Consider the following 72,089-nt stretch of genomic DNA (forward strand, 5'->3'; position numbering starts at 1 on the left):
ATAATCCAGCTGACCTCCTTTCCAGAAGTTTGAATACCCCGGTCTTGGTCAAGAATAAACTGTGGTGGAAAGACCCCGATCCTTCAAAGCTTGTACATGCTGAACATTCTCAGAACTGCACTGATGACATTAAGAAGGAATTTAAAACTTCTGTAACTAAAACTCTGCTGCTCTCAGCTGAAATTGATTTATTTCATAAGATTGTTTCTGCAACTAATAACTTTTGTAAATTAATTCCAATTTTTAGTTATATTTTCAGATTCATCAAAAATACCAAGTCACCAAGTGACAGACGCGTCGCTGGGCCTTTTACTCACAAGGAGCTTATTGTAGTAGAGATATGGTATGAATGGTTATTAAATATTATTCAAAAAATAGAATTTCCTAGTGAATTTAAGAATTTAATTATAGGTGAACCTGTACCTTGTGATAGCAAACCTGCTTCTTTAAATTGTTTTATTGATAAAAATAATATTATCCGTGTAGGATGTAGATTACAAAACTCCTCTATCTTTCAAGGAAAAATGTCCGATAGTGTTACCGAGTAAGAATGCTATAACTTTAATGATTATAAGATATCATAAGAAATACTTTCATGTTGATGCTAACAATTTTCTATACTATGTTCGTCGTAAATATTGGCCACTTAATGGTAGAAATCTAACACGCCAAATTGTTCAAAATTGTATAATTTGTTTTAAAAATAAACCTGTGATGTCAAATCAATTAATGGGTAATTTACTCAAAGAAAGGGTAACTCCCACTTTTCCTTTTAACAACTGTGGAGTAGAGTTCTATAGTCCATTCTTGTTAAGATACTAAAACCAGCGTAAAGGAGTACTGAATAAAATTAGAGTTCTGAATATTAAACTTCCTGATAGAAAAATAATTCAATGAATTATCAGAAATTTTTGTATTTTGTCTACTGTATAAAAAATGTATTCATTATTAATTATCATTCTTGTATTAGATGTATATTAGTGTATTTGCATTTACTTGTTAATTTTTTTTTTGCTTATATTTCATTTGATTTAACAAATATTAAATTTTTGTTCTCAAATTTGTACTCATTTATCTGTAGAAATTAGTATTTCGAACGGGGGCCGGGATGTTCGTACCACCTGCTACTTCCTGTTTCGTGTATAGTGTCACCCCCTATGTCCTGCTAATAAATACGACACTTAACCAGTCCTACTCATACAGAGTAGTCATGCTTTTGCTTTCATTGTAATTGTTGATCCTTTATTATGAGTGTTAATAGTAACAAATTTATTTTTTTATAATTAATATGGATTAAGTCCATTGTTCACTATCGACGAATTTATTACTTGCTGACATACCGCCAGAATTAGGCCTACCGCCACCATAACACGCTGGATAATCCAACAACCCGTTTCATATTCCCAGACAATTGTTCGGCTGGACTGAAGTTAGGCCTAAAATTTTCGTAGCTCTGCGTAACGTTGGAATAACTCTGAAAATTTGTATTGCAATTTTGAGGTAATTGTTGCATTAAATTTATCCAATATTCCTACAATTTGATTCCCAGCTAACTCTCATCTAGAAAGTTCAATTAATATGGAGCGAGATTATTCAATGTCCCACTGAAAAATTATTTTTAATATTTGAACCTCTATAAACGGTTGCATAATGCTATAGGTTTGATTCATTTATATTTCATTCTTAAAAATTTACTCTTACAAAACGGAAATAGTGTACGCTCAAAAATTGTGCAATATCTTTCCAACCTGTGAATATATAAATACAGTAATTAACAATAAAAACATCGTTGAAAAGATGGTTTGCATGACAACAAATATATTTAACCTTTTATGCTCCTTTGCTATCCAACGATTAATTAGATGCTTGTAATGCTTTGCTGATTGTATTTGCCGGTTAAATTCCTTTAAAAAAACGCGATTAATTTGATTTATAATCAAAATTAGTGCTTGCAATCTCAATAAAGATATTTCGATATTATTTTAATAAAAAAAAAGTATTATACGTGCTTTAAGCTTAAAGCATGCGAGCAATCCAATCTCCAGGAAGTGCTAAAAGTATATTACTTTGTTTAAACCTGTGTGCCTTTATCACTTTTTTATATTAAAAAATGGCTTTTTAAGATGTGGCTATCGTACAGTACAGCATAAAAGCAAAGCAGTAGTGCATCGCATCGCTTCGCAATCCTCTTCCCCAAACGCAACGTTTATCGAGATGTCAAGAAGTATTCAAGAATTGAATCTCAACAGAGATGCATTTCATGTATATATTGCCTCAGAATAATATAGTGTCCCAATATTAAATCAAGATTTGAATTTGCCACCATTCGTGCAGTAAAGTGTTGGTAACCCTATTAAAAAAGCATTTGACAGTTGATAGTTTAGGGTTAGTAAAAATGGTGCATTGCACGATAGAGCAACTTGTTAACGCAAGATTTGAATTAAATAAAAATTAAAGTTATGTATGAAATAACACACAGGGCAAATGGGCTCCAGGACTTTGCTGGCACAAACGCATTTTTTTGTTGAAATTTTCCATGGCCATTTTGCATAAATGTGGCTGAATTTCGTTGATGAAACGGTGAATTTTCTCCTCCAATGCGTGCGTGCTTGTTGGCATAGACTTTTGGTCTTTTTATTGGTCTTCAATAACTCGTGCATGAGGGCTTGTTAGCATAGACCTTTGACTTCAAATAACCCCATAAAAAGAAATCCAATGGTGTTAAAGCACTCGATCTTGGGGGTCAATTTTCAAGTTTTCGAATTGTGGCCGCCAGACTTTCATTACTTTTGAAATATTAGAAAAATGTATTTTCATTGTTGATTGCCAATTTCTAAGATTTTTTTTCTAAGACTGCATGAATGGTGGAAAATTCAAATATTGTATTAATTTTCGGACACCCTTTATATGTCATTTCTTTTTCTACATCAGTGAAACAAAGGCACCGTTTTCATGCCAAAAAGAAAAGAAGAGTATTAATTCATTTAAATCACAATTTCCTTCAAACTCGTGATATTTTTCATTCGGAATTCAGCCAAGAGGTAATGGCCTCACACTTTCACTAAAGATTAGGTTTCCTCTAAGAAATTACAAATTTCGCTGTTTTTGGCTTAAGCAGAATCAGAAAAATCAAGATTGTAAATAAAATTAAAAAAAGGTAAAATCAAATCTTATCTAAAGTAAAATCGAGATTATGAGCAACAACTCAAAATGGAAGTGACAATTTCTCTAAATTTCTTAATAATTTAGAAAATAACTTAAATTTAGAAAATGCAACTATTTCTGATAATTTAGCTCATCCGCAGTTTGCAAACCGAGATAAAATAGACATCCTAAATAGTTGGCAATCATTTTTAACATCATTGAAAACGATCGATTCGGCGATTCAATGGAATTTTAGTTTTTCGAAACACAGTTTTCGAGTACCTTGCTACTAGAGCAATCAACAGAAGCATTACGGAACAAAACTGCGACTTCAGATCTCAAGTTCAAAATATCGACTACAGTTTGAAAAAGTTCTGGCAAATAGAGAACATCAATGAACTTGAGAAAATGCTAAATGAGGAAAGGTTTAGAGAACATCATTACAATACATCGAATAAACGTAATGAAACCGGCAGATACATTGTCCAAATGCCAATGAAAGATATTGAAATATTAGATTTTAATAACACTGCAATAAGAAAACTAGATATATTATAGAAAAGGCTTTCAAGGAATAAATTTATTGTGTTTTTTTTTATAACTTTGTTTCGAAATATTAAAATTTATGAATCAAGATTTTTGGGGGGAGTACTTAAATCTTGGTCACATAGAGAATAGCTTATTTTAATTTTGAAAAAATCGGCTTCACATCTTTACTACTACTTTTCTCACCTCAGTGTTTTCCAATCTGGAAAAACAACATGTGGCATTTAATGTATCTTCTATAACATTTGGTTGTTGACTCAATGATAACTTTTTAAAAAATAAAAGGGACATTACAGAAATAATGTTAAGATCTTGGAAGCATAAATTTGTTTTTATAGCCGAACATTAAAACAAAATTAACTTTCAGTTATTAGTTTAATTTAGATATATTAACGTCCTGTTTTATAAATCAACACTAGGGTTATTTTGGAACGGATTACGCCATTCTGAACAGCAGTCAGATGACGAAGACGACACCTGGGCTGGTTTCGAATCATATTTCGGAAAGGGGGGATTAAAATCAGGTAAAAGACGCAAATATTTTCAATGGAAAAACGGAATAAAGCTGTGGATTAAAAGACAATTCTTCTGCTTGTTTTTTAAATCGGTTTTCTATATATTTTATAGTACGATGCTAATTTGATAGAACAATATCAATAAACAGTAACAACTCTGGATTTCTAATACTGTTTGTATGGTATTTTTCTCTTCAGATAAACACAGTGATTAAAAATGTATTGTACAAATAAGAATTGTTTTTGAAAATATCTGCAACCTTCCTACACACTAAAATTCATAGGTTCTTAGTTTAATTCCTATTTTCACGAAAAGTAAAAGATTTTTTATAACAACTTTCTTTCAAATAATGCAATCATGCGGCAAAATAATAATAAATTCGCTTACCATTATTCCAAAGATCACTTAAAGCTTGAACATCAAAATATTATTTAGCCTAAATGAATCCAATTTCAGTGATTCTTTTTCTTCATTCTTTTATTGTACACTGTTAACTAGATTAGAGAACAATTAAAATAAACTATTCCTAAAAAAGATATTCACAGTAATTCCGATTTCATAACATTCAGTGTCATTCGTTTTTAAAATATGTGCAGCAAAGCAAGATGGGAAATCCACTGACGTCACAGCTACAGTCACGTGGAAAAAAGTTATATCAAACAGCCAGTATTCCGTGTAACCGTAAATACTTTGCAAATTCTCAGTTTACTGAGGCTGAAAATTCAACAGCTGTTGTAATTTTTAATGAATCGTAATAAGATGTTAATGAACTAAAGATGTTTAATAATTCGTTTGCAACTCAATTCGAATTCGAAATCATTGTTTATGTAGTGCAAATTAAGATAAACGTAGAAAAATAACATTTAGCATTCCATTTCTTAGTTGTAAATTGAATTTCTATATCAGAATAAACATAATCCTTATAGTCTATTCCATTATAATAAAATAAAAAAAATTCTAACATGGAAAAAATTGTTTAGAAATTACAAAAATTTATTCAAAATTTTTATCACATTTTTTGATTCATTGTTAACAGTTTTTAACCTAACACTAACTGATTACCAAACAATATGATAAAAAAAAGTAAAAAAAAAAAAAAAAAAACACTTTTTTTTGTGTGTGTGTGTGTGTGTGTGTGTGTGCGTAGGACGTAACAAAGAGCAAGTATTGTAATCGTCAAAATAATTCGAGTTCGAGATTTTGACGAATCTCCACATTTCAGATCTCTTTCGGTTCGAAAACAAATTTTTTGCCTGTCTGTAAACAAGATGACTTAAAAGTGCTTTGACCTAAATAGAAGAAATTTGGTATACGGTAATGCAATTTTGGAAGTACGTTTGTGTGGAATCAGGGTTGTGCCATTGTGTCGATCTGTGAGCACTATAACTTAAAAACGCTTTTAACTACAGGAATGAAATTTGGTATGTGCACTTAAATCTAAATTTCAGTTTTTTTAACACCTAAATTTGTTTATAATTTTGAACGAAATCCATTCAGAGATAGTTTGTCTATCCGATTGTCTGAATAAAAGTGAGCCACAACAACTAACAAACTAAATAAAATTTGGTATATAATTTAATATCTAAGGATCAATATACTAAATTGATCCGCAGATCCAATCAAATTTTGAATCCGTGAGGAGTTTGAACATCTATTGGTCTGTGCTTTCATACGCATACAAACGTCATTATTCAAAAACATTACAACTTGGATAAAGAAATTTAGTTAACACTTTTAGCATCTAAAAGGCAAAATGTTTTCAATTTTTGAACCACATCTGTCCAAGGGTTGACCGACTGTCGATATGCACCTCCCCGTGCACGTAAACGCAGCAGTTCCAAAATGCAATGACTTAAATAAATGAAATTTGGAATGCTATTTTGAAATTGCGATTGTAGTTTTATGTCATATTTTAATTTCAATCGGCTAGGGGGAAAAAAGAAAAAAGACTTTAAAACATATATTTGATTTGTATATTAACTGCATACCAGTGACTAATCGCCAAGGAATGAGCAATAGATTTACGTCAAAGATCGAACTATCATTCGGCAATGCCATGTAATTAATACACAAATACATGTTTTCTTTGTTATATTAAGAAGCACGAAGCTCTCATGTGTTGGAATCTGAAAATAAAAATTTGAGCACTCGTAGCATTCATAGCTTTGCCTAAGGTCCACAATTTTATGCGGGGAAAAGGGAATAACACTTGTATTAGAAAATATCCAAGAAAATTTTGAGGGAATCATTTCCATTCGTTTAAAAAGTTTTCCCTTAATTTTGTTCATAACTAATTTAATTTCATTGAAATGCAAATCAATTAAAATCAAAAGTTTTATCACGTTTTAAGATCTTTTTGTATTGTTACATGGTTTGTAAAATGGTGACGAATTTAAACTGAACATTCCCTTAAAAGAATGCAGAAATAGGATCCTAGGCTTGTAGAGTATTTACCTCCGAAAGCTAAATAACACATTCACTAATCTAAAATTGCAACTTAGTTATACTAACGTCCCGTTTTAAAGCAACACCAGGGCTATTTTGCAACGTGCCTCGTAATTTTGAACCGCAGTCAGATGACGAGGGCGACGCTTGAGCTGGCACCCCCCTCTCCACACCACGTTTAACGTACACCAGACCCGCTTACACGATGGTCCTTCGGTGGAATCGGGCCTCGAACCTGAAATCCTCCAATTCTGAAGCTGTGACCTTATCACCAAGCCACCGCGGTCCTCTCTAAAATTGCAACATAATGAAAAAATGAGCTGATCTTACTTAAACTCTGTGATTTACTAATTGAAGGCTTCAATTATCTTTTAATGAACTTGCAGGTATGCTCTCATATGCTTTCAGCACACTTTTGTATAAGAATTTCATATACAACTTGTGAATATGAATACTGTCACAACGTATTATTCAGACATAGGTTTCTAACAGATATCAGAAAAAAATATTCTTAAAGAATCGAAACTATTCTAAGTAATCCGTTCTAAAAGTTATCTATTATGAAATTAGAGATTGAATTCTATACACACACAACACACATACAAAAAAAGTAGATCAAACTCAAACAAGGAATCTCTTCATCTGGTGACCAATTTGGCGGAGTTTTTATTCGCTAGCTTTTAAAATTGAATCAGATACAACAGCAAAATAATCAAAGATATATAGAACCGTTCCTCCCCTGGAATTGGATTCGTAATACGCAGCCCAAATCAAAGACGTGACATCAACATGATTTTGAAATATATGATACAATGTGAGAGAAAAGGGCATAACAGTACTCTAAAATGCCCCTCGCATAAGCAACTAATAGAAGAGATCCCTGTCAGTTTCAAATCAACTTCAATGTAAAAATATCTGATCAACAATTTGGCTTCGAGGGCTCTTTTTTTAAGGTTCCGAGATTCTCTTAATCTTAAACGCTTGTATTGCTATTTTAAAGAGTATTATTATTTATTAACCATACTTGCACCGTTGAACATGAAATTATTCTTCGAGAATTAATTCTCATTTGGCTCCTTGCCAAACTACGACCGGTAAGACATGTAGTAACATGATAAGATAATACATGTCAATCGTAGAATAATAATTATCCCCGTTTTCTACCACAAATTTGCAATGAAAAATTCTGAATTCATCCGGTAAACAATAATTAAAAATAAATAACAAAGGTATTTTAACAGTTCCTGTTTTAAATTAGGGGAAATCTGTAAGTTATTATCTTTAAGAAAATTTGGAGAAAAAACAAAATTTAAATATTAGATGCCAAAATTTGAATTTGAATTCTTAAAATTTTTTTCAGAACTGATTATATTTTTTTTAAAAATTTCTCAAAATTCAGAAAATTACGTTAGATTTTCGAAACAGATTTTATTAGAGTGATATTTGTTTGTTCTTTTTGATGATCATTTATCAATTTTTCTCCCTATCATCATAAAACCATAAACTATTATAACAGCCTGTTCATCACAAAATATTAAATAAACAATTTTCTGCATTGAATTTCGAACATTCGACGTGCATTGATTTCCTATTATAACTATCTGAGAGTAATATTTCACAACTGAAAATATGATAAACTCGTCTGAACTTCACCCAAGTACATTAAAAAAAGTCCTTTTCTTTTTATAAAGAATAAAATATTTAGCGCTCTGTTAAGTTCGAAATTCTTACACTGTCACGGACTTTGACTCCACTTCAAAATAAATGATTATTATTCGTTTTTGTGATTCCTAACAATTCTTCAACAAAGCTTGCAAACCAGAAAGGAGAACGCATCCATTTGTATGAGAGTTATAAATCTTATCCAAGCATGTAACAGTCTGAAAGGATTTTGTTCAAATCTGTTTTCATGTTTCTAGCAACTAATTTTATTCAGTTTCTATATCTGAAAACGTTTGCATACGATTATTTTCTTAAAAGTATTTGAAAGAATGCTTCTCGGAAAACAACCGCATTCACTTCCTTTGTTTTGAATTCCTATCGCACTTTCATAAAAGCGATTACTTCGATTAATGTAAAGTTCTTTCAAGGATTTCTTTAGACTTGGTTCCAAAATAACCGCTGCAGTGATCAAATATATTTTGCTCATATCTATAGTAGTTTAATGTGTATATAATTAACTGATATTCTAAAAGTGAAATAACATTTTAATTTTTATAATTTTTTCAATAAAGATTCTAAACTATGAATCCAATTAAGAAATATTTTTTGATATTAAAATTAAAATCTCTTTCTTTTTCTATAAAAAAAAATTAACGGTATCTTCATATACATGGATAAAGAAATAAATGTTTAAAAATACCAAACGATTTCTGTGGCAATTTTGGAAAAGATAAATGTAAAAAAAAGAATTATTTTTATATCAAATAGAATATTCTTCCTTTATTAAAAATATTTTTAATAAATTATTAGTTACTAGCTGTACCCGCATAGCGTTGCCAAATAAGAAAACTTAAAATAAAGCTTTCTGCTAAAGGAAAATATATATATATATATTTGTTGTTTAGTGAAACCTGGGACAGAGTTCCCAATTATAATCACTGGACCGATTTCAGAAATTTTAATTTCATATGAAAACTAATGACCTCTGGATGAATAATTAGCGATAACCTGCCACTCATCACGCTTGCTTTTTCAGGGAAATCGAAAAAGCTCTACTTAATTTTACATTTTCATGAAAAATCATCCAGGTCTGAATTCCCATAACCATTTTATAGATTCAGAAATTCAATGTTTCATATCAATGCTTATGACCCTTAAATCCGTTATTAATGTGCTATTGCCTTTCGCATGAGAGATATGCATTGTACAAAATATGTCTCACCATTTGCAGAATTAATGTTTCTTGACACTAAAATGTTAAGTTGTAATTTGGTTACAAAGGAAGTTCATTTGAACAGATCTTTTATTAGAGCTAAATTTCACAAATAACATATTGATGCTTCCTAATTTGAACTCATTTTATAATTGAAACTGCACTAATTCACTTCATTTTCTCAAACTATCTAACTGAAAACAAAAACAAAGAAATCGTTGTTCCAGACTTCGCGTATACATTTCTTATTTTGTAAATAGAAGCGTGAGACATAGCACAAACATATATGGATGTAAGATAAATGCTTTATTAACCGACCCTTTTACACTATGGGAACTATATAAAAAAATTATTTTTCTTTTAATAATCCTTTATATATTCAAAGTACATTCATACAATTACCTACAATAAAATAGTAACAATATAAATTGCTACAATATGAAAGATTTTTGTTTAAGTAATACCAGATTAATTTTTTCTTTTATTGCATTATTATTATTGTTGTAAATGTAACTTTCAGCACACATTAATTTAAATAAAACAATTGTATATGTTGAAATTTAGTTTTTAAAACATTTTAGTTGTGTATATAGTTTAGATGTAAAATGAAGAATTTGTGTTTAAATATTAATCAATATTTTCAATTTCTTTTTTTCTATATAATTATAGATGACATCATTAAAACAGCAGAAGTAGTAGTTTATGGTAATAGACATTAAGTGATAATAATCATAGAATGTTTTAATGGTCAGTTTTAAAATTAATGTTCGAGATACAATCTATATTTTTCCAGATCTTTTAGTTGGAAGAGTTACTATACTTTCTACAACAATTTCCACAGAATGACTTTTACTACACGACTATATTATCAAATGTCTTCCATGGAAACTGTATAAGCTCGCCTTAACCACTTAACTGCTGAAGACATTTGTATACATACATTATGGAGACAAGATATATGTATATATGCTTAAACTGCCATGAGCATGTATATTTATATGTTCAACCAAATATCTTCATTTAAAATTTGTTGTTAATTGTATAATCAAACCCATTGCTTCAGAATGTAAAAAAGTGGGACATACCATTGTCATAGAAAATAAGAATATTACTGTAAAAATGATAATATAGGTAGATCATATAAGATCAGTAGCAGTGGGGAACTAATTGCTTAAGATTTTGTCAGCAGCTATGGGAAGAATATATATATAAAAAAAAAAAAAAAAAAAAAAGAATATTAAATTAAGGTTGAGGATGCGTAAAAATACAACTTTATATATTTTTATAAAATGAGTATTAAATTGCCATTAAGCATATTTGTAACACTATTTCAAAAATAAGAGTGAGTTAAGTGAAAATTCTGTGAACTAAAAATTTGCAATTCAGGCAAATTCAATTGCATTAATGTAACTGTAATTTAACTGTGTTTTAAACTATATCAGCATTTTCATTTACAAAAGTTACATTTCACTTCTTTGGTTAAGTTGATTACATCCCATTATTACCTTTTTGTTTTGTTTTAACAAGCTAAAAAGTATTTCAAAAATCCTAAATAGATTCCAACTGGTCCATTACCAAATAGCAATGTCTGATAGAGTTGATTCTTTATATAATCATTGTACTCTTTAATATAGAAAAGTTAAAAAAAAAAAAAAAAAAAAAAAAAAAAAAAAAAAACAGAAGTAATATAAAGATTTTCTCAAATGGAAAATATTAACTTTATCTGCTAATATATTCAATACTATTTATTTTAATCTTTACACATACATTTTCTTAACTTATTGCATCTAATATTTTTTTTTTTTTAAAGAAAGATAAAATTAAGACATCTCTTCAGTAGTCCATATTAGATACAAAACAATGATAAAAGGATTTAATTTCAAAATTTTCTAAATAGATCTGTGGGCCTAAAGCTCAAAATAATTTCAAATGATATCCTAAATTTTTAAAAATATTTTAATCCTACTAATATAAAAGTTTCATGTAATTTATATAAAAAAAAAGAAATTAAAACTAATGTTGATTAGAACAACTAAAATAAATAAAGATAAATAACAAGTAAATTATTTCAAAAAGATTGAATTCATAAGCATAAAATTTAAAGTTAATGTTTTTAGAATTGAAAACTCAAGTTGGCAGTGCATATAAGGCTATGAACTACTAAGTAATTGAATAGAACAATAGAAAGTTCTCCAAGAAATAAACTAATTTTATTCTAGTTATACAGTTTTTATATCGCACTCTATCAAATTTAAAATTTAATTCATTTGAAATATATAATTTTTTAATATATCAGAATTCCTTAATTGGGTATTGCAAATTATGAGACAAAATGCAAAAAATATTTGAACTCTGAAGTCACATCTACCACCAATAAAACAAGGATTAGAGTCATGACTTAAAATGGATTGCCCAAAAATTAAGTAAGCATAGAGAATATCACCCACATCGCTGTCAACTTATTATTTATAAACGGATAACCTTCAATTCTCATTTCACCAATTTAGCAAAATACAACATATTTGATCATTATAATCTAATGCAGGAATTACCAAACTTTTAAGATTCTACACCACATGAATAAAAATCATAAATATGTGTACTATTAAAAATTAATATATGCCAAATACAGAGATAATTAAAGAATAAAATATGTCAAATGTATATTATTCAATTATATTCATGACCGAAAATTTTATATTAAAATAAAATATAAGCATATTAAATATTGTAGTAAATAGTAGGTAATAATACATAACAGTAGATATTAATAAGATGTGCAAGCCTACTTCATTGAATTATTTTCAATATGCCGGGGTTAACTTCACTAACTCAACATTGCAGCTTAAAGCTTACCTCTCAAGTAAGCTTTACGCTGCAACCGAGTACCTTTTTATCTTTGATTAATAATATGAAAGAAAATCCAGTTTCATAGTGATATATGAAATTGGATTTTGAAAAATTATTAGAAATAAAGATAAAAATGGATCTAAAATTAATGTTATAGTTATTAAATAGATGTCAATTTAAGATGGATGTCAAAAGAGAAGAAAAAATATCTGCATGAATCTGAATAATAAAGAGTAAAATAAAATGCTGAGATGGGTATTCTTTTACACTTATTAAATCAGTATCACCAAAAATAATATGACGTTAAATAAGAGATACATGTACCATAAAAAAAGAATCCATAATCTAATATATTTGGTCAACTTAAATTGAAACTGTATATATTAAAAGCTAAAAACTTATTAATTCTAATTATTTATTTGAAAAAGGAGTTCAGATTTTTTTCCCCTAAGTAAATTCTAAATTCAACAATCTTATAATTATTTCAATGAAAAAATATTACAAAAATTAATACTATAATGTTGGAGAGGTTAAAATAATCAATGAATAAGTTATTGTTATGCAAAAATGAAAAGTAAAAATCAAAAGATGGAGAAAAATTAATAGGAAATTTAAAAAAGGAAATGAGTAATTAATTATAAAAAAAATTAACTTAAAACAAATCAAAGCTTTACATAAAAATAATACTGACTGAAACATATAATATCTAATCAAATGGAATGTTATCTATAAAAATTTTATCTATATCAGAAATCTTTTGTATGAAATATTCATCAATCAGAACCACTGAAAATGATTAAACTGCTGCGAGAAAGCTTTTAAGTATATTTTAAATTGTATAAAATATTTCATTTTTTTTTAAACTAAGAACAGTTCTATTTCACTTTTAAAAAATTTATTAATACAAAAAAAATCAAAAAGTCCAATATAATTAAAAATAGTTTTAAAAAAATACATTACATGGATCTCAATGAAATTCATTACTTATAAAACTACGTAAAAGAAAAAATAAAATTTAGCTATCCTTAAAATAAAAGAAAATAATTTCAATTTATATATAACTAAATTATTTTTTTTAACATGAATAAACTTAGTTCATTAAATTTGTGAATAAATGCGAATGAATTGCGATATAATACAAATCTTTCATAATTGTCCAAAATCAAACTTTTAGCTCACAATGTTCAGTAAAAGTGATAATTTAAATTTATAGAAGTAAATATTTCCATAGAACTTGATGTCAAATATTTCAATATTAGAAGCATATTCTGGTAAACTTTTTTTCAGAAGCATTTAGAATATAAAAAGTTTTTTTTCAAATTAAACATCTGTTTTTACACAACACAACAAAGAGTTTAAAATTATTAACTCAAACCTACAGAACACAACCCAAGCAATTCATATGAAATTATATAACAGTAACCCCAAATGAATCAAAATTAATCAAATTGAGTTAATTTTTCTTTAGTAAAGATAAATTGATTTCATTGCAAATACATTCATACTCTGATGTGCAGCAGAAATATCAAGAAAATTGGTATTAAAAAATTAAGATTGAAGATTTAATTGTAACAACTTTGTATGCAACAAAAAGTCTATAAAATTAACAAATTTAGTTAATTTTTATACAATACTACATGAAAATAAGTGAAAAATAAGTCAAAGAAAGCTTGATCTAAATTAACATGAAACTGGTAAAATATAAATCATTCAGTCTACATTAGCCTTATGAATGAACATAAAAAAATCATTTAAGATTCAGCTGTTAATAACTAATAGGGCACTATGGAATGAAATCAAATGCAAATTCTTTGTCCTTGCAGTCAATGTAATTAAATACTGTTGTAGAAACTGAAAAGTAGCCATTTATAGAAATGTATAAAGCAATAAAATTAGATATCTTATTTTATAATTTACCTAATTCTGTAACCATTTTCTAACATCTATCATTTAAATTCATTTTGTAACATTATCTATTTGAAGTCCTTAAAGCTGATAGAAATTATATCTCGTTGCATAAACCATTTTAGTTGGATATTCACATAATTATGATTTCCAAATTTTCAAGCTAATTCAACTCTATTTTCGGATTTATTTAGCAATTCACAAATCATATTTTAATGTTAAATTTAAGTCAAACAAAAGTTTAAAAATCATTTCAATTAAAATTATACTTATTATTCATTAAAGCATGTCTTTTTTATAACAGGTAGAAATAAGCAGATTCTCTCACAAATACAGGATAATGAGATAGAAATGCCGTTACGCATAAATACAATACAATAAAAGCGATAATTCTGAAATATAATTCAATAATTCTTACCGCAATTTCTTCAATAACTTCCATCCTTCTCTATAATTTTCAACTTTTAACATGCTAGAAACCTGTTTTTCTCATAGAATACTGAATATTTAACATGAGGAAGTCGATAATATTCAATACTTTGATGTTGCTGCCAGAAAGAAAAAGTTAAATTTTCTTACAGTCATAAAATTTAAATTCGCTTAAATTTGAATTAAGTCTGTTGTAATATAACTGGAGTATGTAAAAAAATATGAAGCAAAAACTCTAAAAATCTATTGGGTATAAGATATATGCTAATTAATATTCTTAATTTTTACATTAGATGAAGAATTATAATAAGTGTTTTGTAATTCAGAGATTGTTAAAATTAATAATCATGTCCACAAGTAAAAAAGTTATAAATTCTTTTATAAGAATATTTCTACTCCACCCAGAAATTACAAGAAAAATGAGAAAACATGCTTAAAATAAAATATTTTTAAATTTTAAGTCGGATTTCTCTTTAGTTATTAATTATCCTACATTTGGTAACATTTATTCCAACTTTGTTGGAACTAAAATATATTTGACAGTAACAGCTTATGTACTTAAAAAGTTCTTTTCTTTCTAAAGAAACGTGAATCACAAGCAAATATATATATTATATATATATAAAAGGTGCTCTGACATTGTTAAATTTGAAGCAGCTAAGAATTCGAAGGTATAATAACAAAGAATGAATGACAAATTATATGTATTTCAGAACTCTTTAATCATGCTTGATAAATAAATTAAGCACATTGCCTATTTTATAACATGTTAAAAGAAACCACACAAAATATATACAGAGTTAACAGAACAAATTGGAATGACATTACAAGGATACAAATTAATGCACGAAATAAAACACTTAACTACAGGAAAGATAACTAATTTTTTTTTCCTCCAACTGATATAGTAAGCATTTGCAGTTTATACAAAGATGAAATATCATTTATAAGATTTACTTAAAAGGTATCATGTCATTTCTTTCACTGTGTAAGTTCTAAATAGAATTTTAAAGTTTTCAGATTTAGCTTTCACAATTAGAAAAGATTTCATTAAATGTTCAGTTTCACATTAAGAAAAACATTATACTCTAAAAATTATGTAATATAAAGACTTGATAGATATAATAATGGAGCAATTAAAATCAAATTACTGAGCAAATAAAATATTATATTGACTAGTATATAAAATGTCACTTAATAAACAAAAAATGAAAAAATATTTAGTATTTTTACGAAATGTAACAACAGCAAAAAATATTATAAATGCTTGTTACAAGTTCAACTGTTACAATAATAAAAATGACATTTCCATTTAAATATAACGATGACAATTGATCAAGATAAATCATTCACTATTTAAACACATAAACACAGACTTACAAACAGCAAGATTTCAACTCAGCATAGCATAACTTCCACAGATATCACAAATGGATATAAAGCATGATGAACAAGTTGTTATTACATGATTTAACACTTTTATAGTTCTTAAAAAACAGCATAAGTAATTTCTTGGCAATTAAACTATAAAATTCTTCACTATCACTTTCTGAATATTATTTTTAAAGTTTTTAGGTATTAAAATTGAAATTCAGAAATTTTACAAAACTACAAACGGAAAAAAAAAAAAAAATGGTAGATATTTCTTTGCTACAGAATAATAGTAATAACATTAAACTTTTTAGGATGAATAGTAAACTGAACTAAAATACTTGTCTTTATACAAAGTTCATTTTATCTGCTTCCCTCTGTCGTATATTATTTTTATAAAATAAAAAAAGAAATGTTCTTTTAATACAAAAAGTTAGTGGCTGCTGGACTTGGAATGCGAAATAAGCCACTGCAATGTTATATCGATATTGTCTTTCTCTTTGCAAGATATTGAGTAACAACATATTTCTCTGTCCTGAATGGCCGACAGATTCATCTGCTCAATTAATTCTTTTTCATCCAAAGCATTCGGTAAATCACGCTTATTTCCAAGAACAAGCACGGGAATACCAACCAGCTGGGGTTTATCTAATAAACTGTGCAATTCATTTCGAGAAGCTTCAATTTTATCGTGATCAGCGGCATCCACCATGTAGACAATGGCATTCACACCACGGCAGTAACGCTCCCACATGCTTCTAAACCTAGGTTGACCACCAAGATCCCAAACTTTAATAGTAACATTCCCTCTTGTCACTTTTTTTAGGTTGAAACCAACAGTTGGAATCATATCTTCACAAAACTGGCCAGACGATATCACATTGAGGAAAGTTGTCTTACCAGAATATTGAAGACCAACTAAAGTCAATTCCATTTCTTCTTTCCAGAATAAGCTTTTGATCCAGTCCAAAAATCTATTAATTAAAGCCAACATTTTCGCTACTAATGCCTAGCTATAAGGCACGATAAACAGACCACAAAGTTAAAAATATGTCTTAAAATTTCAATGACAATGACGCTTCCAATTCACACAGCTTACTCAGCGCAGCAAGCATTTGCTAAACAAATAGCAACAAGTAAATGACGGATTCTGTGCGCAGTATCGATATGACGATAAGGAAGTGGGAGTTCGAAAAGAAAAATGGCAACGCTGAATTTATCACTTGGTTGCTATTTTTGGCTTCAAATCTGAAGACGTGGCGGTTTTTTTTTATGATTAAAATAATCTTCCCAGAAATTATTACTGCTTTATATTTTATTTATTTGGAGACAAAAAGAAATGTACAAATAATCACTATCAATGATGGTTCAAATATCAAACTGTTTGATTCATTTAAAGAGTTTTATTTAATGTCATACTATAGCATTTTTCTTTCGCTAAACATCTTCTAAATTTAAATGATTTCGTAATTAAAATGGTTTCATCATCATCGATACATTTTTAAGAATCATTCAAAGGGGAAGATTCGATTCTCATAATGTTTGCTTCAAGATATAATTCAACAATTGTTGTGAATGCGGAACACATACTATCGAGACCAATGAACTGGATTCCATAAAAAGAACCAGAGACAGAACGTGTGATCTTCCAAAACTTTCCTTGTGCTCCCTATTAAAGATGATATTCTCTTACCTTAGTATAAAAATTATGGATCTTGAATAAGATTGTGAGCATCATGAGCCCTCCTACATATGAATGTATTTTATATTATAGAAAAGAAATACGGATATGTATTTTGAATGGCCTTTTGTCGATCTATGAAAATCCACATTTTACCTAGAATTATAATTTTAGGAACAGGATCACAAATGAAATTTAATTTATCCAAGTCGTTACATTTCTGAATTATTCAATTTATATACATTTGAATATACAAACTAACTTACAAAGCATAGACAAGTCAATACTTTGTAAGTTTTAGTTCAAAATTTAATATAGACTTACATTTTAGATAATAAATCTTTGTATGAAATGGAACCCTTTCTAACCCTTTATATTTTGTAATAGTTATAAGATTCATTTGTATTCGAACAATCAGAATTCTTGTGAAAGGATTTCTTCCAAAATTTGATAGAAATTTATTAATTTTCTGTAAAGGCCACCTAAAGTATTTCATCCACCTACTTTTAAGCATTTTGAAATATCGTGAACACAGACAAACGTAATTCTTCTCAGATTTTCGAGTCATTATATGTATAATATGCGTTCCTTTGAATAAATATTCAGCATCCTTGTCAGAGAACATAATTGCGATAATGCACGGGAAAAAGATAAGACCAAGCGAAAATCTGTAATAACTTTAAAACTCCATGTTCCAAATTTATGCGAATTTAAACACAGAACAAGAAAAAACAATTTTATCTATATCAAAAAAAAAGTGGTACTATAATTAACCCTTTCACTACTGGGGGACTGAACAGGCCTGGTGAGTCAATTTCTGTTTCAATCGACTGGTGTAAAATGTAAAGCGTGGAAGTCCTTGGTGATACTTCGTTTTACATCATACACATTTAGTTTTAACCAAAGATCGGCCTACCAAGATGGAATTTGAACTCCTGGTTGTGCTGGGTTAGTAGTGAAAGAGTTAAAATTATTTTTATATGAATTTTTTTTCTTTTATACATGTAAAAAGGATGGGAAAATTTTCAGATCATACGATATTTTATTTAGAAAATTGCTAATAAACAAAAAGTACCCCTTCTTATCAATCACTTTAATCCTTTTTCAGATGATAGAGTTGGAAAGTTTTTCAAAGTGTTTTTTGAGTTATTTTTCCATTTATTTTCAATGGCCACTTTAAAATAATCTTTGTTAGAGTATGATTAATTGTAATTTAAGCGTCAAAGTGTCTCATAAATTTTCAGTTATATTTAAGTTAGGACTTCTTGATAGCCACTCAAGAAATCGGACATTATTAGTTTGAAACCAAGAATACCATTATTATTTGTAGAACTTGAATTATGTATGGATGCATTATTACACTAGAATATGCACTCTCTAGATGTTACCAGGGGTGCCACCGATCATAAATTTTATCCAAAATATCTTAGTAGTCTTCTGAATTAATTTTTGCATTCAAATAAACAATTAGTTTCCTCCCATTAGCAGCAAAACCACCCAAATCACAGATCTCTCATTGTACTGTTGTTCAACACACTAGATGGTTTTCAAAGCATGTCATGTCAATAATATCTTAAACCGTCTGGTCCATTAAGATTAAATTCCTTATCATTAGAAAAATCAACTCTGTGCCACTTATACCCAAATCATGTTTCTTTGTGAACTTCAGACATTTTAGCTACAGGTGGTTGGCGTTTAATTTTATTTGATAGAGAACTGCGCACAGTTTGGTTAGTGCATGAAAGATTGTCAAAATTTTTAAAGATAGATTGTTGGACTCGACTAACAATGGCTATCACTTGAAAAGGAATAAACGCAGATGGACACTTTTTCTATACTTTTCGATTTTATATCGCTACCAAACGATTTTTTAAAAACTTATTCACTACAAATTTGCTTAAAACTTTCACCACAGATCTTCTTAATTTTCTAGCTATTTTCCGAGAAAAAACCCATATTCTTTAAAATTAAAGGTCTTATCTTTTTCCATCAATATTAATTGTTTGCAAATGATTTGTTAATGCAAGCTATTTGATTATTACTGTTTGAAGATTAAAATACATAGAAAAGATATAAAACAATAAGCGCTTTAAATTTGAAGTTGGACTTAAAACTGTTTAGCTGTAATTATTTTGATAGGATAATTAAAAATGCACTTTCCTGTATCGTGTTGTGTACAACTCAGAACCGTAGCTGTGGAAACAATCAAGATTTTTCGCTTGACCATGTCATTTTTTCCAGTATGTATAGCGCATTTAGCATTTTGATGCAAAAGCCTCCTTTGGTGACCAGTTAATTCATCGGTTAATTTCAATTGAATCTTTTTATGCATTTGATGTTCATTTTTCCCTTAATAAATGATTTTTTATCATCGAATTGTGGCAAACATTAAAACCGTATTATTTTAATTGCTTTACAGCTGTTTTGTTTATTATGCAGATGAATCTTCTTAACGAATCGAATACGTGACATTATAGGGCCATTATAAGCGTAAATATCCAGACAGAAATCAATTTAAAATTGTTCGTTGTCTTTTTCATTAACGTAATTTCATCTTTTGATTTTTTCATGAAAACACCGCAATCTTATCAGTAATGAAAGAAAATTAAAATATTAGATGAAGCGATCAAAACTGTTTGAATTTCATAGCTACAAAAAAAAATGTGTTGTTGAAGATTGTGATTTTTTTATTAAATTGTCGAGGGGAAAAAAAAAAGAAAAGAAAATTCAGAAAAAAATCCAATCAACAATTTAATTGTATTATAACAATTAAATTACATTATTAAAATGATAAATTTTTATAAAATTTTAAAATAGTATGAAATTAATTTATGTGATAATATTTCGGGGTGTTATCGAAAGTAATAGCAAAACTTTGTTAATTTCTTTTTAATTTATGAAAATGTTTTAAACTTTCGAGATGTACATTTTTACCTTCCCATTTGTATCGTCGCCTAATGAGCTAGCTCTAGATGAAATGGCATACCCAGAACATGCACATTCCTTTTAACTATTAGTACAGATGGCCATCATGAGAATATCATTATTTATTTGTTAATATTTAACACTTTGTATTTTCGGTCTATACAAACAATTTGAATTTTCAATACTTCTTTAAGAGGAAAAATATGATAAGCTTACTTTTTTTTTCTCCAAAAAACCGTTTTTTGTAATCTTTTTGCACAAACAAAATTATGAACTTTGATTTAATATTGCTGCATCACTTTGAAACATAATATTACCTTGTATATTAAAGGTTTATGGCATTGCTTCACTTTTTATTTTCTCATATACAAAGTATAAATTAAATAGTGTAATTGACAAAAAAAAAAAAAAAAAAAAGTTAGTTGTGTAATTTTTTTTGTGCATGCAGGATCTTACTAGTTTGACAATATTGGCTTAATGTAAACACCGTTTTACAGAAGTGAAGAAGGTTTGGTGAAGTCGTCAGTGTCCAATGGCTTAAAAAAATGGAATCGTTATGAATGTCAAGTTTTGAAATACCTTAAAGGATAGACTAGTTGGTATAGAAATTCTTGGATAGTTGAGTATTTTCTATTATTATGTCTTAAAAATCGATGAACGATGAGGTTTTTTGTTGTTGTTGTGTAATAAAATCTTCCATAATCAAGATTTTAAGATCTTTATTGATAGTTTCATTTTTAATATATCAAAAAATATTCTTATGAATGTTGAAAGAAGATGCTCACAATAATGTTTCTGAAAAAAATATGTTTTGATTAAACACATACTCTGAATAGAAATATCAAAATATTATTTTAACATTTTTAAAGTATTCATTTAATTTTGAATTTGGCTGTTTGAAAAATAATATACAGTCGACTCTCGAATGCATTCCACCTAAAAAATAAAATATTCGAAATAAAATGAAAACAAATTTGCTTCACAAAGGCTCCCTCCCCTCACCAGAAATTAGAAAATGGCATTTTTGATTCTTTCATCTAAGGCATACCTTTCCATTTCTATGTGCTCACTTAACAACAAACAATTATATAAGTTTAAATCACTTTTGAAAGAACTAATAATACGTTTTATGTTAACATTTTAATTAAAAATGTATGTATTCATACTATACATTGTTTCTTACAAAAGGTTACTTAAGAATTTTCTCGAAAATATCATGGGTGCCGATCGAACCTCCCTACTCCATATTTAACAAGCAGTTATTTCCCCACGAATCGATTCCGGGTGTATAGTTCAGACAGCTCATCTGTTTTGTGGCGGACTGGATACCATCCACCACCGTGCTCTGAAAATCTGCTCAAGAACTATTCGTACTGCTCAAGAACAAACGTACATAGCTTATACGTTTTCTGTCATCAACTCCCATCTTTGTTTAAGGCATCAGAAATTATCTACGTTATATTATTTCCGTACTAGACTCTATGCCAAAACACCATATATGCCAAACGACCTTGCTGCTTAGTCTTCGCAGACTGTATGATACCCGTCACTCTCACATCCTTCCTTTCAGTGCGAGGGTCAAAATGTATCTTCACGATACGGATCTTGAAAATATTACAATTAAATCTACCGACTCTCCCTTTCCACCCTGCGATATACCCCAATGTACTTTTTTTAATCCCTTTTCAGGACCCGAAAAATCTTCATCTTCTCTTTATGTTACCGCTTCGTTGGCGCTTTTTGTTAAAGAATGTTGCAACCATGTGCTGACTTGGGTTCAGCGATAAAATTTATTGTAACCCTGTTGACATGGGATCAGCTTTCAAAACAGTTTGTACTGAATCGTTGCTTGGTCGGTGAACCTCGATGAAATAAAAAGTTGGCTTTCGAATAGTCGTTTGATTTTAAATAAGATTACAGTCCACTTATTAAAAAATTTAAATGAACCAGCTTAAACTTATGGTGAATTCGTATCACGTTATGTTTTCTAACAGCTTTTTCTCTACCATAGCTATCTGTATACTTCTTTTGTTTTAATTTTCAAGAATAAATATAATGCTACCAAATTCTTTCGAAATCAGAGGGTCATGTTGCTTATGGTATTGTTTTACCATCCGGTACATGGAGCTATATCTGACGTCGCAGTTATTGCTAGACATAGGTCTAAGCGACCAGTTGTAAACTTTAGCTGATCAAGTGATGGTCGTCAATTAACATTTTCCACACTTTAAAACCTTTGTTATAGTCTTAAAATCATACATTAAGGCAAATTCAAAATTTGGGACACTTCGTTTCTGGTCGTGCGGTTTCGAGTATTCCAACGATTCTGCCTTCTGCAAAGATGTCCAGTTTTGTCTTTGTAGCATCATTCGCTTCATTTAACCGTTAAGAATGTTCCTTCACACATAATTTATACGAAATGAATCTGAACTGCTTATGCCAAGTAAACAGGTTTACATGCATTTCAATGTGTGCAGGTGTTTTGTACATGAAAACATCGATTGAAATGTTTTGCATGAACACTAATCTTCAGCTTCAACAAATGACTCTCTACAAGTTATTTCGAACAAATTCTACTCATATTTAAAAAAATATATTTCACTTTTGGACGTCAGTATAAATTAAGATTTATTTTAATCATTAATTATATTTTGTAAAAGTTAATTATTTACATCTATTTGTGATTATAATTTTCCAAACTTTTCAATTTACTTTTATTAAACAAAAAAAAAAGTTGCATTAAAATTATTTTTTAAATATCAGTTTAGCTCAATTAAATTATTTTTCTCTAGGAACTATTAGATCTAACTCTAAATATTGCCAGTATGAAATGTACAATATTAACTGCATGCAAATGATTATTATAATCATGGTATTTATATAGAAGATGAATTTATAATAGCGGACTGAGCTGTATTTTCAGGAGATCCTTACTGAACTGAATAATTATATAATTTGTTCAAATTGTAACATTTAAAGAAAAGACATTTGAATCACAAATTATTCTTAGTGGAAGACATCAAATCATTCCACAGAAAGCCAGGAGCTAGTGGATAAGGAAACTGTAAGGGAAATGAAGGCAGAAAATAAGAATTTAAACCCAAGTTTTAGTTTTGAACGGCTAGTGGAATAGGGGTATTTCTAAGACACAGGTTAAATTATGTGTTATTGCATGTTATAAATGAAAATTGATAACAAACTATTGCTTTAGATATTGATTTTATTACTTAATATATTACATACAGTTATATATAGCTATTTGAAGTTCAATTTGTAAAGGTGCTCCAAAAAACAAAATTCTTGCATTATCATGTCCTGTCGAGCTCAATGCATCTTTTGTACTAGACATTTGAGTCAAATTTGATTCATTGTTACCCATTTGCATTGGTCCAGTAACTATAATATTAACATATGTTAATATATTGCAATGAATATTTTCCCCTGTTTCCCATCTTCCGACTATTTCCTTGCAATTCTGACAAGATTAATTTCATGCAGTACCGGTTAGTGAGAACACAGCTCCAAGGACTCTCCACAATTACTTTTAGCGTGTCTGAAGCTATGGAATTTGTAACATCATATCAGTTCCGAACTTGTAAGGCACAAAATCCGCAACTGACATACTTCTTATCTTTAGTCTACTGATAAATTCCCGGATTTATGAAAACAATCTAATGTTGGAGGTCTCTACAACTTCTTTTCCTGCATAGACCCCTCATTTCCCCTTCGGGAAGGACATTACTTCTTTTTTCATTCATAAAAGTCTGAAACTTTGCACCACATCTTTTGTTTCTCCTTGAATTAGGATTCCCTCAACAGCAAATTTACAACATGCTAATACTTTTACACCTAAAGTTTTTGGACAGATGAATTCTTTAAGATGTTTGCTCATTATCATTTATTAGTCAATGCCAGGTATTGCGGAGTGAAAGATCAGAGCCAGTATTTGACTACAAGATTTGAGGAAGTCCAAAGTCTGACCTGAATAGTTAATTGATGCTGCCAACAGTTAGTGTCCAATATTGTCCCCTATTGCTGAAAGATCAGCAAAAGAAGTTACAGACTTACCTGCATTGCTAGCATCTGCTTTTTCAAGTCTACTAGAAGATTCAATATTTGTCTATTGTGGCCTGCCCCAGTAGATGATTGCTAATTAAAATAATTTTCAATTTCGATGAAGCATAAAAGTCTTCTCCACATCTAAGCTCCGTTAGTCAATAATTGCTGCTCGTACTGATTGTACTAGATACTCGCAAGAGAATCTGGGATTTTTGTTACAGAGGATGTAATGACGAATCCTTTAAACGGCATATCATTGCATTCCGTAAGAGGGCTATTATAGAGAGAGAGGCTTTATATTCGCCATGGTTGGGCAAATAAATCTTGACAAAAAGAAATTCAAAATTTGATTATTTCATTGAAATTATGAAAAAAAAAATCATTTAAGAATATCTTCAACCCTTTTTCAAATTATATATATAATGAATCCCAATCTAATTTCAATCTTAATTAATTTCTAATTTTTATTTTAATTTAGCCCATATTAATTTAACTTCATTAAATTTCATTCCAACAACATATTTTTGAAAGTTTATATCATTACAATCTTGATTATCTTAAAAAGTTCCATAAAATGTAAAAATCAAATTAAAACAAATTTAACTTCTTATATTTAAAGATATTAGTAAAACTATACAGAAGTTAAAAGCATATAACAGTAGTTGAAATTACGTAACAGCACAAGTCTTAACAAACATAACTGAAATTTCTGGATCATTTTATTAACTGAATATTCAGTACAAAGATATATGATATCATTGCTAATTGATAAATCTGAAAATTATGGAAAAAAAAAGAAAGAAAGAATTAAATTGTAATTGATATATAGTATATCAATTTGAATAATTACCCAATCCTAGTTTTTAAACAATTAGAAATAGGCATATGGTTCCATTAGGAAAATTCCTCAAAAGGATGCAAAAAATTGCATTTTAGGTTGGTTGAGGTAAATATATTCCTGGGGAAAAAAATGTGAAGCCTGCATGTTTATACACATCATCTCCAGTCTTATTAATCATAGTAAAGTATTCTCAACTCATTATCATTTTGAACAAAAAAGAAAAAAAAAATCTACACATCTGTAACCAAAACTGACTGAATAATGAACTTCAATATTATAAACAAATCATAATTGTCAAGAAGAGCAGCCTAGCAGTTGTTGATTACTCTTCTTCTAATCAGAAATTGAAATGAACCAAAATGGCTCCAGAACACATTGATGTTTTGTCTTTAGAAGAAATATATTTTAAATTCATTATATAATACATTAGAATACAATTGTAACCAAAAGCAGAAGGCCCAGGAAAATTCTGAATTTGTTTAAATTTCTGGCTACAATATTTTATATTAGTGAATCAAAATTTCAAATGTCCTAAAAAATAAAATGCATTATTAGTACTTGAACATTTAATATTATCCAGCAACTGAATTACATAAGACATAAAAAAAAAAGCACACTATGGCTGGTAATTTAAAATAACCTGTGATTTTGCGAAAAAAAAAAAAAAAAAAAAAAAAAAAAGATTTATATAAAGAATTTTGGTAACTTAATAATTTAGCTACACAGAATTTAACATTTAATTATTTTTGTTTTCATAGAAAAAGCAAATATCATTTCAATAGCAATAAACTACAAAATTAAAGAATTTTACTTTCACACTATAAGACGTAAATTCAAACTAGTTTATGTCTTATAGTATTTAAATTAAAGATTTTATCATTTTATTAAAGATTATCATTTTAAATGAAAAAAAAATTTTTTTAGTAATAAATTTTTAAAAGAAAAAAGAAATTAATTATCTGCATTAAAATTATTTTGGTTATTAATATTCTGTAAACTGCATTTAATTACTAAATTTGATGTTCCATTCATAAGTCATGCAGTCTTTCTGAAGATATATCATAATTTTAATTATAAAAAACACAATTTAATTAATTTATAATAAATATGAATAGATATCAATAAAATGTAATATCTTATTTAGTATACATTCTTAATTAATTACTTAATTCCATTTTTTTTTAAATTCTAAACCTATTTGCTGTTTTTGCAAATGCATATTTAAAACACTTCTAATATCATCACAATGTTATTTATCCATCAAAGCAAAAGGATATTTATCTGCTATTTTTAAATGGTTACAAATCTGAGATATATTAGACAAAATAGATCAACACCACATCAAAGTAGTCATTTTTTAAAACATTTCATTATGTTTCCTCCACTGCATTTTCAAAAAAATTTTCCTAGTTAAGATCTTCCAAAAAACTGAACATATTTTTTCTATTCACTATAAGAATAAGTAATTTTTCATTTAAAATTAGAACTCTACATTGATTCTGGTCAGAGCTTTCTGGTAAATAATAATCATAAAGAGCACTTGAAATAAAGTCCGTAAAATATTCTAAAATTGGAACTAAATTATAGAAGTGGGAAATAAGAACTAAGTACAAAGACTGACAATAACAATTAAATATTTAACATTCAACAGTTCAATGTACTTTCAATTTTAACTATAAATTTGAACTTACTAGATAAAATAAAATGCATTTTCATTCAAGTACATAAAACTGAAATCTTCAAAATATATGTTAACAGTTAATAATAAATAAACAAAAGTAATTTTCATTTTCATTCAAAATTCTATGTACTTCTAAATTTTGTTTGTTATTGCTATAAAATGCAATAAATAATAATCAGAATTTAGATTAAAATGAATTCTTTTAATAATTTACTTAACTATCACTTTAAAAAAAAATGCAATAAAAAATTTGAGCAAAAGAACTTCCAAAACACTTGAATACCATTTAAGTGACTACTATACAGATAAATGGAGAGATAAAAATGGAGTAAACCTTCACAAAACAGCTATCCACTTCCAATGGTCACTTAACACAGACATAATGCTAAAATAGCTTTAAAAAATAATCAGTTTCATTTTTTTCATCTCTCTCTCAATTTATGGATCTTTGATTATTAGACAAAGTGCTACATAACACAGACATAATGCTAAAACAGCTTCAAAAAACAAACAGTCCCATTTTTTTCATCTGTCTCAATTTATGGATCTTTGATTATTAGAAAGGAAATGAGAAACCTAATGTATATAATTCAAGACAGAACAGCTGATAATGAATAGAATTTAATCACTTTTCACCAAAATGTAGAGGTTAAAAAAAAAACTTTATCTTCGAATTTAATACCAAATTAAAGCAGTCCTAATTACTAAACACAGATTTCTGATTTGGCAGCAAAACTTTCAACTGAATCTAGAGCAGGGCATAGAAGTTTTTGTGTCGATATAATAACATGAGATCCACAAGAGAATAAGTTGAATTTTTCAGTTGTAAAAAAAAAGGTGCATTAAAAAAAATCATACATCAAAAACATACATTTTAAAAATGCACAAGAACTGAATTTTTGCAGTATAAAACTAATACTTCAAAAAACATATGCTAACAAGAAAATAAAATCTTTTATAAATAATTAGAAACCCCGTTAATGGGCTTATAAATAAGGAGTAATAAAGTACAGGAAACTGCCAAAGGCCTACCTGCATGTGATCGAGTCCAGCAGAAATACCAAAGCAGCGTCCTCTTTAAAAAATCCTACTCTGAAACATTAATTACAACAAACAATAAGAAATTAAATGAGTAAATACCAAAATATGATTTACTGATTGAATATATATATATATAACTGAATGAATATATAAAACATGATTTACTAATTGAATTAAATTTTTATGCATAAACAAAATGAAAATGACTTGCACATTTTGCTTTTAGTTAAGTTAATAATCTAAATCTAACTCATCATTTAGCTGTTAAAAAATTAAGCAGAATGAATGCCAAAAAAAAAAAATATGAAACATTAAAATTATTTATCATTTGGATCAACATGAAATTAATTTAAGTCAGAATAATTTCATATTGCGTAGCTAATTATAAAATGCATATTTTAGTTACATAAGAACTGAATAACAAATTAAGCATCATAACTGCTTTCATCTTGAAACTAAGCAAAATTACTATTTTATGAAATGCCCAAATATACGTTTTTAGAAAACGAAAATAATAATAAAAAAATATTTAGTTACCATCTAAAACATTCATTTACATATAAAAAAAATATCATATGCCAAATATAACTCAGAAATAAAAAAGATCACACACCCTTAATGATAAACACAGGAGAAAAGAACATATTTATATGCAGAAAAATATGTAAAAAATATAAAAGTTGATAAAAAAATATTTGATTTATATAAACATTTTCAGTCATCAAATGATTATTACAATAATTATACTTCTTTGTTGATTGAAACTTGCATATTTAATCTGTTTATATCATATTTGTGAATAACAAATTTATAGATACAGGTAATTTAAAAAAAAGAAAAATTAGTAGTTCTTAGGAAAAACATAGTTAAAATTATATACTATTTTAAAAGTTATAAAAATCCTCTAAATACTTCTTGTACATTTAATAAGAATCAATGAAAAACCTAGCCCTAAAATAAAATTACTTGATACTAACCTAAAGAACTACTTAACTTATTACTTGAAAATCTAATATTGGTAAATTATCATTTTCAAAGCTTAAAGAGAAAATAAAATCCTTGATTAAAAAATTTTTCTGATAAACAATAATTTTTATCAACAGAAAAAGAAAACTTGATAAAATAACTTGATAAATTACAAAGTTGATAAAATAAAGAAATTTGAATTATATTTCAAAAATGAAAATCCTTATTGCAAATCATATTTAAAAAATTTATTAACATTACAGAAAAACCAAACATTAAATTTCTATCAATAAAAAAGTAATTTTTATAATTTTAAGATGGAATAAAAATTATTTTTGTCTATTAATATTTTCAGAAGTTATCAATAAAAAGCTTTGTAATTTTGTTAACTTTTTAATTGAAAAAAATTATTTACAAGGTTCAAAAAAGTTTAAGGTACAATCCAAATCTCCAATACATATTTGTACAAAATTCCATAATCTACAGATAAACAGTCTAAACTGTAATATATCAATAGGCAAATAGACAATAGATATAATACTCTCTTTTAATATTAGAAACTACAATTGCATAATATTAAATATGATCTAAAAGGCAGACATTATAAGGTCATATCACAAAATGATTTAAAGAAAACAAATTTTATAATACTGTTTTTTTAATGAAATTTTATGAAACTTGCTGAGAAAATTTGATACATTATAACTTAAAACATTTTAAAAGAATTTAAATAAAACATTTGAACAATTGTTTGTATAAAAGTTTTATACATCAGTAAAATGTAAAAAAAAATATGCATTTCATCGATTCTGTACTAAAAAGATAAAATGCACACAATACATTTAAAAGTAAAAAAAAAAAAAGTCACATTTAAGATAATAATGAAAAGAAAAAATTCATATATATATTATTTCCTTTATCCACAGAAATTTTGTATATTGATTACTTGGGACTGATTTTCTTTACACTCTATTAAATAAGTAAAAAACTATTGTTTCATAAATAAGCATTAAGTATTAAATAAGTTTTAAAAATTGTAAATAAGTATTAAACAAGTATAAGGTTTTTTGCATATATTTTAAAAACAGAAAATTACTTTATCTTAATATGTCATGAATTTATTCTGTAAGTATGAATATGCAAACTATAACAGTTTATCACCATATATAACATAGGAAACCCTGTGAAATATCATCAAGTATCATGTTTTTCTTTCTAAAAAGATCTTATGATGGTTCAAGCATGCACCCCCAGCCCCCTCCACTTAGACCCAAATCTTTGAAAAGTACCGTAACTTTTCAAAGATGGAGTTTTGGATCTTTGTTTGTTAACCTCTTTAGAGATGCTTAGTTTGAGTTCATTCTCAGATTGTAAAAAGGGATTAATCTTAATTTTCTCCCTTACTTAATTAGAATCACTAATTATTAAGACCCTAAGAACAAGAGTCAAAGAAAAAAGACTCCTCCATACAACAAACCAGTTCCTCAATTTTGCTCCTTCTGGTATTGGTGCCTAAATCAAGGTCACACAACAGGCTTGCCTCACCCCAGTTACATCATTATAAAATGCAAATGCTTTGAGCACAATTTTTTTTTTTTTTTTTTTCTTCTTCTGCCAGCTATGTAAGTTTACGTTTTATTTTAATTTGGTTTAGCTAAGTTTTATTAGTATCATGTTTTGGATGAGCACAAGGGCTGCATTTACATGAACCTGATCTTTTTGAACTGCAGGCATATGAAGAGGATGACATTTGAACCAGCATTCAGATTCAGTATCAGATTCATGGTGAACCAGACTCTCACATTCAGGTAGAATATAACTTTGAACTTGGAATACTCCAGTCCTAAAACTCACATTGCTTTGAGATCACAATGATCCTGACTTAGAAATAATATAAACAATATCTCACATCAAAAGTTGTTGACTGAATATTATACTATATTACTAATATTTATACTAAATATGTAGCATTCAATATGGTAAATTAAATGTTGTTAATTATTAGAATATTTTATACTATTATACACAAACTACTCTATATACTGACTGTTACTATAGTACGGAATTTGAAACAATATCAAATTTCAACCACAGTATATTATAGTAGATAGATATTATTGGCCTCTCTTCAACAACTATTAAAAAAATTAACTAAGAATTTACTTTTCTAATGAAGAATCAAAATGAAAAATAAATTAATTTCTGAAAAAATGGAAAGATCCAGCAAACACAAATTGTATCATTTAAAAGTAATATAGAAATCTTTGAATAATAAACATCAAACTAAAAAAAATCCCAAAATTGTGTCAGAAGCAATGAATTAGGGTTTATTGTAATATAATTTTTAAAAATTGAAGAGCAAAAATTTTGCATGGAATGGAAGGCAGCTACTTTAGAGGTACATAACACAATAAAAAAAGAAATTATTGAAGAAGAAAATTAATTTAGCATGTCATCTAGCTATAGATTACAATTGTGAATATATAATTTTTTTTAATAAATTATTTGCGCGGATAAAATTCATAACATGGTTATTAAAATATAACATCAATATTAAAAAGGGCAACCTAAATAAAATGGAAATAATTTTTTACAAAGCTTCTTTAAGAAATATCTAGCTTTTCTCATACTTATACAATATTTCAATGTATTTTCAAAGAAATAAAATAAAGAGAATTATCACACTTCAGAATTATTTCTTACCCAAAATTAATAATCATATTTCTTAAAGCAAAAGAAGAAATTACAAATAATCTGAAAGAGATCATATTTATTTATTTATTTTATAATCATTTTAGACGTAAACTTCGATATTTCAAGTTAATGAAAATGAAAATGTGTTTTTGCAACTCACAGAAATAAAATTATATTACAACTAATAATGTGAAAATGAAGATTTATAATTTGTATTTATTTTCCAGTGCTCCATAGAAAAATTATACTAATAAAAAATTTCAGAATAAACTCAGAATTAAACACAAAGGAAAGAAAAAAAGCCCAAATTAAAAATGAAAAAAAAAAAAAAAAAAAAAAAACATTATTCCAAATATTTAAAAACTATTTATAATCTGATTATTTTGTTAAATTTTTAATAATGACTGCAGAAAAATACTCATCTTTTTTTAAAAAGCATCATTATAACCCAGAAATTTTTTTCCATAAATCATTGAAAATTTGATTCAAGGACATTATCAACATTCCAATATGAAAAAACTTTGCTTTCATGTAAGACACATCTGATATTATCACATTCAGTGGAAAATTTTCAACCACAGCTGCCTATGGGTGCTGGATTGAGAAAAGTTGCAAGAAGGTAAATTTAAAAAAAATTAAGACTATTTTTATAATTGCCAAATAAAGAGGTTTGTAAAACATACAAATTTTATGGATGATTAAATGTTACAATACAATTATTTTATCAAATATAATTGATAAGGTTCTTATCTATTTCATTACATTTTCTTAGTTATTAATTCATATATATATATATAACCAAACATTTGCTTTAATAATATTGTAGATTATATAGTTATATATCGAACAGTCAGGATAGATAAATAAGATAACTGATAAATAAAAAATACTAACCTAAAAAAAATATGATAGAAATGTGAAACTAAATGGACCATCTTGTTTAAAGAGAGGCTTCATAATTACTACTGTCTAGAGCTGCAAAGTATCTGAATCTATCATTGATCAGAGTAATTGGCTTCAAATAATTTACCTAAAATAAATTTCAAAATATGAATTTTAAAAGGTAATATGTATGAATTAAGTAATAAAGAATGGTAACACTGTTTCAAAATTATTCAACATTCATTATAATATTATAAAATTTTCAAAAATAAATATAAAAAAATATAATAATTTTCAAATAGGAATATAAAAATATAAATTTTTAAAATATAAATCCAGGACAGAATTGAGCTTTTTAAGAGCACTTGGAAAATGGAAGTCTCAAAATCTCCTTTCCCATTCCTCAACCCTCAAAATCAGATATAATTTAACTGATTTTTATTTAATCTTTTTATAAGCAGTTTTAAGTAACAAATGTTGACAAATTGTGATATTTAAACATTAAATTGTGGATCACATTCAAGACATTTGGTTTCAGTATATCACGTACAAAGAAAGCAAAATTAAAATTTTAAAGTAATTTATAAAAAATAACAACTTTTTAACATAATCTAAGTACTATTTAGTTATAGCATTGGATATTTTTTACTTTATAAAACAATAAATATATACACGTAAACATAATTTTGCAGATGAGCGGCAAAAAAAGAAAAAAACTTTTGGAATTAACTTCAATTTATTTCTCTACAAGAGTCATAATGTATACAAGGGAAAGAAGATCAATAATAAAGATAAACATCCACCCTCTTTGCAATATAAAAGCTTTCCCATCAGTAATTTTACTATGAGATTCTGAAAGTGATTTCATTGACATATGAAAACTTAGGAAAGGGAATCTAGGGTATCTCTGAAAGAAATGCATAGATGTTAGTGATTTTTATCCCTTCACTCAGAGTGTGAGAAATTGCAATTGTCATTGATTTTTCAAAAACAAGTGTTAGTAATTATTATATAAAAAGTAGTATTCAGATCAGGAAATAAGAGAACATTTTAGAATAAAGTAATATAAAGTTTAAAAAATTAGGAAATTTGTTATTGTTTCTAATGGCACTTGTCATAGACAAGTCCACTGACTTTACAAGTCAGTGATTTTAAGTCAAGGGTGTGTCTCTTGTTTTTCAGAAGCGCCATCTAGGGCCAAGAGTACGACTTAGTTACAAACATGTCACAACCCTTTTTATGGGGCGAACTTCATTCATACATTTCATTCATTCATCCACAGATTGTAATTTAGACCAGAATCAGAGAAAGATCACCCCTGTTCCAGTACCCCCAGTGGTATTACTCTCAATATGGAGGACTTTGTGACCATGACAGATTTATACGTGCGCAAGCCACTACTACACACAGAGAATCTACGGCCGGCGAGATTTGAACGCGCAACCCAAGGGACACAAATCCAGCACCCTACCAACCAGGCTATCCTTTGTTTGGTCTACTTGTTTAGATTTAAATTAGATTAAAAATATCATTATATATATTATATGAAGAATTACAAAGCAATGTAATATAAAATTTACAAAGAAAATTGATTTAAAATGTTGTTAGATTAATTTTCTAAGCTTAAATCATATTTGATTTTAATTTTCAAGCCTGAGTGTAGGCCCATTATAAATTCAATAAAGGTACAAAATTAAACTACTTAGTAAATACTGAAAAGTCTCGAAGCTTCAGGAGCTCTATTGTAGGGACCCTAGGCAATCTCAAAAGGTAAGATATACTTTCACTTATGCATAAAATACTGAGGGTTTATTAAAACATCATTTATTGTAATAGTCAAGCAATAATAGAATTTTAAGTCTCATTTTTAATAAATATGTAGACAATTATTACAAAATATAAGTAAAGTCTACACTAGACAATAACTTATTTTATAACTTTTCTTTTACTAGAAAAAGTTTAATAATAATAAAAAAGATTACTCAAAACTTTTAACATGATTCAGGTTACAGCAACTTTTTTAAATAACATCTATGTTAAGAAACTGATAAAAGTGGAAAACTAAGAGAGCATGATTCAAGATATAGATCACAAATGTATTCTTTTCTTACATTGCAAAGATAGACAAAATTCATAAAACAGCAGGTAATTAAAGGATAATATTAATATATAAAAACTTATAACTTATTTAATAAGAAATAATAGTATTAAAATAAATTACCTACAAACATAAATATCAAGAATGAAAAATATATAGCATTCTCAATAAGTTTCAGAGTTATAACGATTCAGAATTTCTTCTTACCCAAAATTTCAGTAGCTAGTTCTAACTGGTTTAAAATCTTTTTCATAACTCTGGAAAAAATAAAAAAAAAGACTATAAAAATTTTGCTGATTTATTTTTCCATTATGTATCAATATTAATTTTAGAATCAAACATTTTTTTTATAACTGATGCTAAGAAAATTATTAAACTACTACTAATGGTTATGAAAAATGAAAACCAAAATTTATATAATATTATTTAATATTTTGGGAAACACAAGGTATTATTTTGTTATTTTCCAGCATATATCAAAAAATTATACATTCAAAGAATTTCAGCAAAAAATTATTTCAGATAAAGAATTTCAGCACCATCTTGGAAAAGAAAAAAACAAGTATAACCTTTTAAAAATTAAATGCGATAATTCCACAATTATTATTATCGTTTTAATTACAGTAAAATTTATAATTAAAATATAAATTTTTCAATTAAAAAATAGAATAATAAATATTTTTCAGATGTATTAAATTGAGAAATGCTAAGTAAACAGTGGTGTAAGTGCGACATGTGCCCTGGGTGGAGTTGTCAGGGGATGAAAAATTAAAGAACCCTAAAGAAGAATTTGTAGTATTTAAAAGAAAGGAAATTAAGTTTCTAATAAGCTCCAATTCCCAAAATTTATAAAAATTAAAATAGTTTCATCAAAATGAGAGAAAATAAAAATCTTTCAAAGGCAATAGGCTTTCCTAATTGGAATAGGAATTAAATGAAAATTTATTGTTATTAGCTTTGACTTAGAGTTTATGATTATTCCAAGTGTTCAAAAAAAAAAAAATTACATCAAAACTCAAATGAATGTTATTTGATAAAAAAGGAGTACCTATATTTTTTTTATAAATCTTTCGTATTTATATGAAAACATTTAATTTATTTTTTTATTCTTGTGAAAGCAATCAACACTCAAAAACAGCATTAATAAAAATTGCATGAATTTCAAAATTTTTCAATATGAGTATTGGGTGTTTCAGAATAATCATTTTTCCAATATCTGGAAAGTAGAACAGATAATCGGAAAGTATGTTCACAAAAATCATATTATGAATATTAGAAAGCATATTTATAATTGATATAACCCAAACATATATCTCAAAATAAAATAATAGATGGAAAGTACTCATAATAAAAATAAATTTCCTGGTTTTTGTCATTTGGGGTGTCAATAGAAGATGGGGAAAAACTGTGGCACAAAATTAGATGAAAATAAATTCGAGAGATGACATTTGTTTTCATGAGTTGAAACCTCTATTAAACAGCAAAAGAAAGGTCAACAGTATTCTAAATGATTGAGCGTTTGGAATTTGGATTAATACTTTTGAAAAAAAAAAAAAAAAAACATAAATAATTTTCAAATAAAATAAAAGGGCCTATCATGAAATTTATAAGTAAAAAAACTATATTATGAATTAAGATAGTGTAGATATAATAAGGAAAAATCAATCAGCTATTTTCATCCTACTTATATTCATAAATTTATTATAATTTTTTTATTTTTTTTTAACTTTTAAATTATATGAGGTATTTCCCTGATATTTTTGATGAAAGCAATATTAACAGCAAGCAGTGAAAATACTTTTAGCTAATGAAAGTTTATATTATCATATGACAGAATTTCAACACAACAAAATAAAAAGACGGCAAATGAATTCTTTTGAATATAAACTGATTTCAATGAAATGAAATATATGTGTGTGCATCAATAAAACCAAGAAATGTGAATTTATAATGATTCTAACACCTAAAAGTTTTCAAAATTTTTAGATGTAATATATACGCTTTCATAAGTATGTAAAAAAGATTGTTAATAAAATTATAATTAAGTGTAATTTTACATGTCATAGACAAATTGATGTGTTAATTTTAATTCAGATCAGCAATTGCATTCCTTTTCATTTCATGCAATATGTTTTAATATTTTTGCAGTTTGTTAGATATATTATTAATTGTAAATAAATAGATAGATTTAATGATAAATGTGAAATAATTCTGCATATTATTGTAGATATTAAACTAATTACCAAAACTTTTGAATAATTATATATGTGTTAACAAATGTTTTACTTCAATATTTCGAATTTCCATATAATGCCTAAAGACAAAAGTACGATACATAACTTTTTCATTAATTTTCATATACATATTCCTTTTCAATAGATCAGAAAATTTGTATACCTTTAATATTTTTTTTTTTCAAATATGATATGAATAGAAATTATTTTTGATTTCAATTTTTCTTATGTATTAAAAGCTCCATGTTAACAATTATTTGTTTTTATTTAGACCTCATTTTAATTATTAAAATTAAAGTGGAGAAAATTATTAAGGTTAAGTTTTAAATTATCTGTGTAAGTAAGCTAAACCTTCGAACTAATTTCATTAAATTTGTATTTCAAGAATTTTTTTTGATACATTTTATATTAAAAGGCTCTCTATATATGATAATCATTGCAAAGTTATTTGCAATGTCTAGATCAGATAAATTCCAAAATATTATATATTTTTATTTAGGTTTAGTTGCACTTTTAGTCTTTATACTGCTCAATATCAAGAGATAGAAGAAAATAATAGTCATGTTTCCAATAAATAATTAAAAATAGAAGGAAATATGCAGTTTTGGTATTTGCCCTAGATTCTATTTTACCTAAGTTTGCCACAATAAGTGAAGAATGTAAATTGATTCACACAGATTGAATTAACACTGCAAATTGATAAATAAATCTATTTTATAAGATCTAAATATAAAATTCATTTTTTATATTTAAGTAAGAAAAATACCTCTAACTCATAATGAATGGAATACATAAAGGAAACATCCAAGACATTGAAACTAATCTTCAGAAAATTTCTTGCCTTCTTAGTTGAATTTATGTTTTTTTAATTTTTCATGTTGCACCTGTTGAAAATAAAACACATACAAATATCACTGGGATATGCAACAATAAGAGAAAAAAAATTACCATGATAGAGAAAGATAAAAAAAATTTAATAAAAAATGGACTTTAAAATTATAATTTTATAACATTATCCTTTACATAAAAAAGAAAAATTCACAAATACTATAAAACAATTTGTGAAATTAACAACTAAAACACTCAAGATGAATTGTGTTTATAGTTTTTACATTATGTATGAAAACGCTAATTATAGATATACTGATATTTAAAACTGAATTTTTTTTCTTTCTCTCTCTCACTCTTTTTTAAATAAATTTATAGAAAATTTTATAAATTGATTTAGAACAAGTACTTTCATTTGTTTTTAAAATGCTATATATTATCCGCTACCTTTCATCATTTTTCAATAAGTTAATAAGAATAAAGCTTGTTTTTAATGATAAATAAAAAAAAATATATGTATTCCATTAAACTTGTTCCAATAAACATATCCAAATTAAAATTGGAATTCATGGGGCCCTCTAATTTGGGAATCACTTCATAAATTCTGTATTTTAGATAGTATATGAATGAATTTTAAATTAATGTACAACTCGAAAAATTATTTAAATACTTTTTGAAAAATTGACCAGAAGACTAATTGAAATGAACATGCACAAATGCATTCTGAATTTAGTCTTGAGTTCAGTGAGTACATCTGTTTGGCGTTCTCATGTTGAAAATACATAGCAACCCTAAACAAATAAGCACAATGACATCATCAAAGATTTGAAGCAAATCCGTTGCCATTCTCTTGATATGTCTTCATATCCTGTTTAGCAAAATAAATTTTCTCATGAGCTGTGCGATATATAACGATTCGTTTCAATGCTAAATTTCCTTTCAATGGAATGTGGGCGTATGACTGTAACCATAAGATTTCGTGTCCCGAATGTCATGAAAAAGAATCACGTGAAAACAAGACTTGTTTATTTGATAGATCATGTGAGATCATTCTCAGCATTACTGAATGGAGTCCAATTTTTCTATTTATTCGTTTAAATAATGGTCTTATCTATATTATTAAGCAGAATCTTGAATTGATATTTTATAAACGATCAAAAGGAATTCACGTGAGCAAAGATTGTAAAGATCACGAAATTTTTGTAGTTAGCAAAATGAGTTGCAAGGGAAGATGTACTAGTGCAAATAATTTTCATTAAAAATTAACTAATTCTTTATTGTGGGTTCTTTTATTAACATTTTTTAAATAATGACACTGAATCTGCTTACAATTCAACTTTTCATGTTTTGTCAGTTAGTTCATAAAATCTCCCATGCAAATTCAATAACTCTTTTCTTTTCTGCTGCTTTCTCTAGGAGAAGTGTTTTAATTCAGGCACAATGGCTAATAATCAAAGTATTCTACTGCGTAGACCTGACTTTATCTGTCCGATTTTCAAGAAGAGGAAACCATTAAACTTAGGAGACTTCCCTTTCAACACTTGCCGATTTATTTTCCAAGAAAATGATACTTCCCAAGCAGTCTCAATAATTATAAGAACTTTCCTGAAGCAATAAAGAGATAACAGGCTCTCTTCTGCTTACAACAATTAAAGACGGAACGATTGCTTCAAGGCAATATCCGTTGACTGCGAGAGGAACGTAAAGATGCCTAACATGTCCGAAAGGAATAAGCATTCACAAAAGGAATTCTTTGAGTAAGGTGAAAAGGGGCGATGGGAGTTATTATACATTTATCTTTTTGAATTACAGATTCGCTGTAACCATTCGATCCACTTATCAGTTAGTACTCGCAGGAAAACATCGAAATTCAGATTTAATATCTGTTTTCAATTTCTATCTTTATGGTTTCTGATATTGCAACTAGAATAGATTTTATTACTAGTGCTATCTAATTACAACTATAGAATCAAAAATATATTTTTTGTAAAAAGTATGTTTAAAAAAAATGACAAATTTGAATTTTTTTTCAAAGGATTTAAGAAAACATAAGACTTAAAGAATTAAATTAACAATTCTTTGAAAACATTAAAATAAATAAATATAGCAAACATTTTTTTAATGAAAATCTTATATCCATAGTACCGATGCAATATACTTCTTTTTGTTTTGTTCTTAAAAAATAAACAAATTCTCGCTTTAACTTGCCGCATTACCAAATGCGCTAATTTTTCTCTACACTGATAAAAATTGTTACACTATTTTTGTACATTAATGCACACTCGTGCATTTGTAATACCATTAAATTTAACATTTCTGTCGCACTGGAAATAATTTACATTATGTAGTAAATTTATATCCCATCTTTAAGTAAAATTTAAAAAAAAAATGTTCTTCCTTTTATACTTTTGAAAAAGACTGGATTCCTTAAAAATAAAAAATAATAATCTCATGACATTATATCTGTGATAAAAGTTTTTTTTTTCTTCTTCTTCTCTACAGATTTTAAGACAGGGGAAGATGTGTAAAATATATTGAATTTAGAGAAATGACGTTGGAGGCAGAACGCAGTATGTTTTTCAAAACTGATATATATAGCTGCTTTTCAATTATTGGATAGCATGAGTCGCAGGATCATATTTTAACAAATCTGCCAAATAACTTGGTATTTTTTCATACATGGTATAACAGCTTAAAATTTGAGCACAATTCCATGGAGCAACAGTGCAAAAAAGAAAAGGAAGCAGCCGTTCTGCAAGAACAGAGAACAAAAGGGAGAGGAGGGGGGTGGGCGAAATGCAGCGATGAAAAATATTTTGATTCTATAATAGTATGTTAGGAAATTGGATACAGCATGGATAGTTTTTTTTTTCTCTTTCTTCCTTTTGCAAATAATTATATGATCCAAGATTCAAAATTACAAGGTCTATCTAAAATTAGGCCAATTTTGCTTCAAAACGTGATGTGTGTATAAACTGCGAACTGGAAGTAATGATAATCCTTGATTGGCATGAAAACGATCAGTTTATCCGTTTCGTGTTTATATATGCATTTTTTTTTTTTTTTGCATTATTTCTTTTCCGATTTTTATATACACAAGGAAACAATTCTAACTCCATAGGAATTATTCATTTATCGTCTGTTTATATAAAGATAAATCCTTAACCTTAACAAAAAAATATTTCTTAGACCATATCTGTTAATTAAACGACAGAAGTAACAGTGAAGAAAATTGTTTGCAATCGTCAGAAAGTAATTTTCTATTTAACAGTTGGAACAAAAATCCAATACTTAGTTAATTTGTTAAATTAATAAAGTTCAAAATCTGGTTTAGAATGTAAAAATTTAAGTTTAATAAAAGATGAAATTGCTCTTCAGGTAAAAGGTTTTTGGACTGTTTAGCATTGCTTGTTTTTGATCAAAGCTTGCACCGAATTTGTCTCCAAATTTCATTTCATATAAACAATAAACTCAAATGCAAGATTGATATGATTTCATAACTTAATGCTCAAGTTACTTTAATATAAAGTGTCATTAATAAGTTTTTAAAATTCATAAAGATTACAAAACAGAGGAAATGAAAATATGTACATTTCATTCACCTATCAAGCAGTTATAAAACCAGACTTCGTATACTTTTTTAGGCCATGTTACATATTTAGAAATGACCATTTCTTTTTGCATTATTTCTTTTAAAGATAGTATTCAATTAAATTTTTGAGCAGCATCAGAATGTTTTTCACGTTCTATGGAGGGGGGAAAAAAATCGATTTTATATATTCAAAATTATTAAAATTTACCAAAATGAAGGAATAATTTAAATTTTCTACATTTAAATCGTTTCTTTTAAAATAGCTGAAAAATTTGTTTACTCTAATATTGAAGATGAAGTTTACAGACAAATAGTTTTCTATCCAATTTCTAAAAACAAAACAAAGATAGTGTCATAAAACGGTGCTGAGATAAGGGGTCTTTTTAAGATGGGGGGGGGGAGAGGGAGTCTCAGCTTCGAGGAGCAATGGTAGATCCTAAAATGTGCAAAGGTGCCTTTTGGTATGTTAAATTTTTTCCCAATTAATTTTGAATAGTTATTTATCAATAAAATATCTACATCGATTCGGAAATACTAACAAAGTAAATGTAACTATGAAATCATTTTAATGCCATAGAGGGGTATGATTTTATCTAACAAAATTTCTTAAGTTTTATGCAACATGCACCTTTCAAAACAAATCATATAGAAGAGTAACATATCTCAATTCAACCATTTCGATTTTTTTTTTATTTGTACTTGTCATTTTTTTTTGTATTAAAAAGGTTTTAAATAAGCTTGAAACAATGTCTTAAATCCCTTAACCCTAAATAAAAAGTGTACAGAGATTAAATTTCACTTCAATTATCTTAATCTGAGTAAAACTTCAGTGTTTGACAAAATTTATTAAAAATTTTATTGAAATCACTAAGTTTAACTAAGAGGTAGAAGTTGTTAAGACATGTTTTAAATAAAGATAGATATTAAATGGTAAATGAATTGGCAATTATCAGTTATGCATAATGATAATTTATTAAAATCTAAGAGTATTAAAAAGTGGAAATTTAAAGTGTGTATGCAAAATTAATGCTACATCCAAGAAGAAACCAAACAATCAAACATTAAACTTTTTATTCACAATGACTTTACCACTTATAAGTACACTGAAAGAGAATCCATTATGTACAAAGCATGAGAGCAGGTATAAGTAATGTTTACAATGCACCTAAAGTTCCTTTAAAATATCCCAACTAAGAACAATCTATATTCAAAAATACTGATACTCTGATTAAAGTGGAATGTAAGTCTTGCACAGCATCACTATGGAAATGCCACTGCTTTCAAAAACAAAAATTTTCTTCACATCTTTGCAGCAAAAAAAGTTAAGAGGATTGCAAAATGTTACACCAGAACTACTTCAGCGTATCTTCATTGGAATCGGATAAAGCTTCTTTCAGATTGTGTAACAAGAAAAATATTTAAAATTCAATTAAATATACATATAAAAAAATAAGCATAATTTCTGCAACAGAGCAGATGTCCAATAAGTAAAGATATTTAAAATTCACCTAGGTATCTACTATATATATATTGGCACAATTTTTAGTTTAAATCAAATATTTATATAAAAAATTCTAACTAAGAAGTATAGGTTGTTTGGCGAATATACAAGCAAAACGGCCGAAAATCATACCAAGTATCAATGTAAAAATTAGCAGAGGTTTACTTTTCAAAACAAGTATTCAAATAATTTAAAGAGTTATTATACTAAATAACTTTTCAGTCTTGAAAGTGAGCCAATTCCCATGCATTGGGTTCATTTAATTTTAAAAAATTAAAACAGATGAACATCGAATATTACATTTAATATAATATAGATGTCTAAGGCACATTTTTCTCAATGTTATTTGTGAGGAACGAAGTATATCAATTTCTCTAAAATGCAAGGGAATATAGCTTATATAAAATTTTACTGTATTAAATTTTTAAACATCAAGTACAGAGATCAAAGTCTAAAATATTTCACAATACAGAACGCTATTTCAAAAGAATGAAAAGTTTTTAAGCCAATTTACACAATACCTTTAGAGAATTTAAAAAAAAAAATATGTTGAAAATAAGGCTTTGCTCAGAGCAAAATTATAACTTCAATCTTTCTTAAATTTATAAAAATATTACACCGGATGAATGAATTAAAAAATGATTGCAAAATGAAAAATTTAATTCAAAATAACACATAATAAACATCGGACGAATTTAAGAACACTGTTGCGCTTAATAGAACCAGAAGCGAACATGTTCTTTAAACACCTTCATATTCCTTTTTGATGGCTGATGATAAGCACCAAGCAAACATGACACCAATCAACTGAAAAATAAAACAGGGATTGTAAGTTTTTTTGAAAAGTTCAAAGATAAAGAAAAGTTTATCAAAATAGTGAAAAGAATTTTATTTTAATTTAAAATAATTAACTACTTTTGATGACTAGCTATGAACCTATATATTAATTTGGCATGATTAAATCAACTTTGCCAAACTAGACTCGACCAAAACAAATATTATAATTGCCCAACATAATTATGCTTTATTATTCAGGTTCAGTGGCAAAATTAATTCAGTTGTCAAAGAGTAAGTGAGTGGGGAAGGAGAAACTCATTAAATTTTGAGATATCTTTCAAAAATAGGATGTTAAATGAATACAGGCAACCCTAATGACATTTACAGGCTATGAGCTTTTATACAAAATAAAAATTGCTGAATTGGTATAAGTTGGTTAGAAGACTGTATGCGTTCATTTTTAAGTTTTAGAAATAATTTTAAAACTATAGAAAATAGCAGTTTAATAATAATAAACCTAACCAGATTATGGTCATTAAATTTTATGTTTAAAACTTGTATTATGTGGATAAAAATACTGTACCCAACAGATTTTTAATTTTTTTTTTTTTAATAAAAGACCAAAGCCTTGTTTATTAATTCACTAATATTTTCTTAAATCAGATGACATCCCACTTAAGAATATTTCATAATATTATTTAAAACAAAGTGTTTAAACAAATTGCTACTTTCACCAACAGATTTAAATATATAAAGAAAATTTAATGCAGGAGTTAAAATAACCAATTTAGTCTACTTATCCGAAATTACTACAAGATGTAAGCAAAAGGCATTATCTTGTGTCTGCTGACATTAACTCGAACATTTAAAACAAAGGGGAGAAAAAACACTAAAATCTAATCTCAAGCTTATTAATAGTTTATTTTTACGCTTATTAATAGTAAAAAAACTAGAATACATAGAAAAATTTTTTAATGAGAGCATCTTTATAATAATATGCCAAATTCTTACTAGTAAATCCAACTAAGAGATGCCTTATTTTTTTTATAATTTGCTTTACGTCACTTACCTCTACAACACCAATTCCAATGGCAACACCTCCAACAATACCAATCTTGCTCTTAATTTTTTCCAACAACTCCTTGTAGCAACCCTATGTATAAAGTTTAAATTAAATTATCAAGGTGGCACAAAATTGCATGAATGCAAATTTAAATACAATCCATTGGTGCCAAAGTTAAATCCATAATAAGCAAATATTAACTAGCATCAATGATAATGTCTATTGCATGGAAAATGTATGGCTTTAAATATTATTAAAATAAAAATAAGATAGTAAAAAGATTTGGCTCATCTAATAATTACATTTCAAGGCGAAATTAATTATTCAAAAGGACACAACTTAAGGTAAATATATTCCACACAGATCGATAAATAAGTTCAGAAATGAATACAGAAATATAATAGCATTTTAAATTACAGTAGTAACTTATAAAGTAAATGAATTTAATTTTAAAATGTGCCCAATTCAAAAAAAAACTTATAAAACATTAATCTATTCGACATTCTCTGTGAAACAAGAATGCAGGAAAAAAATCCAATAGAAAAATAAGACAATTTTTAAATAAATTTCAATACCTTTAATTTTTTGTATTAAAATGAAAACCAAGCATTAAAGTAAATGTATAATTTTACTTTTTATACCCCACCAGATAGGCAAGAGAAACTTTAATCTAATATTTTCATTAAGAAAAAAAATTATGGTAGAAAGCGACATAATTTGTTACGTTAAAGCAAATGTTCACATAATACTAATATTCACTATGCAAACCTTTCAGGTATAAAAGAATTTTTCTTCTATTGTAGATGTTTTCATATTACAAGCACGTAATTATTACTTAAAAAATAAAATAAGTAAAACACTATGCTCAATATATCAAAGAAATTCTTACATACAAAAAAAACTTAAATTCTGGTTTATATATATATATATATATAATAAGAAAATTTTTAAAATACACAAGCAATAGATAAAATTGCATTTTAAACATAAAACAATACTTACATTTGGATGTGCTTTATCTTCCGGACATTCTGTGGCAGATTTTCCACAGCAGCTGAGAGGAATTTGCATATTGTTATTGATGTAATCTTTAGGGCCATCAACTCCACAGCAATTCAACTATAAAAGCAAAAATAATTTAGTTTATTTCATTTGAATTATGGTCAGAAATATACTCGGAATTTACAATAACATTTTAGCATGTTTCAATCAGTCATTTTATTATGATGGCACAAAGTTTTGAAGGAATAGATGAAACTAACTTGTAAACAATGAGAAGGATAAGCATGAAATTTTGGCAAGTGGGACAAAGGACAATAGAAATATTTACAAGGATTACTTAAATAATATTGGAGTTTCTGGAAAACCTAACTTTGCTTTTCCCTCCTTTCTTTTTGCAAAATAGTTTTTTTTTTTTTTTTTTGAGAAAATATTTAGATACAAATCACATACCGATTACATATGAATATATGAACTGGTCATTTAAATAAAAAAAATCTTAGATGCACAGTTTAAGATGTTATTCAAAACATTCTATATACAGATTAATGATAAACAATGATCTATATTACAGTATTTTACAGTTTAACATCTCTTATATTTTTGAACTTGCACTCAGTTCTATGGTGAAAATGAGACTGAAATGATACTATGACACTGTCAGCACGAGAATGAGATAGAGGAAGGCTCTAATTGTTATAAAAAACGAGTTTCGTGATGAGCATTCTAAATTCTCTTTTCCAAGAAAGACATCTATATAAACAAACTGAAAATGCAAAATCTTATTTAAATTGTTAGAGCCATTTCCGAGATACACAAAGAATTTCTCGTTTAAAGCTATAAGACGAAGCACAAAATATAGTGAATAGCAAATTTCTAATATAATTATATTTTTACAAGATGATGCAATATTTAAGAAACATACATTTAATCTCGAGTCTTCTTTTTGTCAGAGCAATCTTTAAGATAGCGAACAACAATATTAATACTTGATTTTCATAATTGAATATTATAAAATTTATGGTTTTCAACCCATCTCTTTTTTTTCCTAAGCTATATCGATTGGCATTCTATCACTGGCTAATGAGTAGAGCTATAGCCATATATTTACGAGCTGTATTTATACAATGCAACAAGAAATAAGAGAACTACAAATACTTGTTTAGAAACAGACTGTAGTAAAAATTTGCATTCTCATACTTTTATACAAATTTTTAAAAATTAATTAATTTGTGCAAAATATTCAAGATTTTACATCAACATCAATAAAATAATGAATAAAATGAAATAATAATTTATAATTTTAAAAAATGGAATTCTCAAAATATATCCAGCAATTTTTAGTAAAATATATCCAGCAATAGAATAGTCCAACTAAGTACTTTAAGATATATTTCAAATAAACACTAACTCAGTATTTTAAAAACAAACAAAAAAAATGAAATCTATGATCGCAAATTTCAAGTTATCATGCAAGAACATTATTATTTTTTAAAATCATTGTCTTAATTTAAGTCATTAACCAGTTTAAACTGGTTTACAAGAGCTCCAAAACTTCTTTTGCAGCCAAGAAAAAAAAATTGAAAATGAAAATTGCTATTTATGCTTTATTGCTTCAAAAGCCTCTACCAAAACAACATGTTCTCATAAAAAGGAATGCCACGTTTTGAATAATAAGCGTTTCCATTGTAATGCAATTTCTAAATGATAAATTATTTACCAATAAATTTTTTTAACAGATTAATTTATATAGAATTTTTATGAAAAACAATATTTTTGTATACACAAACAGCTATTTTCTAATTTCTGAGATCAGAAAGCAGTTTCATAATGGATTAATCTTAGAACAGGTGTCAAATCCTTCAATGAATGAATGAAGTGATATTTCTCCCCATTAGGGGGGGGGGGGGGGAGAGAAAATATTTTTATCAAAACTGTTAATAAACACGAGTGAAGTTTTTTTAAACATAAAAATTAAATTAATTTCCTTCGAAAAAAATTGCATTCCATGAAAATAAAAGCTATGATGTCAGTTATGCGTCAACCTTTTAAAAATACATTTCTTGTCAAAGCAGCATACAAAATAAAGCCATACTGGTAAAAGCAGGCAAAAAATACGAGCGGTTAAAAGATGAAAATTGCCATTTATGCTTTATTGCCTACGCGATTTTGAGCTCCAAAACATAATTCTCACATGATAACAAGGTCCATATATTTAGACATAAAATATCTTACGTCAATCTGCATTTCATTCCAAACAGTAGTGGCATCAGATTTGTTCTGGGCAATGGTTTTGTTCATGTTGTCCTTCAGAATAGTTTGGAACTGAAAAATAAAGAATAAAAATTTTTTTTTAAAAAATCAATATTAATTTTTAAATCCCACATTTAAATAAAATAATTTCACAAAGAATTATTCTCTTCAGTATATATAAATTACATTCAAAAACAGAAAATGAACAATGATTTTTTTAAAAAATATTTTTATATTGTAGATATAGTTGAATCAACTGACTTAACTTCAAAATGCAAATTATTTCACTTCCTATATTTCCTTTAAAAATAATTTTATCTAGGTGATATGCTACCTATTTAAATTAATAACTACAAATAATTACACAACTATTCAGAGAAATATTACATGATTACAAAAAATTAGATTCAATGATTTTAAAAAGGAACATAACAATATTTTGATCCAAACATATTCTAAATTCAATAACACATTTCTAAGAAGTATACCTACATATTGCCAAGTAAAATTGTCACATTCAAGTCCATTCAACTTTTACCTCGGCAGATATCTGAAAAGTTGTCTACTGTGATCCTATAAAATCTGATCTTAATATTACATGGTATGGAAGCCTTAATATTACACAACTATTCAACGTAGATACGATGCTTTAATAAACATTTAAAAACATAACAGCACAAAGCCAGATGATAATGGGCAATAGCCCTAATATTTTACATATTTTCTCTACTTGGATAAATTACAAGATTTGCTTGATTTGCTAACAAGCAACATTGCTTTTATCTGATACTTTTTTTTTATGCATGTGAAATGTAAAGAAAAACATTTAATATCTGGTAATAGTTAGGACTTAATTCATCTTAACAGGCAATACCTTCAATGCTTTTCACTTACAATCAGATGATGCTGTATTAACTGGATATTAGGTACCAATCAATACAAAGTCTAACCAAAATTACATTTAGTTAACAGTACCGAAATAGACCAGATTAAAAAGATTTTTCAAAAATAAGTGCATTTTACTTAAAGCCTTTTTTCTTTGATTCACAGTAATTTATATAACTTATTGAAACATAATAAAATAAACTGATTAAATAAGTATTAAACCCTTGTTATCAATCTTCAGTTATACAAAAGTTTATAAACATTATTAAACAGTACAGAACTAAAATTAACCATTAAAAATTCTGATAGTAAACAATTTGAGTACAAATAGATATTTACTTTAAAAACTATTAAGCAATAATATTTATATTATATGACAGCAAAAGGATTGGTCATTGGTTTCGTCAGATACAAACGAATATCAACCCGAACCAAATAAAGCAAACTCACCTAGTAATCCAATCATTATAAAAATATAGTTTATTATATATTCTAAATAAAGATATATTCCTTCTACCAATTGTTTTGGAAACAACAATGCTCCAACTTGCTGACAAGTAGTTTTTACTATAACTTTCTAGGCAACTCATAATAAATCTAATAATTCAAAGAGAATTTTAAAAAATAAGTAAAATTAATACTATAATAAATCTGTCACATAATCAAAACTTACTTGTCCTCTGTACATGTAAGCAGTGGCAGCACCAGCGATTTCAACAACAAAGATGACGAACAGAAGAATGCCAAACTATAAATAAATAAATTTATAATTACTAAAATTTATAACTTCCTTTTTAAGCAAAAACATGCATAGAAAGATTGTTTTCAAATTATTTAAGATATATAATATATGTATATTAACTTTCAAAAGGAATACCCTCAAAAAGACCTTTTAACTTCACTTTCATTAGTCGCATGCTTTGTGACTAATTATTGCCAACATTTTTTTATTTAATACAAGGTTTTAGAATAGAGAATATTAAAAGCAGTGTTTTTGAAAATCAGATATTAAAATATATTATCTCAAATTATACTTCTCTAATTTTTCTAGTGCAACATTTAAATAATTATATTCTTTATGTCTTAGAATGTTTTTTTTAATTACTCCCCTTTCTATTACAGATTGTCATAATTATTATAAATAATCCATCTATGTCTTAATTAGGTCAATAAGAATAAGAAGAACAAATGGAAAGATTTTCTACACTTTGCAGATCCTTTTAAATATTACATTTTGAAAACATACAAAAAAAATTGTTCTTTTACAGAAATGGTTCAAAGTTTTTAAAATTTGTAGAAGTTAATACAATAATTCTTTATTATTTTTTTCTTTCTTATATGAAAAAAAAAAAAAAAAAAAATTAAAACTTAAACATTAATTATTCCCAAAACATTGTTTTTGTGTAACTGAAAACTGCAATATATATAATTTATAAGTTGCTATAAAAATTCCTAACATAAGCAATAAGGAAACAAACCCCAAACTTTTCAGAAAGTTAGCTTCAAATTTTAGACTTAATGCACACAATAGATTAACAACTGCTATATTTCATGTGGGATTTTATACGATAAAATTACAACAAAATGTTGTACCAATATAAATAAAATTTTTAAGGCTCTTCTAATGATAACTTGCCATAAAACAATTCATAGTGATTAATTGCTTAAAATTAAGATTTAACTATAAGTTATATGGTTAAAATTATATAAGCTGAATTTTTTTTTTTTTTAATTAGCTGGCTATTGTGCTTTCATATCAGTGCAATAATAATAGCAATGCAAATTAAGTTCTCTAAAGAAAAATTAATTTGTTTTATGTTTATGACTTATTCTTTTCTTCAGAGAAGGTAAGACCTTGTAACTATTATTTGGATAAGAAATACACAAGTACTTCATTTTTTTTTTATTGCTTTCTATTTTTTTCCTACCTAAATTTAAGAAAATAAACACTGAATTTAAATACTAAATTTAATAAATACCTTTTAAAATCTTATTTTAACTTCAGGAGTACATTAATGTTAGATAACTAATCACTTGAAAATTGTAATTCTCCAAGTCGAGTCTCTTATAGAAAAAATTGCTTCCTGTATATAAAAAGTTCAAAACAAATTTCCATCATCTTCCTACTTTAAACTTTCATTACTGAAGTTGGTATGTTGTATTTTCTTTTAAATGATAATGATTTGGATATACTTAATTACATGAAGAAATTGAGCTATCCTTTATTTAAAAAAATTAATTTAAAAAATACAACACTAAAACTTATTTCTTCAATAATCAATAGCTGCATTCCCTTCAAGATACCTTTACATTTCTAGCACTGTACCTTTTTGTCACATGCATAGTTTTTTTAAAAATAATTTTACCTTAAAATTATTTCTAGGGATAGAACTTTAGTCATTTTCCAAAAAGATAAAATAAATTGCTTCAAAACATGTTGAAATATTTACAGATCTGTCCTTCTCCTTATAAACTAAAGTAGACAAGTATTTTTTTTTATTTGTTTAAATAACGATTAGAAATACTGCTTATTACTTTTTAAATGAATTAAGCATAGTCTCCCCTCACACTTAATTTGATTAAGAATATTATTACAATGTTAGTATGCATGATTATACAAAAATGTTCCAGATTAGATATTTTTAAAATTCAGGGTTACAAAACAGTTCATAAGTTAAAAAATATTCCTATGAAAAAAAAAGATTATACTTCTAACCCAATAAAATCCTTATTTTTACTTTATTTGAATGTTGAAGCAAACTTTTCTTAAATACTTTGACAAACAGGGTTTTAAATTATTTCAAATAAATTAGTTGATATTTTTTCAATAGCAGAATATTTTAAAATATTAAGTCCTCTTTAAGGTACTGTAGCTGAATAACATTAAAAATTTTAATACAATTATCAGGTATTCTTTTCGAAGAAAGGAGTTAAATCTTAATATTAAAATCTACTTACTGTTGTAACCATACAAGAGTTCTCTCGTACAGCACCACAACATCCCAAGAATGCAAGTACAAAAATGATACATCCAATAGTAATGAGAATTGTTGGCGCCGTAAAAAATTTCGTATCTAGGAATTCTGTCACATCCTTTGTTTGTACAATAGCTCCAATAACTATCAAAATGATGCCACATACCTATAAAAATATTTAAAGAAAAATATAGCATTTGAAAATATAATTTCATTAGAAAATATAAAATTATTGAAAATATGGTACTTGTATTAACTGCAAGTAATTAATGATCTTTTAGCTTAATAGCACATTATTGGCAGACATAGCAAGATTAGCACAACATCTTTGATGATTCCTTTTAGCAATTAATGGCCAATATGAAGTTAATATATAAACAATGAAATTTTTTAAAGCAATATTGAAAATTTAATAGATTTTAAAACTGACATAGTCTAGGTAATTTAAGATTTAAATTCCATGAAAAAAAGAAATTCTAACTGCTAATATATTTTACTAAATAGATCAAATGACAAAATGAGGAAAATTTAAAATATACAAATTGCAGGTATTTAATTAAGATTACACAAACCCAAAAGAATAAATGTAACTTTGTTTCTGTTCAATTTCATTTCAGTTCTTTATATATCACATTAAAAACCCATTAAACTTTACACTGCTAATTATAAAAAAAATTGAGTTTTATTCTAAACTAACAATTTAACTACAGTGGTACCACTTCCATCATCCAATATCTTGAAAAATCTGAACCTTGTCTTAATTTTATCAGATATGAATTTTTATATATTTTAGTCACATATTTTAATTAAATCAACATAGTGTATGCAATAACATGGTCAACTTTTTTTTTTTTAATTATTTTTGCATTTTTATTGGTTTTGATAAAATTATATACTTCTCTTTTAATATCTTTTCAAAAATAAAATTTTAAACTTTCAAAGACTTAAGTATAATGGCAATGAAATTATTCAAGATCCATTCTTCTAATAATTTTTTTCTCTTTCTTTTATTGTTTACAGTGAAAATTAATCATTGTTTACTTCTGGTTTTAACAACTTCACTCGTTTTATGTTTCCGATTACAAATAACCAATAAATGATAAGTAGTTGAAATGTCAAAATTTTATTTCCTTCTAACGAAACATTTGAATTTCTTTTTAAAATATATGAAGGTGTTTACAATTCCTGTTTTTATAATAAAATAACTTTGGTTAAAATAGAAAAAATAAAAAACATATTCTAGCCCAACTAGCAAGTAAAAGCAGCTTCACTAAAAGTAAAGATAACATTACACTTAATATAAAACTCAATACTTTGGAAAAGAATTTGCTCTCAAATAGAACAAAATCTTAACCAAATATTACTAGATGAAGATGTAAAATACCTAATGAAAATTAATTTTAGGTAATAAACAAGCAAATTACAGTTATACATAAATTTCTCACAGGGTTTTACAAGACAATTTCAGATGCATAACAGATAAGATGACTATTTTTAAAATATATTATTTTTAAGTTGATAATGTTTCGTTAGTGATGCAAAAAATATAAACAGATATCTACTGAAGACATATTTAAAAAGCAGTATAAACCTATTTATAGCCACTTTTATATTTTTATATGAATACAATGCACTTTTATAATACAGCTGTAGATCGGATATATTTAAATTGTATTCTACGAGAGAACTAGCCATCAGCAAATATTAATGATTTATAGTTCACTCGCATAAAAGATATAATCGATTTTTATACAAATGAAATTTATTCCCAAAAAATTGGCTATTCATATGCTGATACTTAAATATATCATAATGAATTATTACCTAGCATAAATGACAAACACCTATTAACTGGTTAAGTGATTCTGAGTAAGTTAAATAATATCAATCGATAGTTTAATAGATGCAATGCTACATTTTTATCAAAAATCTTCATTCAAAAAAACCGATACAGATCCGAATTACTTTTCCTACTATATTTCAAGCTATACTTAGAAGGCTTAATAAAGTTGAGGGATTGGTTTTACAATGCTCTAAAAACAAACTTATAATTATTTCAGCCACACTATGAAACTTAAAATGTCACATGTCAGTTATAATATTCATATACATGCAAATTTATTTTAAACAATTTTAAAGTTTAACAATGAATAGGCTGCATCAATTTTTCAACTTGCTCATATGCATAGCATACAAAGTATTGCAATTATTAAAAAATGCGATCAATATTTTGTTGAATCTTCATATTCGAGATCTTGCAGTCAAAAAGACATTTTTAAAATTAAGTCTGACACCAAATATAACTTCAATGCTTAATGAGCCAATATTAGACAATTGGCCCTATCAAATTTCTAGTAAATTTTAGATGAAATCCAAAAAAAATTATGTCTGCATATTGATGAATATGCAAATGCCTTAGAAATGCAAGGAATTGATTGAAACCTGGTACTAAAAAAATGTTTTTAAAAAAAATCCATAAATGAAGTGACAATCAATTCACAATTGCCTATGCATGAACACAGTAACATAAAATAGAAGGACTTGGAAAAATTAAATTTCATGTGCAGTTCTTGTCCATTTAATCTTATCACCTAAATTAGAGATCTGCATTAAAATTTAATCTTAATTATTGAAAGATAGAAATAAATTCGTAAGTGATTTTTCTTATACTAAAATATACAATATAGTATGCTTCTACATATGAAAATAAGAGGAACACTATTGCTTACTGATTCATGGTTAACAAGATCTTGAAAATCAAGGCAATATTTTCACAAGAAAGTCAAGGACAGGACATTCATACTAACTTTATAATTAGAAATAATTTCCTTAATAGAATGCCAAATAAAGTTTTTATACATCTTAGTACCCATAAAAAAAGAAAATGTTTTGTATGTTACAGAGATGACAAACTAAGTTGAAAGGACAAAGATAGTAGTCCCAAGATTCAGTTAATTCTTGAATGCGAAAAATTAACTGAAGATCTTATGGCCATAATCTTTATAGAAAAAGATTTTACGAATTTTCAAACAATTGAATTATCAATAAGGAGCCCACCTAAAAATGAAAGTATTAAAAATTTAGATTAAAGAGTAAATTTATTTAAATGCTAAATTTTAATATTTCAATAAAATTTAATCAGTTTCAAAGCTCTGCAGAATAAAACAACAGAATTAATACCAGGAAAAGCCTTGATTTAATAAAATGTATCTCATCATTTTTTAAATAGGTCCCCTGTTATAATTATAAACATCGTTTAAAACATCACAAGTAAGATGTTAAAAAATTAGTTGGCATTTCTTATATCTGTCATTTGAAATATATTAGGAATTAATAAAACTATCAGAAGTACAAGAAAATACATTTTGATTCCTTACAGATTTAATTTCTCTAATAATTTGTATAATCGAGCAGTATGTTAAGACAATAATCAATGAAAGTAATTTCTAAATAAAAAAATTTAAATCATTAAGCAATATATGTGTAATAAATTTTAATAGATAACATTCAAAATCTGTTTCATGATTAACAAAAAAAGAATTCATTCTTTTAGTGATGTTCATATTTGAGTACAGATCAATGCAAGATGGCGAATTCTATGATTTTTATCACTCAAGAAATGAAGATAAGAAAACCGAAGTGGGTTAGTTTCTAAATTAGTAAATGGAACAAGGGTAACCATAAAAAATAAAGTGAAATCGTGTGTAACAACATTTCTGTCATTTAGCTATTCTATTTGAAAAGTTATGCAATTTAAAATCTTTCATTAGAAACAATTCATTATTTAAGAATTTTTACTTTATAAATAAAGCTTTGTCAATAAGGAAAACGACGCGGCAAATCCTAAAATAGATTTCAGTGTAAAAAAGAAGACATAAGAACAGCCTAACTCATGCATAACACAACAACATGAGGGGAAAAAAATTGCGCTTTGGCAATTTCAAAACAAACTAGATGTTTCTAAAGTAGGCGGCGCTCTAGATGGGTCGCCATTTTTTCAACTTGAGAGCGAAAACAAACATTGCATTTTGACAATGCCCATCTTTTAAGGTAAAAATTATTCGCAAGAATATGACAACCAATTTAAATCAAATATTTCCCAATAACAATTTACCAAACAGAAAATTAAAACCCGAAATTAGGACAACGGAAATTTCCCCGTTATAGTCAAGATTAAATTTGTATGAAGTTTCCCAATATAAATTGCGACAAAAATTTTATACGCAATTCACTATAATGAAAAGCAGCCATTCGCTTTAACGAAATAGTTTTCACTTTTATTTTATAAGAAAAAGCAAATGGTAGGACAGAAAAACATACTTACCACGAACACGAAGTTCATGATAAACATCAAATATTTAATACAACTCATGCTTCCCGACACCATCTTGACTTCTTTGGTAATTACAGAAAATCACAAATCGAATCACTAATACAATATCGGAACTAATCCACGGGAACGAACTTGCTGCTTATATGGAATCAGCAACAGAAAGAATTCTACTCTGAATGCAATGGCTAATGTCGACTACGCTACCAACTTGCTGGTCATGTGACTTAAAACGTCACGATCCTCGTGATTTCTTTCTTATGATTACGTGCATTATTTCTATTTTTTTACTTCTTATTGCTTTTGAAAGAAGCAATATGACAGGCAGTCATCACGAAAAAATCAGAAGTGATCTAATTCTTGAGATAGTAAGCTATTAACTATTTTCGTGGATTATGGCATTTTTTAATTAATCAGAATTTTCAATTCTGAAAAAAAGAAAAAAATGACGTTCTTTGCGGAAAGATAGCATTTACGGAAATAGCGATACAATTTTACTTTCCTATTAATGATCTTTTAATTATTTAGAATTTCTTTTATTATTACAAGATAACAGCAAATTGTTTTAAATTCAACATTTATTTATGAAAACAAATATTTTTCAATGCTATTTCTAAATGGAGTTACTTTGTTTCGCGCGCTTTTGCATATGAGATATTTGTTTTATGCTATAAATTATAATCAAACATTAATAAATTTTAAATGTTAAATGCAATTAAAAAAAGTATATGTATGGATTTTCGACTTTCATTTATTTCAAAAGATCAACTTAAATTTTTAAAGAATATATTGCTGTTTCGTAACTTTATTTTTTGAAATCACCTGTAAAATTTTGAATCACATTCTTTAAAAGGAACAAATTTCTATCTACGGATAAATGTAAATAATAATAATAATATTTCTGTATGTGCTGTTAAACTGTAAAATATTTTTTGAATAAATCAATTGTTCGTGAAAAAAAAAAATTTAGTCTACGATTTGAAAAGTATGAGATTGTCATCATCTTTTATCATGAAATTGTAATTAAATGAAATTTTTATAGTAGATATAAATCAAAATTAAGTTTAATAAAATTACATTTGCAATACTTTATTAATATTTATTGAACTGACTAAATCAAATAATTTAATTGAAATATTCAAGAAGTCAAATAAATTAATCAGGCATTTAAGCAAAATTAGATAGCTTATTATTTTTAGATAATAAAACAAGAAACAAACGATAATTTTAGGTTCTCATCGGTTTTTTAATAATCAAAATCCTGTAGAAATAAAATTTATTTTTCAATAATCTATTCTTTTTCTCAATTTACAATAATTCAATTTCGTCACAATCAAATAAGTTTGTAAAAATAAAATTTTCGTCACATACTGATGTAATTATTAAATTACAGTTCAGCATTCAGCATATGATTATTGTTCGGATATGGTTACAATTAAAAATACTTCCTGCATTAAGTTAAAGACTGTAATAATCCTAAACTGTTTTGTTTTATGCCCTATCTAATTAGATGACACATGTCATTTCAGAAATGCGCTGTTTTAATGATTCAACTCAGAATTCATAGAATACTTCAGTAATTTTAATTCTTTTATCGACTTAATAGCATTTACTTACAAGTTTGGAAATATAGTGCCCTTATAAAATTGGAAAGCGAAAGTTCAATGCACAAATGACACACATGCACAAAGGTTAATTAAAGGATAAATACTCAATAAAATTATGTTTAATGATTAAAGCATATGTAGAAAAAAAACCAAACTTTGTATTTGTATGCATATTTTTAGACTAAGTCAGCTGCTACAATATTATTGGTACATATATATATTCTTTTTATTTCTATGCCTCTATTATTTTTAGAAAAGAATTATATATAAAAAAAAAATCTGGATTCTATCATCCATAATCAAACAGAAATTATTTCGACTATATTCCAATTTAGTTTTTAAGATTCAAATCTGTCCAAAACTTCATAAAATGGTATTATTTATGTATATTTTTATAATTTAGAGAGAATTCATTTTTAGTGATGTCACTGGGTTCAATCCTTAAGAACGTGTAAATTCTATTTTTGTAATGCAGATATAAGAATATGGGCTGCTCTTTATATAGGAATAAAGGAAGCTATTATTAGGATGGTTGATTCTCTGTTCCCTCGTAGTATATTAATGATATGGGGCTTGCTACCCATACTCCAATGACTGGTCATACCTTTACATGCAGAGTGAGCACAATATGGGAGTTAAATTCTTTTACCAGAGTGCTCGTTTTGTGTTTAGTGCTGGCTTTCTTTCATTCACTTTCATTTTGAACTAAAATACCTACTCAACATGGTCAGCTGATATCTGAATTAATTTTCAATAAAAAACGTCTTCTAAACTATGTCGACATGTTTACAACTAAGTCGATCCGAAAATTTACAGAAGTACAAATGGCTAATAATTTATGTGAATATAATCATCAAGTAATCTATTTCAAGTATCAAAAGCAACTTAGTTTTGCCATCTAAAATTTTTAATCTCAAGGCAGGTTATGTTTGCAGAAAAAAAGTGCATTTTGCCTCTCCAAGTTTTTCTAATGCACTTTTAAGGTTTACAAATTTTGAATTCCATATTTTCTTGATAAACCTAACAGATCGTTCAGTCTCAACATCTTGTTTACGCACCGAGAATTAAATGGTTCTTTTTCTTTATCATATAAAAAGAAAATGAACTGTAATTGTCAAATAAATTCAATTTCTTATGCTTTTCAACGACAAGTGGGGCATGTATGTCCCGTTAGTAGTGAAAGGTTTAATTTTGAGAAATCTCCATTTTTAAACCTTACTGAGATTACTTAAACTTTACTGAGAATTATATAAATATGTCTGTTAACGTGAAAATTAAATTAGATTATGAGTATATTACACAATAACTAGACTGATTAATTCCGTTCTGTGGATTCCGCTTCCAAATTGTATATTTGTATCAAATTTCGGGAGAAGCCTTTCTATGTGTGCATTTGTTAATATGTGCACACATGAACTTGTACAACAATACAACAAACTAGACAGATGAAATTTGGTATATGGATTTATTGCAAGGCTGTAAATCCGTATCAGATTTTGAACAACTCTGCCAATTGGCCGATTGTCTATCTACCCGTTTTTCCGAATGTATAGGAACAGGATAACACAATAACTCAGTGAGTTAGTTAAATGAAATCGGCATGTTGTTCTAACACCGAAATTACATATTTAAATCAAATCTTGGACCCAGTGGTCCAAGTATCCATAATGCATATTATTTTCTTTTGAGTAAATGTACGAGAAAGTAGAGAAAACAACGTTGCCACTGATTTAATGATATTGATATTATTTCTTAATGTAAAATTTCATGTGTAATTACTATAGATGTAAAACTAAAGTTAATAAATAATTTGAAAACTTGTTGTCTGTGAGAAAACCCATTTTTCTAAGAAATATTCCAAAAAAAATTATATATTTTTTATGTAGATTATAAATATATTTATTCCAAGTACAACACTGACAACCAGAAGCTCTAATGACGTCACTTTTTTCATATCAAACGTGTCACCTCTTCCCGGTAAAGATAAAATTCTTTCAAAACGCTTCTGTAAAATTGGAACAATTCAATTCATTTTCGACCAAGCTTCACCCATTAACAAAAAAAAAAAAAGGAACTATTTCTTTATCGATATTTTTGTATACACCCATATGTCGTTGCCACTAAATGTGGACAAGTACAACTGAGCTTATTATAGTAACTAAATCAGTGACGATTTCAGGTACTTTGAGACCGTAGCCAGTACACATCAAAATACTCCTTTTTTTTTTTTAACAGAATGGTCGATCTAGTGCAGCGTTTTAAATATATCAATTATTTATTTCACGTTAACCTTTTTTATTTTATTAATTTAGTGAGAATGAGTTTTTATTTATCTGTTATCGGTCCAAACCGCCGGCATTCACATTTCAGCACGATATTATTGCAGCAGAAATTCAGGGCTTAAAAAATAATATAACAACTAAGCTAATGAACCATAGGAAATGATTAATTATTCTTCATAAAATATTAACATTAATATTTTTTTACTCATAGAATTTTTATTTTTTTATAATATTAATTATTTGTCAATTAAGAAAGTAAAGTAGTTCTTTTTTTATTTACTTGCTTCCTCTCTCCATCTCAGCCTAGGACAGTTAGTTGCCTTGACCGAAATCTGCCACTGAGCCACAGAGCAGACCGTTAATTCTTTATATTTGTTGTCACGTAAGCAGTGCTGTTTTTTTCTGAGAATCTAGGGATTCTGAATAATATTTATTCGGTCCCTAGGAACAAATTCTAAGATTAGGATAGAATAAAGTAAATATACACACCGCCACAGTCACATGACAAACGTAAATGAGCAATGGCGGATTCCTACTAGACAGACTAGGTTACTGCCTAGGATCACTAACCTGTGAGGGAACGGCACAGATCGAATAAAAAAACTATACTTTCCTATTTACTAAATAAATCATATCGTAAACTAATAAAAGTGGTCTCTCCAAAATTTTCTCGCATATTCTGTAATAAAAGTATTAAACCAGAGAACGCCTTGCATGGTATTGGTGTACAATAGTTACGAAATATTCCCATTTGGCGAGGATTTATCATTTTTATTGAATTTATCGTGTGATTCTTGACGAGTTTTTTTTGGTGGGGGGGGGCGATGAATCTCTGGTTAATAGTATCCGAAAATCGATTTGGTGTTTTAGACGCGTTTTCCCCAACCGATTGAAGCAAAAATTTGATAAAGAACTCTAAACTAAGAACAGTTCTATGTATTCACATATAACTGTAATAAAAATTACATACCAAATATAACATATTTAAATCATCGCATTTTTGAGTTATTGCGTTCATTTATTACTGAAAGTACAGACAGACAGACGGTCAACCTCTTGTGAGCTTTAGCTTAAACTTTGATAATGCCACACTAGAAATATTAAATCTGTGCACCGAATTTTATCCATCTAGCTCTCTTTGTTTTGTATTATCGTGTTAACTTATTATATTCGAACAACTGAGTAGATAGAACTTCTTCTATTTACTCACAAGTTTATAGAAATCTGCAAAATTAGTGTAAAGACTGTATACCAAATTTCATGCGTGTAGCTCAAAGCGGTTTTGAGTTATCTTTGTCACAGACAGATAAACGGGCATTTTCCACAACTTTTTTTTAACTCAAGAAGGTCTAAAACGTATAGATTCGTTTAAATCCGGAGTTCGAATTTTGGTGGAATATAGTCTCGAACTTGCACTATACCGATCTTAAACCCACAACATAGGATAGAAAACTGAAAATGAAGTGCTAATGTTTCATTCTCAGTAACATTTTATTAAAAGTTTTAAGAGAATATTGTGAGAATTGTTAATTATCATCTGATTAATAGTATCTGGAATAATAATTTTCAAATATCAGAAAAATAATTTCCTATAAAGAATTCCTTGTTGGCGTGGCGGAGAAATTTGGAGAGAAAAGGCCTGCTCAATCTTATCTGACATCAGACTGATCCGTTAATTGTCATGTCCGTATGTCATACCGCAAAAGAATTATTGTTTTTCATTCTTATAACATGAAATGAAATCCTTCAAAGACGCTAAAATGGGATTCAACAATTGCACATAATCCACAAAAAGCTTTAAATATTCTGGAGATTCTTAAATGAATCAGTAAGAAAACATATTTCTGAAATCAAAATTGTCAGCTTAATTAGATTATGAAAAGACAAAACAATAAGGGATTAATTTTAATTAATAATTCATTACTACAGTGTCAGATTAAGTCTTGTCGGGGCTCTGAGACAATACAAGTCTTAAAAGTCTCTCTTTTCTCTCACTTACTTACAAAACTACGTATTTTTTTAATACATTTTTATTTATTTTTTCCTATAAGAAATTTTAAGAAGCAAATTCTGATAAACAAAAATAACAGTAACTACATCAGTATCGTGTATATAAAGATACAAAAATTCATAAAAGTATTTTTTAACAAGTTAATGAAGAAATTATAAAAACCATTTTCAAACAAAGTTACAGGATCAAACACTTTTTTAAATCATAAAGAAGTATAGCTTCTTAGAATTTTAAAATAGCATTACATAAAACTTAGGGAGTAAAAAAAGTAATTGATTAGGAATGTTGCTAAAATAATACTCTAAAATTTAAATGATAATTGATTTTAATTTGAATGAACTAATATTGCATGACCCTTCTAAATTAAATTTAAAAAAATACCCTAAAAATCTTGAGGTCACGAGGTTTTTAAAATTGTGGTGCCCCTAGGCAGTTACCTACTTTGTCTACTTTGTAATCCGTCTCTGCATTGTTATAAATATGGAATATTGAAATTAATTTTCTCAGATTCACTGGCAAATTCACTTGAATATGTATGGAATCAAAATTTAATTAAAATATATAATCAACTTCCAAATATTTTCCCTCGCATCTTCAATTATCTGGACCGAGATACTTAAACACTTTGTATATTTCAGTCTTGAGTCTTGTCAGAACGGATGTAAGCTTTCTGTATCCATAAGGTCCCGAAAACTAACCTCGCGCAAATTTAAAACATGGATTGCCGATTGCCAATTTGAGTGACGATTAATGGAGTACTTGAATTCAAAGGTTCTTCATCTCCGTATCTAACAATGCTGTATTATGGAGTGACATAATACATGATCGAATAGATTTTACATTGTTGAGTAGCAAAAGAGATTTCAAAAATAGAGATGAAAAGAAATTTAGAACAATAGGAAATTAAAATATGGATCCTCACGTCAATATTTGAATGAGCGATGTCGCACCCTGGCGAAAGTCCGATTCGCGTGTGTGCACGAACTGTGCAGTTCTGTCTGTCAAACTTCAAAACTCATGCGGCTCGTGGAGTTAAACACTATTAAAAAATGTTCCCGAGAAGCATTCGAACTGAGTCACGCTAAAAAAAGTCCTTGAAACACGTGCTCCACGAACGAGGTCAAACGAAATCAAAAATTCAGGCATTCGAATCCGAGGTTGTAACACTTTTACTGATATATCCTATAGGTGTGTGATCAAATCTCTTCTTCACTGAAAAGACTCTTTCATTCGATTATACGAGAAATACCTGGGTTGGAGGCTATCGATGGCGTTGGCGCGAAATTATAGCTTTCCGTTTCTCGAACACAAGCATTACTTCTTTTCTAATTCGTTTCTCTCACGTCTTTTCATTTAGTATTATCTTTCGCAACTTGTTTATTGAAAGAAAGATAGTATCCCACGTGAGTATACAATAAATCCATCCTTGTTTTTGAACTCTGTTTTAGGACGAATCTTGGTACTAATCTTCTTTTAAATATGAATGAGCTGAGATAAATGCGATGCTCTGATAATTAAAATATAAAATAAATTTCGCAAATTAAGTTCTTTATTAAACATGTTTATATCATAATAAGAAGCTGCTTGTATAAATTAATTCACGTTAAGAACTAAGTTAATTTTCTTTCATGGGAAATACATCTTCTGTGAAGAACTTATAATGAATATTAACTTCAATTGTGCCTTCGAATTTCATATCTTATTTTAAAATTTTAAATAATCGATTTCATAACATATTCTGCAATTAAATTTCTTTTTCTTTTAAAGTCTTTTTAAAAAATTATGAATGCTCAACTTTAGTTCTTTATTAAGCATATTTATACCATAATCAAAGACTGCTTGCATAAATTAATTCACGTTAAGAACTAAGAACTTTTTTGATATGGGAATTATACCTTTCCACTTGCATTTATAAACAAATTTTAAGTTTCCCACAAATAATAATTGCTGTTTTAAATCCAATTTAAATTTCGATTCAAAACAGCCCGCTGAATATAGTTGAACCTTTTTTAACTTTTTAACCTCAATTTTATTTTCCTTTTGTCAATATTTAATTTTCTCATGAAGAATTTATATTGAATATTAACTTCCATTGTGCTTCGAGTTACAATCTTATTTTTAAAATTTAAGTAATCGATTTCGTAACTATTTCTGTAATTAAATTTCTTTTTCTTTTAATGCCTTTTGAAAACAAATAAGTATGATTATTCCGTCTTTTTTTTTTCAATGGAATAAAAACATCTCATAAACTTTTAACTTGAATATTTATCTGACTGTGATAGATTGTAAGAATAAGGAAGGAGGGGGAGGGGGTAGCAAATGGGAGTTACGGCTCTGTAGTTGAAAAATTAATGAATTGAGTTTCAATTCCATAGAAACCATGATTCCATGATTTTAATTTGATAAAAATTATGTTTCGCTTTGAAGTAAAACAAGTGTTATTTTGGTGTGATCCTTGAAATTTTGAATAATTGCCAGAGAACTGTTGTTAAAACTCTTCTCTGAGCCTACAACTTCACTCTTCTCCAAACTTATACACGACGAAAATGGGAAGATTTTAAGTCCCTTGTATGTTTAAAATGCAGTAGCCTAATCTAAATGGCAGATATATTCCGGACCTCGTATTTGAAATTCTGTATTTCTGATGACGCAGCTCTGCCACCTTTTCGACACAACCCCTATTCTCTTTGAGTAAAAATCTATGCAGTATAAATCTATCTATGTGATTGAAATAACCATCTTAATCTCTGGGATAGAGAAACAGAACAGAAAAAACACGAAATATTGGCTCACATCTTAAATATTGAGTGTCTTTAAAAGTCTCTTCTTTTTATAAAATCTCTCTTGTAGTTTTTATAAAATCTATATATCTCTCTATATACATATATAATGTAAACACATCTTTTTTTAAAGCAGTTTCGTGGCCGAAGAGAGAAAACACTTTGACATTTTAAAACCCAAGCAAGAAATGACGAGATACGTCAATTTACAGCCTGGTACAAGAGTAAAAGAGAGCGAATTATTTTTTCCCAGTGGTTTTATACTATGAGATTCTGATGGGGATTATTTGACATGTGTCGATTTAGGTAAGGGGATTTTGGCATCTCTTTAAAGAATTTGCAAAGCATGATGGATTTTTATCCCTCGACTTGGAGTATGTGAAAGTGCGGATTAAAGCAGTTTTATAAAGCTAGTGTAACATTCATTAAATAAAAGAGGTGGAATTGGATCAGGAAATAAGAAAACATTTTAGAATTAAGTCAATATGGGTTAAATAAAGATAAAAATGTGTCGATCTAAACAACTTCTTTTAAAAGATACCTATAATTCCTTTACCTAAATTGACAAGTGCAGAATCTTATGGTATATAATCATCGGGAAAATATTTCTGACGCTCTTTTCTCATCTGCTCTTGTATCGCTTGTGAACAGACGTCAGTTCGTCCGCGCCTCTTGTATATAAAGTATGCCTTCCGGATATATGCATCTGAATATAGAAAAAATGACAATTAAGTTCAGTTATAATCAGCTGTTGGTGGGGTACCCTTTCCCATTCAAATTCTTCTATTCTTTATAGTGCAATCCCAATTAAATATGTCCGAACTTTAACTTGAAACTAAAGATAGCCATTTTTCCTCTAGTACTCCTTTAATTGCAATGAATCCTTTCAAATTAATTGCAATGGATTTTTTTTGGTGGGGGAGGGGAGGGGTTAAAAGTTAAAAGTGGTCTAAACCTTTCATATCCCACCAAAGCAATAATAACAACTTACATGGGGGGGGGGTAGACCTTCCTTATTCGGAATGTCTGAGTTTCTCTTTTCCCTACTCACTGCTTTCTGAGTTTGACATTGTTATGGAATGCGCATTTTTGGCTACTAGACGCTATTCGGCCCCAAAAAAGGTTCATTTCTGAGGTACAAAAGAAACACACACATTCACTCACGCGAATTAGACTCGGAAAGTTCGCGAAAAATCCAATGACCCAATTTGATGACTCTTCCAAAGGTATGCGGGTGTCGATGGAAAGTTGAATGACCAAATCTGTGCTTCGCTTTCCCCACTTCAATGATAATTTTGAAAAAAAAAAAAAAAAAAAGGATTAAAATGGAATTGCACACTTCAAAAACTTTTGCTAAGAATCAGAATAGGATAAATTTATGACATGATTTTTTAATAAGATGAAGCTGGTAGTTAATTTCTCGATTTTCTGAATTTAGTTTCATGCGATAAACCAATATATTTTATTTCAATCATATTTTGCCACTATATCAAATTATAAGAAGGGTTTCAGAACTTTTAGTTACATTTTCTTTTCTTTTTTACTTGAGAAAGTATTGTAAATAATTGTCAAAAATTTCGAATGCGAGATTTTGACGAATCACCACGTTTTAGATCATCCTGAATACGAAAAACACATTTTTGGAAAATGCCCGTCTGTCTGTAACAAGGATAACTCAAAAACACCTTGAGCTAGACAGATGAAATTTTACATGTGATATTTATACAAAATTTGTAGATTTATATCAAATTGAGAACAAAACCCGTTCAGAGAAAGTCTGTCCATCCGGATGTTCGAATATAAGTTAACGCCATAACTATAAAACGAAGAGAGCTGTATGGAAAAAAATCCGTACACAGATTTAGCATCGATAGTGTAGACATCTGTCAAATGTTGAACCAAATCTAAACAAGAGGTTGACCATCTGTCGGTTTGTACTTTCAGAAGTATGTAAACGCGATAATTCAAAAACGCTATGGTTTAAACATCAAATTTGGTCTATCATCTAATGATAACATTTGTAGTTCTTTGTCAAATGCTTGTTTTAATTGGTTGGGAAGAAATACGTTTGAAACAAAAATTGGCTTTCCGGATACTATAAACAGCATAACAAGAATTAATCTCTAAAATCTCGCCAAGGATTACTCAATAGATTCAGTAAAAATGTTAAATTCATGCCAAAGGTTAATATTTTGTAACTATTGTGCGTCAATGCCATGCAAGTCAACCATCTAACTCTCCGACCCGCCACGAAAGCACACGGATTTAAACCATAAAAACTGAATAACCGGACCGCCGCAACAGCAACATTGGCGGGAACTGGGGTTGAGTCCTAAGGGCCGTCGCAGGCCACGGTACAACCCTCCCCGAAGGAAGTACGTCCCGTCATCGATGGGAGGAGTCAGATCCCCCACCTATTAGAGTACCCTCCATTGTGGCGAGATCCAACCACCATGCTGGAAGCATCTAATCCTCATTTCGAGGTGCCCCCTGGGGGGATCAATGCCATGCAAGGCATTCTCTTCGATAACAATTTAATTAGAGGGTATGTGAGAAAATTTTCTGGAGACCACATCTGCTGGATTATTAACAAGGTTGGCAATTTATTAGTGGCAATCATATAAATACAGCTATTATAATTTAGATATTAACTTGAAACATTTATAGTTCTTCTATATACTCGTCCGAATTGTATACAACTTGACATATTTTCTATTCTGTTTTCGAATATAGGATATTAACATGCCTTGGACATAAGAATACCTGGATCATTATCTCATATCTCAATATGGATTGCCATCTTTTAGAAAATAAATGAATATCTCAAATAGAGATTACACATTTGGTAGAAAACCGTCATCGTTTTCCTTTTAGTTCTTATTCGTGAGAAGAATCACAAAATTGCTTTCACTATGTAAAAAAAATAAAATTTTTGACAATATATATATATATTTTTACAAAACCTCAATAATTATTGAAGGAAGTTTACTATATTCCGGTTTGAAAAGTATAATTTAGTAAGAAAAATCATGTTATTTAGAGATTCTAATATAACTTATAATCCTGTGTTAAAATTGCAAACTTTCTCCTCATGTACAATGAATCACAACACACATCGTTGCATGAATCACAAACATTCACCGCACCATGAATCACAAACATACACCACACTATGAATCACACACACTGTACCATGAATCACAAACACATACCATAGTATAAATCACAAGCACACACACCGCACCATGAATCACAAACACACACCGTACCGTGAATCACAAACACACACACACATTGTACTATGAATCACAAACACACACCGTACCGTGAATCACAAACACACACACATTGTACTATGAATCCCAAACACACACACATTGTACTATGAATCACAAACACACACACATTGTACTATGAATCCCAAACACACACACATTGTACTATGAATCACAAACACACACACACATTGTACTATGAAACACAAACACACACCGTACCACGAATCACAAATACACACCACACCGTACCATGAATCACAAATATAAATCTACTATGAATGACTGATCCAGAGATTTGATGTTAATGTCTTTCAAAATATAATGTCACGATTTGAAAAAAAAAAAAAAAAAAAAAAAAAAAAAAAAAGACGCAGGAAAACTTAAAAAATGTCCTTGAAATTGTAATAAGCTTTTGAATTTGTATGTAATGGAAGAGTAAGGAAAATTTTATTTACATCGAATAAAATATTTAACGTAAAATTTAAATTAATGCAGCATTTAATGGTTTTTAAAAAGCTCAAGAGAGAGAAACTTAAATATGTTATTCGAAGTGCAACTCTAAAAAAATTGTTTAGTACAGATATAATTAAAGCGGCAAAGGTGATTATAGATTGACAAAGAAAGGTATGCAAAGTCTGGCTTATAACTCTGCAATGTCCAATAATAAAAATTGTCATCACAACTGGAAATGTAGTGAGAAAAGAATAGTTGAAAACAATTTATAACAAGTTATGCGGCGAAATTATACGGTAAAATTATACAAGTTATACGCAATCCAATAGAAAATCAGAAAACAAGTTTGTCAAGAACAACAATGTCAATGTTGAAACTTTTTATAAAGCTTTGAAGATGTGCAGTTGAGATTAGGCTTTTTTTCCCCCTATTTGAATCAAAGCGAAACAGAACTAACAACATCAGATGGTTGATCCGTGAAGATTAACTTGTGCAACAGTTTTTCCTTTGCATTAGGTGACTAGTATGATTTTTGCTGATAAATATTTTTAATGTATCTTAAAAAAAAGATTTAAAAGGGTAAAAGGTACAATGAAATGACTTAAAACAGTGAAATGAAAAAAACAAAAACATATTTATATCAAGGTTGCCAAAAATGAGTTTAAATGTATATAAATTCATATCAGCTATAACATAATTGAGAATTGAAAGGTATTTAAATTCACGAACAGATGTAGAATTTGAACTAATGCAAATTCATTTCTCTAGTAACCGGAAACAAGCTATCGAATGATGCTGATTCATGCAACGAGCAGCTGAAAACACGGTGTAAAATGACATTGATTTATCTAATACACATGAAATAAATGAACAAACAAAACTCTTTCCTCCTCTTTTTTGACCATGTTTATGAAAGACATGCTTTTACTTTTTCGTATGTGAAAGGAATAGAACAATAGAGAAAATATAGTAATAATAAAAAAAAAATTCAAAATAAATCTGCATGTTTTAGACCTCCCTAAGATCGAAAAATGCATTTTTGAAAAATGTCCGTCTGCATGTTTGTGACAAAGATAACTCCAAAATGCTTTAAGCTAGACGGATGAAATATGGCATACGGTATTTACACCAAATTTATAGATTTCTATCAAAAGTTGAGCCAAATTCGTTCAAAGAAAGTCTGTCTGTCCGGCTGTTCGAAAATATGTAAACATAATAACTACAAAACGAAAAGAACTATATGGATAAAATTCAGCACACACATTTGAAATCTATATTTTGGACATTTATCAAATTTTGAGACAAACTCAACAAGGGGTTCACTGTCGATCGGTCCATACTTTCAGAAACATGTGTTGTTTCTTATGGCACTTGCCATGGACAAGCCCGCTGTTACGAAGACAGCGATGTAATCCGACAAGGTCCGTCTCTTTGCTTTTAGTGGCGTCAACTATGGCTAGGAGTACGATTTTGACATTACACACGTCACAACCCCTTTTACGGGGCGGACTTCATTCATGCATTTCATTCTGTGAACCACAGATCATAATTTAGACCAGAATCAGAGAAAGATCATCCCCTGATCCGATACCCCCAGTGGTATTACTCTCGACTTGAAGAACTTTGTGACCACGACAGATTTATACGCGCGCCAGCCACCACACACGCGGGGAGTCTTTGGCCTGCAGGGTTCGAACTCGCAACCCAAGGGACGCGAATCCAACGCTCTAGGCTATCCCGGTGTAAAATAAAAAAATGCCTTTACTGAACTTTCCAACCACATGATAAGCACAACATGGCCGAATCTGGCCATTGCGAATCCGGCCTTCAGAAACAAGTAAACGAGATAGCTGAAAATCGTTGGTTAAATGTATCAAACCTGAAATGGGATTTTGTGACTACAAGTGTAGTTTTGTGTTTGTTTTTGTTTCAATCGATAGGAAAAACGGGTCAAAAGCACAAATTCGATTTTTGGATACTTTAATAGCATGCTAGGGATTAATCGCCAAAAAAACTTACCAAGGATCACACGACAGATTCAGTAAAAATATTAAATTCTCGCCAAAGTTTAATACATCGTAATTATTGTACGCTAATGCAAATATTTTCTGGAATAACACCTTTATCAGAGAATATGTGAGAAAGTTTTTGCCAGATCATACTCCTGGTTATATATTAACTTTATAAAATACATTAAATGAAATAAAAACTGATCTTTCTACATCTTCGAATGACTTGTGTACTATTATAACTATGCTGGTGTGATTTGGCGACTTCTTTTCGTGAGAATATGTTGAACAATGGAATCGAATTTGGCGATTTATTTACGATAATGAATGGTTGCGATAGTACACAAATATTCATCGCGGCTCCATCAGTAATGATGCAGTTAAAAAATAATTAGCAGGAGAATTTTACATTCTACTTTTCTATATATTGATACGATTGAAAGATTAGCTTCATCGTATAGAGAAGGAAATCAAGTACACATTCAGAAATTCTTCGTTTTCACTGAATGAATCCAATGCTTGATAAGGACATATTTTTTTGTATTAAAACGATTTATAAAATTTCATTTATATTAACTTCTTGTGATGATTAAATTATCATATTCGCTTACACATAGACAGACATACAAACAGACTGTCTACTTATTGATGAATTTAGTTCAAGACTAGACACAGATTACTCTGTGGATTTAAAAATTATATTCCAAAATTCAGCCTTCTAATTCGTTGCACGGTTTACATGCGCGTGTAGACAAATCAACAGACAACAAGAGAAGACAATTTTGAATTTTTAAACTCGATTTATTCCATCGTGGGAGGCATAAACTATGTACAAGAATAAGTGGTAATAAATACGTAAGTCTACATAATGACACATGAGCAAAAGAGCAAAAAAGAGATTGAAAATTTTCCCTCAGTGATTTTACTATTTTGATAGGGATTTCTTTGACATATGTAAATTTAGGAAAGGGAATCTTAGGTATCTTTAAAAGAACGTCGTAAGCAATTCGGAGCATGGGGAAATGCTGGATTTACAGTTTTGCTAGAGCGCGTGTAGAATTAATTAAATAAAAAGTGAGAATTGGATCAAGAAATAAGAGAATATTTGAGAATGAAGTTAATATGGACTAAATTAAGATAAAGATTAGGAAATTACTTAAGATTTAAATTAGATTTTGTAATGATATCACTGAATCTAATTTAAATTCTTATTCATTTCCTAATTTTTATCTCAGTACAGTCTATATTAACTTTATTCTAAAATGTTCTCTTATTTCTTGATC

General features: G+C 27.8%; 2 protein-coding genes and 1 long non-coding RNA gene across 3 annotated transcripts; all 3 read right to left on the reverse strand.

Annotated features, from left to right (window-relative positions):
- Positions 1-15,421: 15,421 nt before the first annotated feature.
- On the reverse strand, positions 15,422-17,240 carry LOC129985212 (ADP-ribosylation factor-like protein 8B-A). Its single transcript, XM_056095155.1, has one exon. The coding sequence runs from the start codon at positions 17,073-17,075 to the stop codon at positions 16,515-16,517; it is 561 nt and encodes a 186-aa protein (XP_055951130.1). The 5' UTR covers positions 17,076-17,240; the 3' UTR covers positions 15,422-16,514.
- Positions 17,241-25,467: 8,227 nt separating this feature from the next.
- On the reverse strand, positions 25,468-38,808 carry LOC129984623 (uncharacterized). Its single transcript, XR_008785510.1, has 6 exons — positions 38,682-38,808; positions 37,950-38,067; positions 35,157-35,206; positions 32,864-32,999; positions 28,301-28,360; positions 25,468-26,118 (listed from the first exon to the last, which is right to left on the reverse strand). It is a non-coding gene; the product is annotated as an uncharacterized LOC129984623 (long non-coding RNA).
- A 3,849-nt stretch (positions 38,809-42,657) lies between these two features.
- LOC129984031 (CD63 antigen-like) lies at positions 42,658-56,574 on the reverse strand. Its single transcript, XM_056093785.1, has 7 exons — positions 56,381-56,574; positions 52,040-52,222; positions 49,755-49,829; positions 48,179-48,268; positions 45,947-46,063; positions 44,951-45,034; positions 42,658-43,911 (listed from the first exon to the last, which is right to left on the reverse strand). Exons 1-7 carry the CDS (start codon positions 56,441-56,443, stop codon positions 43,846-43,848), a joined length of 678 nt encoding a protein of 225 aa, XP_055949760.1. The 5' UTR covers positions 56,444-56,574; the 3' UTR covers positions 42,658-43,845.
- Between the last annotated feature and the right edge of the window lie 15,515 nt (positions 56,575-72,089).

This window comes from Argiope bruennichi, chromosome 9 (genome assembly GCF_947563725.1).
Source record: "Argiope bruennichi chromosome 9, qqArgBrue1.1, whole genome shotgun sequence".
NCBI lineage: Eukaryota > Metazoa > Arthropoda > Arachnida > Araneae > Araneidae > Argiope > Argiope bruennichi.

What these genes read in the sequence shown, in the direction of transcription:
- LOC129984031 (XM_056093785.1), bottom strand. Translation starts at nt 56,443, where the DNA reads ATGGTGTCGGGAAGCATGAGTTGTATTAAATATTTGATGTTTATCATG. An exon ending in AAGATAAAGCACATCCAAAT is followed by an intron (nt 45,035 to 45,946) that starts GTAAGTATTGTT and finishes CTTTATACATAG; the next exon opens with GGTTGCTACAAGGAGTTGTT. An exon ending in TTGGAATTGGTGTTGTAGAG is followed by an intron (nt 43,912 to 44,950) that starts GTAAGTGACGTA and finishes TTTATTTTTCAG; the next exon opens with TTGATTGGTGTCATGTTTGC.
- LOC129985212 (XM_056095155.1), bottom strand. Translation starts at nt 17,075, where the DNA reads ATGTTGGCTTTAATTAATAGATTTTTGGACTGGATCAAAAGCTTATTC.